Source organism: Triticum aestivum, chromosome 2D (genome assembly GCF_018294505.1).
Source record: "Triticum aestivum cultivar Chinese Spring chromosome 2D, IWGSC CS RefSeq v2.1, whole genome shotgun sequence".
In the NCBI taxonomy this organism is placed as follows: domain Eukaryota; kingdom Viridiplantae; phylum Streptophyta; class Magnoliopsida; order Poales; family Poaceae; genus Triticum; species Triticum aestivum.
In genome coordinates, this window is record NC_057799.1 from 263,058,164 (window position 1) to 263,130,252 (window position 72,089).

The following is a 72,089-nucleotide window of genomic DNA, read 5'->3' on the forward strand; positions in this document are numbered from 1 at the left end:
GGGACAAGAACGGAGTTACAAGTGATGATTTCAGGACATTGAAGCCACCATAATGCGTGCATGAAGCCTTGGACGAAATATACAAGATGCTACTTCATAACTTTCGTCCAGAGGCTATTCTAGGTGCTGCGTCACCTTATTATTGGGCCAGGCCCATGTAATTTCGAAATACTTGAGTATAGGCTATTTTTAGAGTCCGTATGTGTGGGGAAACAAGAGATAGGGTTGGTTTCGGACCCCTTCCCCAAGGGCCACGAAATTCCCCCCTCTTCCTCCATATATACAGCCCTTAGGGCGTCGTTTAGACTTTGGGTTTTGTTTAGATTAAAAGTTCGCCATAGCTGCAACTTCGCGTACTTCGTTTGTGTTCAACGACCAGACAAAGGCGTCACAGAACCCCACCTTGATCAATAAAGCTTTCATCTTATATTCGCAATATCCAGATTTCAATCTCAGTTTCTTGCTTGTTCTTCGTTTGCTCGCAGGAAACAGACCCTCGTGGTCAGGTTGATCGTGCTCCGGCGTGGTCAATAACCTCTCGGAGTTGGTTTAGCGATTGCTAAGGCGCGACGTCATCGCACGTTCGTAGTCGGATCGTCAAAGTCGACTTCCACCAAAGCGATATCCATCATCTCATCAAAAGACGGGACACCTTTGCCTCTATCAATATGTAAGCAATGGGAAGTATGACCACTAATGTGCACAAGTCACGTTGCCGGCAATACTCAAAGGCTAGTCTCGATGGGTAAGCTACGCAAAAGTAAGGCCATGGGGTTATCAATGCAAATGCAAGAGAGTATGATGATATCACGATACCAAGATGATAGTAAGTGAAAGTGATACCAAAGTGATGTAGCCGTTCGTAGTAGTCATTGGCGAAGATGAGCGGTGGTGATGTTGATGCCGAACCGTACCTAGATAGCCGAAACACAATAGGACTTGGAAACCACAACTCAAATTCTCAAAGCAAAACGGGTCAAAATTGTCGGAGTTGATAGCGGGAAAGGCTATGGTGGTGCTATGCGGAAGTGGTGGTGGTATGCGGAAGTGTATGTGGGCACCGGGACAAAATTTGGCGAGGGTTAGGCGGTAAACAGAGTGGGGGATGGAAATTTTGCTGTGAGGGGCCGGATGTCCGGGGCGGGCCGGATGTCCGGGCTCGGGATCCATGGACGAACTCGAAGAACACCGCGTGGAGAGGTCAAATCCGGGGCAAAATTCGGAAGATTTTGTGGATGGAATTTGGGAAAAAGATGGGGAAAAGCTAGATCTACCTGCAACACACGAAATCCGTGGATCAAATCCAACAAAACTTCATCACACCAACAAATCACAAAAAAAAATCGGGGCTATTTTTGTGGGGCAATTTTCGGATTAGGACGAAAAAAATCAAGCTAGAAAACAAAGAGTGGGGGCTCCGAAATCGTGATCAACGTGGCTCATGATACCAAGATATCATGAGACAAGCTGGCTCAGATCCAAGATGATGTAGGGCGGAACCCTAGGTGGCCGATCTTTCACGAAAGGAGCGGATCCCTACGAAGAACGTGATGAACACGAGGGGAAAACACGAGGGAAACACGAGAGGAACACGAGAGAAATCACTCAACCAACAAGAATAGATCACACATGCGCTAGATCGATGAACACAAAGGTAAGATACAAGATCCAAATCCAACAAAGGACGATACAAGAGGTAACCGGTTCTTCTCCGTAAGGAGGTCTTGATGGGGGCCACCCAAGAGGGGGTCTTGAATCCAAGGTGATCTTCTCCGAAGAGGGGCCACAGTGTCTCTCGAGGAGGAGATCCGTAATGGATGAGCAAAGCTCTATCTCACATATGAGCTAATCCTTTGCTAACCCTAGAAAGAGGAAGGGGATGGAGTATATATAGTCTGGGGGGGCGAAGAGGTACATGGGCTTCGGCCCTTTACTATGCGCAGACAAATGGAGCCGGATGTCCGGCCGTCGGGCCGGATGTCCGGGGCTTCAGGAGGGGCCGGATGTCCGGCGAAGGGGCCGGATTTCCGGGGCATGGGGCCGGATGTCCGGGCCCTGTAGCACTTCGACGGCTGGGCTGCTGCTGTTGTTGGCATCCTCAGGGACCGGATGTCCGGGGCCTTGGCCGGATGTCCGGGCCTGGAAGGTGAACTTGCCCGTTTCCGTTGGTTCTCTTCATCCATGGACTTGGCGGCTTGTCCGTCTTCACGTGCATCTTTGTGAGGGTCCTCTTGACACCTGATCATGCATAGCATATCGGACTTAGGTAGTAGCCATGTCTCGAGTGGATCATATGTGATATCACTAAGGAAGGAAGTCACCTCGTTCTCGAGAGCTCTAGCTCGTCCTCGTGTCATGGGTCCTCTTTGCTCTTGATGAGAGGATGATAGGTCCATGGGGATGATCGTAGGATGCTCCGCATCATTCTCTTTCTCCCACTCATATTTGCTCGAGTTTTGTGATGGATAGGCAAGGCATTTCATCTCCGGTCTTCGACAGCAACGACGCCGTGAACAACTACATCACCAATGAGTCCATCTTTGATCTACAATGATTAAGGCAAGGCACACAATCTACCTTGCGAGAGCGCCTCGACAACCTCGCCATCGACATACACCACTCCGAAGCAAGGAAAAGGGACTACATCGACACCAAGTTGGGCGAGCTAAAGGATCAACTACGAGACATGGTGGCCGACTACAAGTCTTCTTCCCCTTCGTCATCCTCAAGGCGGCGGCGAGCAAGTCGATCATCTTCGGAGCGCAAACAAGATGCAAGCGCAAGTCGTCCACGTCCACATCTCCATGACGACCATCGCCAACATCGTCATGAAAGGCAAGACACCTCCAAGCATCATGTGCACAACGACGACGAACGACATCTACTACGAGCTCAAGTGCGACAACGACACCATCAACATGAAGATGCTCCACAAGCGCAAACGTACAAGTCCAAGCTTCATGAGCATAAGAGAAGACCGCGAGACGAGCAACAGCAAGACGGTGCTACGGCTACAACAACCACTTCGGCATCTTCGCCAAGTGCTATGAAGGCGTCTTCGCCTTTGGACGTACGTCATCTTCGCCTACTTCCCATGAGTTCGCCTACATCAACATCTTCAACAACAAGGGACCACCTACGAGCGAGGGCGACAATTCCATCTTCGGAAGACCCTCAAGGAAGATGGCCGAGCATGGGAAATTCCCTTCGGTCATGGAGACGAGCTATGAGGTGCCACATCATATGGGCCTCCAACAACAAGACGGCGACAAGAAGGTTGAGCATGGGACTATCCCTTCAACCAAGGCGGCGATAGGAGTTGAGCATGGAGACATTTGCACCAACATCTCTCCGACACCCACATATCATGAGATGACCCAATTGCCATGTGAGGAGAGCCATCCCACCATGAGTGATATGGGTGACTCAACCATATGTGACATTGAGCGCATTTCCTATGAGAGGATGAGTGTGACCACCACTAGTCCCACACTTGAGAGCATGCCACACATCCTATGTGAGGTTGAGAGCCATTTGAGTGACTCCACCAACCATATGAGTGAGAGCATCTTACCGGGAGTGAGAGAGCCACAACACTTAGTGAGTGAGGTAGTTGACACGGCATGTGAGGCCACTTTGATTTCTAACAACTTAACCTCTACTCCGAGTGTGTTTTCCTTGGTGCTAGGTCTCCTACATGACGACATGCCTATCCTCGACGAGTCCATACCTCCAATGTCGACGACGATGGCCATGATGGACGATGATGCACCCCCCCCACATGGTTCCATCAAGATGAAGATGACCACGACTTGGTCTTCGACACCTCACCTACAACACATGAGCGATGCTCCAAAGGTAACATAGGTGATGGTGCTTCTCTTGTCCCACTAGTGGACTATCTCACGAATGATTGCTTGCATGATGTTGATCCACCTATTCCCATGCTTCATGCTAGTGCGACTTCTTCATGTCATGACTTACCAATTTATGATGAATATGATGATGAGCATGTTGAGTTGCCTAGTTGGGATGCTATGCTCCATAGGATATCTTGTGAAAATTCTATTGGTCACGTCATGTTTGACAATCCTTTGAACTTGTCATATGCTATGAGTGAGATCTCCCATATTGCATCATTTCAATCTCAACATAGTAACTATGAATGCCCTATTAAGATAAATCCCATTTGCACTTATGGAATAGATGACGAAATGATGGTCATTGGCTTTTGTTTTTCATGTGATGATATTGCCATGCTCCCTTTACATGATTTACGCAATTCATCTACTATGCCATGCCATGATCACATTGTTGCAAATATGCATTGTTTTGGATGTTGTCAATATTCTCCATGTGATGTTTCTACAAATGCTCATGAGGAGACCCCCATAGTTTCCTCATACATATTAGGAGATCTTGATGCATTCCATACTTTGCGTGATTCCCATAATTGTTTGCACCATATGCATTCCATGAATAACAATGCTCTAGATATCACTAGTGATGCATTACACAATTTGAGTCTCCATTATGCTATACATAACAACAAACCTATCATGATGGATGACATGTTTCTATATCACGCATCTCATTTATTTGAGCATTGGCTATTTTGTGCTAACCAACACTTGCACGTGCGCATCATGATGGATGATGTGTACATCTACCACGCACACACAATTTTCCCTTTGTCTTTGTTTTGTGTAGGTACTTATGAACACTCGTCAACCTCACAATCCCATGAGTTGACGAAACGAGCTCTTGAGAGCAAAGATGACTTGGGATCTCGTTGATTGTCCTTCCCACCATTCCCTTCGCGCAACGACTTCGCGCATTCCTTTTACTTGGCTCTCACACGGCTTTGGGCTATATATCACTTGTTACGTTATGTCCATTTTCCCGTGTTCACTTTGCATGTTATGCCTCTTTCTATGATTTTGCCATGCAATTGTGACCCTTGCTTGCATCTACCCATGATTCACCATTATGCTACTCCTATGTGTATTTGCATGTTTGGTGGAGATCCTTGTTGCTATTGCCATGTTTATCATGTGCCTCATGCTATTGTTGATTCTTGTGTTGGGAGAGTAATGATGTTCCATTGCTATTTACATAGGACTTCTTGCCAATACAATGATGATATTTTGCTCATATCTTGCTTTCATGCTTGTGATGTGCTTTATTCAATGCCCACTATTTGCACACATGACATGCTTGCCATGATTCCTTCTAGTATGTTGCATCTTCGCTCTACTAGCTTGCTTGACTTAATCTCTATGATTGCTTGCTTTGTTGCATCACCCATGTTCCATTACTCGCTTTCTTGGGTTGATGACATATATGCTCATGCCTCTCACATGATATATCTTGATCTTTGTCCCTTGTCTCCATTAGTTGCACCTCTCATATGCCATTATAGTGAGTGCACCCATGCTATGCTTATTGATCGTGGAGACTTGGACATATTACTTGTGATGCATGCTTGCTTGTTTAAGCCTATTGTCTTCGGTTGTAGTAGCATCATATGCTTTCATACCATATCACACCTTGTCCTTTCTTATGATAAGAATGATGAAAACACTTGTTGGGTATCTCGCCCCTCGAATGATAGGTCTTGCATTTGCACTAACCTCATTTGTTTTTCCGAGTGTTTGTCATGTTCTTTCATTTTGAAGGATTCACAAGGCGGTACCATAAGAGACATTTTGGTTATGTGAAGGCGTACATGATGTACAACACCAACATTTTCGACATCCTCATAAAGGTGAACTCATTCCCTTTGAGCCATTCTCAAATATGCATATTGGATGGGCCATACCTTCATTGTTGTTTCCTTCTTCTTGTGATAGAGGCGAGGGTGTCCCGATCTTTCGATGAGATGATAACTAGCGATTTGGTGGAGACGACTTTGACGATCCGACTACAAACGTGCACAACGTTCCGCCTTAGCAATCGCTAAACCAACTCCGAGAGGTTATTGACCACACCGGAGCACGATCAACCTGACCACGAAGGTCTATTCCTGCAAGCAATCGAAGAACAAGCGAGAATATGATAAAGCAATCTGAATATTGCGAATATATATATGAGGTATTGATAATGGTGGGGATCCGTAAGCGGTCTTGGTCTGGTCGTTGGACACAAACGAAGTACACGAAGTTGCAATGGCTAACTTTTAACTAAACAAATCCCAAGGAAAAAGCTACTAGATGGATCTATTTATATAGGAGCAAGGGGTGGCGGCCAAGGAGATGGGAGGACGTCCCAAGGCAGCCTAAAACCAACCCTAGGTCGTACAAGGCTCATGGGCCCAAGTGGAGGTGATCCAACACCTTTGGACTTGTTGTTTGACTCGGATTCTGCTGCAGCGTCAGATTGTTTCGTCCATATCTCAACGCTCCGGACGAATTTAAAGGTGAATCCAATTGGGTTGGAAAGAGGACGAAATCTACTTTCCAACAAAAAAAAGAATCACCCAATTCGGAGTCCGTATGAAAAAGTTGTTGCCGTTTTGAGTCAGGTATGTCTGTGCAGTCCGAATCTGAATCCAGAATGTGAGAGACTTGGACTCTATCTTCTCTTGGCCCAAAAGTGACGTGAGAGGACTTTTTGAACAGGACCTAAACTTCTGCTTTTCCCCTATCTTCATATGTGGATTGTACACATGTCCCATACACCTGCAATTAGACAAAACACAAAAGTGTGTGAAGTATTTTTGTTCTGGATAACATAAATAGATTATTGAATAATTTGCACTAGAAATCACCTGACAAATATGCATGTATGCAATATTTTTGGTCGTATCCAAGGTAGTCATGTCCTCATCATCCTCCCCTTCTTGAAAATAGAGCCGTCCTCGGCGTTGCTTAATCTGAAATGTGGTTAACAAAAGAGACAAGGTGTACATGTTGTATATGTATATGTCATCCATTTTCACTTCCCGTAGATTTTGCACATATGACACATGTATACATGAGTTACTTTCATAGTTAATAAAATATAAATCCAAAATATTATTACAAGAAGTAGAAGGCATGAAAGTATTGCAACTCAGTTTGCACATATAAGTGAAGCTCTTATTCATATGAAAAGATTGACAATATTCATCATTAAACCATCCCAACATTGGTGAACAAACCTTACTTGCATCAAATTTACATGCTACAACATGCTTAAATAAGCAAACATGCAATAAGTCATTTGACAGAGAATCATCACCAAGATTAGAGGTCATATCAAAATGATTAAACATTGGTTCTTTTGCATCAACAGTTAATTCATTGGGTCCACTCAAAATTGTTGGTATTTCAGATGTTTGATCACATGACGCATTCATGACAGTAACATGATTCTCTAAATTAGGTCATGCGCTCAAATCAATAGGTAACTCAACACATGATGTATTCAAGTTAACTAGGCATGCATCATTCTCATGTGAAGTTATATCATCAATACCTTTACAGTTACCTTGTCGCAAAGATGTAGCTGATGTAGGTACGGATGATGGCAAGGTACCATACTCTTGAGATGATGTCGCGCTCACAATCTGAGGTGTGGCTGCTCTAGTAGGTGCAACGGTGGAGGAACCAAGCGGTGGTGGTGAGCATGAACTAGAATAGTAGTTGTTGTAGTCATCCAATGCATCCTCCTGTAACTGTCTCTCAAAGGTACAAGCACGAACATACATATGAGTAATGCAACGAGGAATATACTGAAATCGTGCCTGAATATCATGGTTCAAACCACCAAAAAATCTATTCATTGTATCATCCTCAGATTCTTCTATTCACAATGATGCATATAAGATTTGAACTCTTGGTAGTAAGCATGAACAGTGTTGTTGCCTTGTTTAAATTGTTCAAATTTGCGAAGCAATTCACGACGATAGTAAGGAGGGAAAAATTGTTGTTTCATTACATCTTTTAAATCTTTCCCAAGTTGTGGGTTGGTTATCAATGTTTTTCTTACAATGCACACTCCACCAAACAGAAGCAAAACCAGTAAATGCTCTAGTGGCAGCTCGCACTCGCTCAAGTTCAAAAAAGTCATGGTGACTAAAAACTTGTTCTACTTCAAGCTCCCAAGCTAGATAAATAGCAGGATTAAATCTACCCTCAAATGACGGTAAAGAGATAACCTGACTATGTGCTTGTGTGTGTCGTCCCAACTCTTGTGATGGTGATGATGTGTCTGTCATCCAAGAACTTCTATCTCCGGAACCTGTCATGATTAGTAGAAACAAGAAACAAAATTCGAGAATAATGTTTCGGTGAACTACTAGGATGTGGTTGTAAAGTGCTCACAGTAAAGCAAATATCAATATCTTACAAGTTCTTACCATGCGGCAGGTGGTGACAGGCAACCAGCAGTGTCAAATAACTCTGAAGATTGTGTAAAGCGATTGCCAGGAGAACGTACGTATATACGGTGTAGAAATATGTGGAGCTGGGTTGGCTATATATGGTAGCAAAATATTAGCAATAATCAATTCAAAGATGCAATGTTGAATAAATGCTCAACGACGGTACTGTGCTGGTCCTAGGCTAGATCGGAACTAGAGACGCGAGCCTAGAACACTAATAAGGTCACGGCATAGCACAACTAGCATCAATAAAGGATATGAAGTAGCTCTGGATAGCAAGATATAAGTGAAGATGACAATAGCAGTAAAGATAATGATGTGAAACCACAGCCAAGCAGGATATATCAACAACTTTCTCCTCAACTTTTCTCGGGAAAAGTTTGTGCTAGTTTTCTAATATTTTTTCTCAAAATGGCACTGACTCAAGCTTTCAAACGCAAAAAGAATCACTCAATTCCGAGTTGATATGAGGAGTCAAAAAATTCTAAAACTGGCTTGAAAAACTGGAATAAGCTGTGTTCGCGAACTCCGGAGGGCAAAAAGACCTATTTAGAAGCCGATTTTGAGGTGCCAAATATTGAACTATCTTTTGCAACTATTTAGATGTGGCTCGTCGCTAGCTTTCGTCTGAGTACTCGCGGAGCCAAAACGGACTTCGTACGAGGAAGTTATGCCTGTTTTACTAAACAGTGCACAAAACAGATTCCAATCCGAATTCAACTACGAGATTGAGTCTAGATAGATCCGAATTTTGTTGTTTTTATTTCTCTCTTTTTTCCTCACACTTTTTTTTCTTTTTCTTTCTCTTTTTTTCTCTGACTTTTTTTTACTTTTTTCTCCTTTTTTTCTCTGTCTTTTTCTCTCTGTCTCTCCCTCTTTCCAAAACAAACTAGATAAGATGCAGATTAGATCAAGCGAAGATGTGAACGACCTCAACTATGATTGTGACAATGAACAATGGGTAGCACGTGGTGGAAATTGATGGATGGGGTGGTGGACAGCGGAAAGGATAACGATGCAGCGACGATGTGACTAATGTGAACAGAACTCGAAACTCTAAACGAACTAGACACTAAGACCAACAACTCGACATGATGATGCAACCGATAATTCGTGCATGAAGCCTTGGAGCAAGAACAAGCATGGAGATGATGGCATGCGCATGGGGGACAAGAACGGAGTTACAAGTGATGATTTCAGGACGTTGAAGCCACCATAATGCGTGCATGAAGCCTTGGACGAAATATACAAGATGCTACTTCATAACTTTCGTCCAGAGGCTATTCTAGGTGCTGCGTCACCTTATTATTGGGCCAGGCCCATATAATTTCGAAATACTTGAGTATAGGCTATTTTTAGAGTCCGTATGTGTGGGGAAACAAGAGATAGGGTTGGTTTCGGACCCCTTCCCCAAGGGCCACGAAATTCCCCCTGTTCCTCCATATATACAGCCCTTAGGGCATCGTTTAGACTTTGGGTTTTGTTTAGATTAAAAGTTCGCCATAGCTGCAACTTCGCGTACTTCGTTTGTGTTCAACGACCAGACAAAGGCGTCACAGAACCCCACCTTGATCAATAAAGCTTTTATCTTATATTCGCAATATCCAGATTGCAATCTCAGTTTCTTGCTTGTTCTTCGTTTGCTCGCAGGAAACAGACCCTCGTGGCCAGGTTGATCATGCTCCGACGTGGTCAATAACCTCTCGGAGTTGGTTTAGCGATTGCTAAGGCGCGACGTCATCGCATGTTGGTAGTCGGATCGTCAAAGTCGACTTCCACCAAAGCGATATCCATCATCTCATCGAAAGACGGGACACCTTTGCCTCTATCAGGAACATATCTACCCTCAAATGGTGGAATATTCAATTTCAGTTTAGGGAGATGGTCATGATCCCGTACCTGAGGTGGTGGTGCCGTCCTACCGTTGCGAATATATACCTGAGGTCGACCTGCTGGTGGTGGTGCTGGTGGCTGCACGTAGTTCTGATTTTGATCAACCTCATCCTCATAATCGCCCGCATAATCGTCATCCTCCTCAGCCGCCGCAGTAGCAGGAGCCAAAGAAGCATCAACAGTAGGTGCAGCGGCACCCGAATTTTGACCAGTCTCAATTGGAACGCGCTGTGCTCGTCCCACTTGATTTGGAAGGCGGCGTTGGAGATGTGGTTGTTGTTGTTGTAGAGGTGCGACATGTGCAGCCGGTGGTGGTTGGGGAAGACGCTTGAGTAATTCAGTAAACTTGTTATCCAGCTTTGTCTCGAACGACTTCTCCACGGCATCTATCTTCTCCATAGCCTCTTCAAATCAGTTTAGCACATCTCCCACCTGGCCACTCATCATTTGCTGAAATTTATCATGCAACTCCTTGTTCATCATGTTCTCCCAATCAGTCTCATCGGCTTGTGATCCTGCCATAGTTAGCAGCAATAGAAACACAAAAGAATATGATCCTGCAGACTACTAGGAAGTGGTGGTGATGGTGGTGTGTCACAAAACCTTCAAGCGAATCTCAAATTCTTACCAGTTCTTACCCAGCAGCAGGTGGTGATCGGCAACCGTTGTAGTCAAAACTCTCAAAGCTTGGATAGAGCGATTACCAGGGAGAGTCAAACGCACGATGTAGATGTATGTGGAGCTGGGAAGGCTTATAATATGGTAGCAAAAATGGTCTGCAATAATCAATTCAGAGATGCAAAGTTGAAGAAACGCTCAACGACGGTACTGTCCTGGTCCTAGGCTAGACCGTGCTAGAGACGCGAGCCTAGAACACTAACAAAATCACGGCGCTCCACGTAAACAAGGCAAAAGCACACTCTGGAAAAAAAATTTGCTCTTTTTTTTCGCTCTTTTTTTTTGCGCTCCTTTTTTTGCGAAAAATCACTATAATGGCGAGTGTCTCAAAACTCTTCCCAGGTCAAACTGACAGGATGGGCACAACATTTTTTTGACTATTTTTCGGAAATCAGGGCAGCGACGACGAAAAAGTGCGACAAAACATCACTATGATGGCGAGTGTCTCAAAACACTCCCCGGGACCTAAAAATAGGATAGGGAAAAAATATTTTTGGTTGCCAAAATTTTGGCCTAAAACTGCCCGGGGGTCTCCAGACTCTTTTTTTTCCGAGACCTACTCAGGCAAGGAAACACGAAACGGAAAATAGATGGATATCTAAAACAAACCGAATATGAAAAGAACTCGGATTGGTGGTGGATATATGGTGGTAGGATATGGCAGCGGTGGTGGTATATGGTAGCGGTGGTGGTATATGGATACGGATCGGTGGTGGTATATGGATACGGATTGGTGGTGGTATATGGATACGGATTCAGAGCGGTGGCGGATAAGCAATAGTGGTAGATGGCAAGGCGATGATGATGGTGCGGCGGCGGCGTGACAACTTATGACCAGAACTCGAAACTCTAAAAGACTAGACTCTAAGACCAGCAACTTGACACGACGATGCAACCGCAAATTCAACAAAGCAAAAACCCTAAAAAGATTATGCAAAGGCTCAGATTGGTTCGGATATACTGAACTAACCCTAATTTTTTTGTGGCTTTTTCGTGGACTGTAGGTATGAAGAACAAACTCGATCTAAACTACGAAAAACTGTAAAATCTCACCGAGCAACCTGGAAATCTGATACCACTTGATAGAGGCAAAGGTGTCCCGTCTTTCGATGAGATGATGGATATCGCTTACATGGAAGTCGACTTTGACGATCCGACTACGAACGTGCGAGGACGTCGCGCCTTAGCAATCGCTAAACCAACTCCGAGAGGTTATTGACCACGCCGGAGCACGATCAACCTGACCACGAGGGTCTGTTTCCTGCGAGCAAACGAAGAACAAGCAAGAAACTGAGATTGCACTCTGGATATTGCGAATATAAGATGAAAGCTTTATTGATCAAGGTGGGGTTCTGTGACGCCTTTGTCTGGTCGTTGAACACAAACGAAGTACACGAAATTGCAGCTATGGCGAACTTTTAATCTAAACAAAACCCAAAGTCTAAACGACGCCCTAAGGGCAGTATATATGGAGGAAGAGGTGGGAATTTCGTGGCCCTTGGGGAAGGGGTCCGAAACCAACCCTTTCTCTTGTTTCCCCACACATACGGACTCTAAAAACAGCCTATACTCAAGTATTTCGCAATTACATGGGCCTGGCCCAATAATAAGGTGACGCAGCACCTAGAATAGCCTCCGGACGAAAGTTATGAAGTAGCATCTTGTATATTTCGTCCAAGGCTTCATGCATGCATTATGGTGGCTTCAATGTCCTGAAATCATCACTTGTAACTCCGTTCTTGTCCCCCATGCGCATGCCATCATCTCCATGCTTGTTCTTGCTCCAATGTTCATCCTTCTTAAAGCTAGGCCCTTCATTTGTAAGCAAAACAAATGTATCCAATTTAGGCAGCATCATATTCTCATGAACATTAGAATCATTACCAAGAAACGAAAGTACCTGGTGATTTAATTGGCGTGCGCGAGCTCTAGTAATTGGAACAGTATGTATAGCAGCAGGGGCTGTGGGTGTAACAATGGTATTGATGTCCTCATCATCCTCCCCTTCTTGAAATGAAGTCGTCCTCGACGGAAGCTCATCTCCCTCACCCAAATAAGGCTTCAAATCTGCAATGTTAAAAGTGGGACTAACCCCAAAATCTGCAGGCAGCTCAAGTTTATATGCATTATCATTTATTTTCTCTAACACCTTAAAAGGACCATCAGCACGTGGCATTAGCTTTGATTTGCGCAAATCAGGAAATCTATCCTTACGCAAATGTAACCAAACAAGATCTCCAGGTGCAAACACAACATGTTTTCTACCCTTATCTCCAGCAAGTTTATATTTAGCATTCATACGCTCAATGTTTTCCTTAGTTAACTCATGCATTTTTAAGATCAATTCAGCACGTTGTTTAGCATCAAAATTAACCTTCTCCGAAGATGGAAGAGGCAACAAATCAATAGGTGCACGAGGTAGGAAACCATACACAATTTCAAAAGGGCACATCTTACTAGTAGAATGCAATGAACGATTATAAGCAAACTCAATATGAGGCAAGCATTCTTCCCACATTTTCTTATTATTCTTCAAAACAGCCCTAAGCAAGTAGACAATGTTCTATTGACTACTTCAGTTTGTCCATCAGTTTGGGGGTGACAAGTAGTACTAAAAAGCAGTTTAGTCCCCAACTTAGCCCATAAACATCTCCAAAAGTGGCTAAGAAATTTAGTATCACGATCTGAAACAATAGTATTTGGCACACCATGCAAACGAATAATTTCACGGAAGAACAAATCAGCAACATTAACAGCATCATCACTTTTATGACATGGTATAAAGTGTGCCATTTTTGAGAATCTATCCACGACAACAAATATGCTATCCCTCCCCTTCTTTGTTCGAGGTAAACCTAAAACAAAGTCCATAGATATATCCTCCCAAGGAACACTAGGTACAGGCAAAGGCATATATAAACCATGAGGATTGAGTCGTGACTTAGCTTTTTGACATGTAGTGCAGCGAGCAACAAAACGCTCAACATCCCGTATCATCCTTGGCCAAAAGAAATGTGTAGCAAGTACGTCCTCCGTCTTCTTCACGCCAAAGTGTCCCATTAATCCTCCTCCATGCGCCTCCCGCAACAACAAAAGACGAAGAGAGCTAGCTGGAATGCATAGCTTGTTAGCACGGAACACAAATCCATCATTAACGACAAACTTGTTCCAGGTTCTTCCTTCTTTACAATTCTGCAAAACATCTTTAAAATCAGCATCATGCACATATTGATCTTTGATGGTCTCCAAACCAAATATTTTGAAGTCAAGTTGTGACAGCATAGTATAGCGACGAGACAATGCATCAGCAATAACATTTTCTTTACCCTTCTTGTGTTTAATGACATAAGGGAAAGTTTCAATGAATTCAACCCATTTAGCATGTCTACGATTCAGTTTAGCTTGACTTTTAATATGTTTCAAAGATTCATGATCAGAATGTATAACAAATTCTTTGGGCCATAAATAATGTTGCCATGTTTCTAAAGTCCGAACAAGAGCATATAGTTCTTTATCATAAGTAGAATAATTCAGACTAGGCCCACTCAATTTTTCAGAAAAGTATGCAACAGGTTTACCATCTTGTAATAACACACCTCCTAATCCAATTCCACTAGCATCACATTCAAGCTCAAAAGTCTTATTAAAATCAGGAAGTTGGAGTAAAGGAGCATGTGTCAACTTATCTTTCAATACCGTGAAGGCTTCTTCCTGTGCGGTACCCCAAACAAAAGGCACATCCTTCTTTGTAAGCTCGTTGAGAGGTGCAGCAATGGTGCTGAAATCTCTCACAAAACGCCTATAGAAACCAGCGAGGCCAAGGAAACTCCTCACTTGTGTGACCGTTTTGGGCTGCGGCCAACTCTGAATAGCTTCAATCTTGGCTTTATCAACTTCAATTCCCTGTGGAGTAACAACATAGCCAAGAAAAGATACTCGGTCGGTGCAAAAGGTGCACTTCCCAAGGTTGCCAAACAAACGTGCATCACGTAGAGCAATAAAAACAGCACGTAAATGTTCCAAATGTTCTTCCAAAGATTTGCTATAAATCAGTATATCATCAAAATAGACTACCACAAATCGTCCAATAAAAGCACGTAAAACTTCGTTCATTAGTCTCATGAAAGTACTAGGTGCATTAGTTAACCCAAAAGGCATGACTAACCACTCATATAAACCAAACTTAGTTTTAAATGTTGTTTTCCATTCATCTCCGAGTTTCATACGAATTTGATGGTATCCACTACGCAAATCAGCTTTGGAAAATATTGTAGAGCCACTCAATTCATCAAGCATATCATCTAGCCTAGGAATAGGATGACGATAACGAATAGTAATGTTATTAATGCCTCTACAATCAACACACATACGCGATGTACCATCCTTTTTAGGCACAAGTATAATAGGAACAGCACCAGGACTAAGAGATTCGCGTATATAACCTTTGTCGAGCAGCTCCTGTACTTGACGCATAATCTCCTTCGTCTCCTCTGGATTGGTACGGTATGGTGCACGGTTGGGTAGCGATGCACCGGGAATTAAGTCAATTTGATGCTCAATCCCTCGAATAGGTGGTAATCCCGGTGGCACGTCTTGTGGAAAGACGTCAGCGAACTCCTGCAAAATGTTAGTGACAGCAGGGGGCAAAGAGGAAGGCACGTCCTCGAATGAAAATAATGCTTCTTTGCACACAAAAGCATAGCAAACAGATTTGTTGAAATCTAGCTCATCAATATCAGATTTTGTGGCAAGTAAACATGCACTTTTCAATTTAATTTCAGAAACAACACTAGATGGTTTATTATTAGGTTTCATTTGTTGCTCAAATTCTTTTGCCACAATCTGATTTTCACTCTTATTTTTCTCCTGTTTTGCTTTATTAGCTCTATTAATGTCATCTTTCAAAATGGAATCAGGAGTCATAGGAAGCAAAGTAATATTTTTATCCTTATGAACAAGAGTATACTGATTGTTTCTACCATGGTGTACAGAATTTTTATCAAATTGCCATGGTCTACCAAGTAATAAGGAACATGCTTGCATGGGTACCACATCACAATCAACATAATCAGCATATGTAGAGATACTAAAATGCACACGAACAATACGTGTTACCTTAGCCTTGCCGTTGTTGTTGAACCATTGGATGTAGTAAGGATGTGGATGTGGTCTTGTGGTGAGAGATAGTTTCTCCACCATCTCCATGCTAGCCAAGTTGTTACAGCTCCCTCCATCTATGATGACGTGAACAGAACGTTCCTTCACAACTCCCTTTGTATGGAACAAATTATGCCTCTGATTTTGCTCAGCTTGTGTGACCTGCACACTCAAAACACGTTGAGCAACTAAACATTCATACCTGTCAGCGTCTTCAGGAGCCATGTATTGCGTCTCATTTTCAGAATCATCTCCACCATGTTCTTCACGTGTAATAAGAGCCAAAGTCTCCTCATCATAGTCACTAGCGGACTCATACCCACCATCCTTAGTAGCAATCATTACACGCTGAGATTTGCATTCTCACGCATAATGTCCTCTTCCCTTACAACGACGACAAATAATATCACTTGTGTGCCCTGTTGATGCCATGGAAGAAGAAGAGCTCTGTGCAGGCCCGGCAGGTGCGCTCTTGGCAGATAGTGGTGGTTGTGCCTGCTTTCTTGTATCACGGCTGGAGGTGGAACCTGATGGAGGTGCTGGTGCAGTGGAAGTAGAAGATGCACACGGTGTCCATGATGAAGGTCGACCTGCAGAAAAGTTAGTTCGCGCCAATGCTTTTTGATCCTGCACTTCACGTTCAGCTTTACAAGCAAGATGGAATAAACGAGTGATATTAGTATACTCCTTATACTCTAGAATGGTCTGAATCTCTCTATTTAAACCACCCATAAAACATGCAAGCATAGCTTCATTCTCCTCAACAATACCACATCTAATCATGCCAGTTTGTAATTCCTGATAATATTCTTCTACAGAATTTTTCCCTTGTCGTAAACGCTGCAGTTTTTGAAGCAATTCATGTTGATAATATGGTGGAACCCAACGAGTACGCATAGCAGTTTTCAAAGCAGCCCAAGTAGCTGGAATAGGATATAATCTACAATGTTCAGACCACCATACACATGCAAAACTAGTGAAAGCACAAACAGCAGCAGCAACCCGTCTCTCCTCGGGATATTGTAAACATGTAAAATGTTGTTCAGTTTCTAACTCCCAAGTAGGTGCAGCACAGCACCTATTATTGATGCTTCTTTGATGCCGCCTTCCAAATGGGAGTTAGAAACTGAACAACGATTTACATGTTTACAATATCCTGAGGAGAGACGTGTTCCTGCTGCTGTTTGTGCTTTCACTAGCTTTGCATGTGTTTGGTGGTCTGAACATTGTAGATTATATCCTGTTCCAGCTACTTGGGCTGCTTTGAAAACTGCTATGCGTACTCGTTGGGTTCCACCATATTATCAACGTGAGTTACTTCAAAAATTGCAGCGCTTAAGACAAGGGAAAAATTCTGTAGAAGAATATTATCAGGAATTACAAACTGGCATGATTAGATGTGGTATTGTTGAGGAGAATGAAGCTATGCTTGCACGTTTTATGGGTGGATTAAATAAAGAGATTCAGACCATTCTAGAGTATAAGGATTATAATAATATCACTCGTTTATTCCATCTTGCTTGTAAAGCTGAACGTGAAGTGCAGGATCGACAGCCATTGGCGCGAACTAACTTTTCTGCAGGTCGACCTTCATCATGGACACCGCGTGCATCTTCTACTTCCACTGAAACAGCACCTCCATCAGGTTCCACCTCCAGCCGTGACACAAGAAAGCAGGCACAACCACCACTCTCTGCCAAGAGCGCACCTGCCGGGCCTGTGCAGAGCTCTTCTTCTTCCATGGCATCGACAGGGCACACAAGTGATATTATTTGTCGTCGTTGTAAGGGAAGAGGACATTTTGCGAGAGAATGCAAATCTCAGCGTGTCATGATTGCTACTGAGGATGGTGGGTATGAGTCCGCTAGTGACTATGATGAGGAGACTTTGGCTCTTATTACACGTGAAGAACATGGTGGAGATGATTCTGAAAATGAGACGCAATACATGGCTCCTAAAGACGCTGACAGGTATGAATGTTTAGTTGCTCAACGTGTTTTGAGTGTGTAGGTCACACAAGCAGAGCAAAATCAGAGGCATAATTTGTTCCATACAAAGGGAGTTGTGAAGGAACGTTCTGTTCGCGTCATCATAGATGGAGGGAGCTGTAACAACTTGGCTAGCATGGAGATGGTGGAGAAGCTATCTCTCACCACAAGACCACATCCACATCCTTACTACATCCAATGGTTCAACAACAGCGGCAAGGTTAAGGTAACACGTACTCTTCGTGTGCATTTTAGTATCTCTACATATGCTGATTATGTTGATTGTGATGTGGTACCCATGCAAGCATGTTCCTTATTACTAGGTAGACCATGGCAATTTGATAAAAATTCTGTACACCATGGTAGAAACAATCAGTATACTCTTGTTCATAAGGATAAAAATATTACTTTGCTTCCTATGACTCCTGATTCCATTTTGAAAGATGACATTAATAGAGCTAATAAAGCAAAACAGGAGAAAAATAAGAGTGAAAATCAGATTGTGGCAAAGGAATTTGAGCAACAAATGAAACCTAATAATAAACCATCTAGTGTTGTTTCTGAAATTAAATTGAAAAGTGCATGTTTACTTGCCACAAAATCTGATATTGATGACCTAGATTTCAGCAAATCTGTTTGCTATGCTTTTGTGTGCAAAGAGGCATTATTTTCATTCGAGGACGTGCCTTCCTCTTTGCCCCCTGCTGTCACTCACATTTTGCAGGAGTTCGCTGACGTCTTCCCACAAGACGTGCCACCGGGATTACCACCTATTCGAGGGATTGAGCATCAAATTGACTTAATTCCCGGTGCATCGCTACCCAACCGTGCACCATACCGTACCAATCCAGAGGAGACGAAGGAGATTATGCGTCAAGTACAGGAGCTGCTCGACAAAGGTTATATACGCGAATCTCTTAGTCCTTGTGCTGTTCCTATTATACTCGTGCCTAAAAAGGATGGTACGTCGCGTATGTGTGTTGATTGTAGAGGCATTAATAATATTACTATTCGTTATCGTCATCCTATTCCTAGGCTCGATGATATGCTTGATGAATTGAGTGGCTCTACAATATTCTCCAAAGTTGATTTGCGTAGTGGATACCATCAAATTCGTATGAAATTGGGAGATGAATGGAAAACTGCATTTAAAACTAAGTTTGGTTTATATGAGTGGTTAGTCATGCCTTTTGGGTTAACTAATGCACCTAGTACTTTCATGAGACTAATGAACGAAGTTTTACGTGCTTTCATTGGACGATTTGTGGTGGTCTATTTTGATGATATACTGATTTATAGCAAATCTTTGGAAGAACATTTGGAACATTTACGTGCTGTTTTTATTGCTCTACGTGATGCACGTTTGTTTGGTAACCTTGGGAAGTGCACCTTTTGCACCGACCGAGTATCTTTTCTTGGCTATGTTGTTACTCCACAGGGAATTGAAGTTGATAAAGCCAAGATTGAAGCTATTGAGAGTTGGCCGCAGCCCAAAACGGTCACACAAGTGCGGAGTTTTCTTGGACTCGCTGGTTTCTATAGGCGTTTTGTGAGAGATTTTAGCACCATTGCTGCACCTCTCAACGAGCTTACAAAGAAGGATGTGCCTTTTGTTTGGGGTACCGCACAGGAAGAAGCCTTCACGGTATTGAAAGATAAGTTGACACATGCTCCTTTACTCCAACTTCCTGATTTTAATAAGACTTTTGAGCTTGAATGTGATGCTAGTGGCATTGGATTAGGAGGTGTGTTATTACAAGATGGCAAACCTGTTGCATACTTTTCTGAAAAATTGAGTGGGCCTAGTCTGAATTATTCTACTTATGATAAAGAACTATATGCTCTTGTTCGGACTTTAGAAACATGGCAACATTATTTATGGCCCAAAGAATTTGTTATACATTCTGATCATGAATCTTTGAAACATATTAAAAGTCAAGCTAAACTGAATCGTAGACATGCTAAATGGGTTGAATTCATTGAAACTTTCCCTTATGTCATTAAACACAAGAAGGGTAAAGAAAATGTTATTGCTGATGCATTGTCTCGTCGCTATACTATGCTTTCACAACTTGACTTCAAAATATTTGGTTTGGAGACCATCAAAGATCAATATGTGCATGATGCTGATTTTAAAGATGTATTGCAGAATTGTAAAGAAGGAAGAACCTGGAACAAGTTTGTCGTTAATGATGGATTTGTGTTCCGTGCTAACAAGCTATGCATTCCAGCTAGCTCTCTTCGTATTTTGTTGTTGCAGGAGGCGCATGGAGGAGGATTAATGGGACACTTTGGCGTGAAGAAGACGGAGGACGTACTTGCTACACATTTCTTTTGGCCAAAGATGAGACGGGATGTTGAGCGTTTTGTTGCTCGCTGCACTACATGTCAAAAAGCTAAGTCACGACTCAATCCTCATGGTTTATATATGCCTTTGCCTGTACCTAGTGTTCCTTGGGAGGATATATCTATGGACTTTGTTTTAGGTTTACCTCGAACAAAGAAGGGGAGGGATAGCATATTTGTTGTCGTGGATAGATTCTCGAAAATGGCGCACTTTATACCATGTCATAAAAGCGATGATGCTGTTAATGTTGCTGATTTGTTCTTTCGTGAAATTATTCGCTTGCATGGTGTGCCAAATACTATTGTTTCAGATCGTGATACTAAATTTCTTAGCCACTTTTGGAGATGTTTATGGGCTAAGTTGGGGACTAAACTGCTTTTTAGTACTACTTGTCACCCCCAAACTGATGGACAAACTGAAGTAGTCAATAGAACATTGTCTACTATGCTTAGGGCTGTTTTGAAGAATAATAAGAAAATGTGGGAAGACTGCTTGCCTCATATTGAGTTTGCTTATAATCGTTCATTGCATTCTACTACTAAGATGTGCCCTTTTGAAATTGTGTATGGTTTCCTACCTCGTGCACCTATTGATTTGTTGCCTCTTCCATCTTCGGAGAAGGTTAATTTTGATGCTAAACAACGTGCTGAATTGATCTTAAAAATGCATGAGTTAACTAAGGAAAACATTGAGCGTATGAATGCTAAATATAAACTTGCTGGAGATAAGGGTAGAAAACATGTTGTGTTTGCACCTGGAGATCTTGTTTGGTTACATTTGCGTAAGGATAGATTTCCTGATTTGCGCAAATCAAAGCTAATGCCACGTGCTGATGGTCCTTTTAAGGTGTTAGAGAAAATAAATGATAATGCATATAAACTTGAGCTGCCTGCAGATTTTGGGGTTAGTCCCACTTTTAATATTGCAGATTTGAAGCCTTATTTGGGTGAGGAAGATGAGCTTCCGTCGAGGACGACTTCATTTCAAGAAGGGGAGGATGATGAGGACATCAATACAATTATTACACCCACAGTCCCTGCTGCTATACATACTGGACCAATTACTAGAGCTCGCGCACGCCAATTAAATTACCAGGTACTTTCGTTTCTTGCTAATGATTCTAATGTTCATGAGAATATGATGCTGCCTAAATTGGATACATTTGTTTTGCTTACAAATGAAGGGCCTAGCTTTGAGAAGGATGAACATTGGAGCAAGAACAAGCATGGAGATGATGGCATGCGCATGGGGAACAAGAACGGAGTTACAAGTGATGATTTCAGGACGTTGAAGCCACCATAATGCGTGCATGAAGCCTTGGACGAAATATACAAGATGCTACTTCATAACTTTCGTCCAGAGGCTATTCTAGGTGCTGCGTCACCTTATTATTGGGCCAGGCCCATGTAATTTCGAAATACATAAGTATAGGCTGTTTTTAGAGTCCGTATGTGTGGGGAAACAAGAGATAGGGTTGGTTTCGGACCCCTTCCTCAAGGGCCACGAAATCCCCCCCCCTCTTCCTCCATATATACAGCCCTTAGGGCGTCGTTTAGACTTTGGGTTTTGTTTAGATTAAAAGTTCGCCATAGCTGCAACTTCGCGTACTTCGTTTGTGTTCAGCGACCAGACAAAGGCGTCACAGAACCCCACCTTGATCAATAAAGCTTTCATCTTATATTCGCAATATCCAGATTGCAATCTCAGTTTCTTGCCTGTTCTTCGTTTGCTCGCAGGAAACAGACCCTTGTGGTCAGGTTGATCGTGCTCCGGCGTGGTCGATAACCTCTCAGAGTTGGTTTAGCGATTGCTAAGGCGCGACGTCCTCGCACGTTCGTAGTCGGATCGTCAAAGTCGACTTCCATCAAAGCGATATTCATCATCTCATCGAAAGACGGGACACCTTTGCCTCTATCACTTGTCACCCCCAAACTGATGGACAAACTGAAGTAGTCAATAGAACATTGTCTACTATGCTTAGGGTTGTTTTGAAGAATAATAAGAAAATGTGGGAAGAATGCTTGCCTCATATTGAGTTTGCTTATAATCGTTCATTGCATTCTACTACTAAGATGTGCCCTTTTGAAATTGTGTATGGTTTCCTACCTCGTGCACCTATTGATTTGTTGCCTCTTCCATCTTCGGAGAAGGTTAATTTTGATGCTAAACAACGTGCTGAATTGATCTTAAAAATGCATGAGTTAACTAAGGAAAACATTGAGCGTATGAATGCTAAATATAAACTTGCTGGAGATAAGGGTAGAAAACATGTTGTGTTTGCACCTGGAGATCTTGTTTGGTTACATTTGCGTAAGGATAGATTTCCTGATTTGCGCAAATCAAAGCTAATGCCACGTGCTGATGGTCCTTTCAAGGTGTTAGAGAAAATAAATGCTAATGCATATAAACTTGAGCTGCCTGCAGATTTTGGGGTTAGTCCCACTTTTAACATTGCAGATTTGAAGCCTTATTTGGGTGAGGGAGATGAGCTTCCGTCGAGGACGACTTCATTTCAAGAAGGGAAGGATGATGAGGACATCAATACCATTGTTACACCCACAGCCCCTGCTGCTATACATACTGGACCAATTACTAGAGCTCGCGCACGCCAATTAAATTACCAGGTACTTTCGTTTCTTGGTAATGATTCTAATGTTCATGAGAATATGATGCTGCCTAAATTGGATACATTTATTTTGCTTACAAATGAAGGGCCTAGCTTTGAGAAGGATGAACATTGGAGCAAGAACAAGCATGGAGATGATGGCATGCGCATGGGGGACAAGAACGGAGTTACAAATGATGATTTCAGGACGTTGAAGCCACCATAATGCGTGCATGAAGCCTTGGACGAAATATACAAGATGCTACTTCATAACTTTTGTCCAGAGGCTATTCTAGGTGCTGCGTCACCTTATTATTGGGCCAGGCCCATGTAATTTCGAAATACTTGAGTATAGGCTATTTTTAGAGTCCGTATGTGTGGGGAAACAAGAGATAGGGTTGGTTTCGGACCCCTTCCCCAAGGGCCACGAAATTCCCCGTCTTCCTCCATATATACAGCCCTTAGGGCGTCGTTTAGACTTCGGGTTTTGTTTAGATTAAAAGTTCGCCATAGCTGCAACTTCGCATACTTCGTTTGTGTTCAACGACCAGACAAAGGCGTCACAGAACCCCACCTTGATCAATAAAGCTTTCATCTTATATTCGCAATATCCAGATTGCAATCTCAGTTTCTTGCTTGTTCTTCGTTTGCTCGCAGGAAACAGACCCTCGTGGTCAGGTTGATCGTGCTCCGGCGTGGTCAATAACCTCTCGGAGTTGGTTTAGCGATTGGTAAGGCGCGACGTCCTCGCATGTTCGTAGTCGGATCGTCAAAGTCGACTTCCACCAAAGCGATATCCATCATCTCATCGAAAGACGGGACACCTTTGCCTCTATCATTTTCGATCCGAGGTCGGATCTTTCCCAAGGGAGGGGAGATGATGCGGAGCATCCGACGATCATCCCCATGTACACTCGAGCCTACGCCATTGGACCTAAGGTGAACTCGCTCCTTTCCGAATCTTCCCTTTCTGCATGCAAGACATGGATGCTACTTCAAGCGCGGACCTTGTTCATACTCAGGTACACCCGAGGAGACCATGGAGAACCCAAGGACCAAGGCCAAGCGTGCGCGGAAGCAAAGGAAGGAGAAGGAAGAACAGACAGCTGCTACCGGCCCCGGACATCCGGCCCCCAGGCCCGGACATCCGGCGCCCATCACAGAAGACACCCGAAGCTGAACCAAGTCAGCCCGGACATCCGGCCCCCAGGCCCGGACATCCGGCCCATCGCGAGCCGCCGGATATCCGGCCCAGCTCCCAGAAATCCGGCGCCCCATCACAGAAGCTGGACCCTGCCAACCCGGACATCCGGCCCCAGCGCCCGGACATCCGGCGTCTCGGGAAGGCCCGGACATCCGCCCCCCCTCTCTGCCTGCATGCAGCGCATCTGGGCCGAGGCCCATGTACCCCTTCGTCTCTTAGACTATATATACTCCCCCACCTCCTCCTAGTTAGGGTCAGCAAAGGATTAGCTCATATGTGAGATAGAGCTTTGCTCATCCATTACGGATCTACTCCACGAGAGAGACCGCGACCCTTCTATGGAGAAGATCACCTTGGATTCAAGACCCCCTCTTGGGTGGCCCCCATCAAGACCTCCTCACGGAGAAGAACCGGTTACCTTTGTATCATCCTTTGTTGGATTTGGATCTTGTATCTTACCTTTCTGTTCATCGATCTAGCACATGTGTGATCTATTCTTGTTGGTTGAGTGATTCTCTCGTGTTTTCCCTCTTGTTTCCCCTCGTGTTCTTCGAGTTCCTCTTTGGGATCCACTCCTTTCGTGAAAGATCGGCCACCTAGGGTTTCGCCCTACATCAGTTCTTCTCCGTGAGGAGGTCTTGATGGGGGTCTTCTCCGCGAGGAGGTCTTGAATCCAAGGAGGATCATCTCTGAAGAGGGGTCGCGGTCTCTCTCGTGGAGTAGATCCGATATGGTTGAGCAAAGCTCTATCTCTAAATGAGCTAATCCTTTGCTAACCCTAGAAAGAGGAAGGGGATGGAGTATATATAGTCTAGGGGGTGAAGGGGTACATGGGCTTCGGCCCTTTACTGTGCGCAGACAGACGGAGCCGGATGTCCGGGGCTTCAGGAGGGGCCGGATGTCCGGGCTGGGAGTTGGATGTCCGGGCTGGCGGTGCAAACTTCTGTAGTCTCTGGATAGGCAGGGTCGGATGTCCGGGCGAGACGCCGGATTTCCGGGGCTTCCGGAGGAGCCGTATGTCCGGGGCATGGGGCCGGATGTCCGGGCCCTATAGTACTTTGCTGGCTGGGCTGCTGCTGTTGTTGATGTCTCCAGCGGCCGGATGTCCGGGGCTGGGGCCGGATGTCCGGGCCCTGGAGCTGTCTTCTTCTCCTTCCGGCGGTTCTCTTCTTCCGTGAACTTTGTGGCTTGTCCGTCTTCACGTGCATCCTCGGGAGGTTCCTCTTGACACCTAATCATGCATAGCATATCGGACTTAGGTAGTAGCCATGTCTCGAGTGGATCATATGTGATATCACTAAGGAAGGAAGTCACCTCGTTCTCAAGAGCTCTAGCTCGTGCTCGTGTCATAGGTCCTCTTGGCTCTTGATGAGACGATGGTAGGTCCATGGGGATGATCGTAGGATGCTCCGCATCAACAAGTCTTTCGAGTGCACCAACAAGCGCACCATGATCCTCAACGACGACAGAACCTATGACTCAATGAGTAAAGGAGAAATGGAAGCCCTTGAGAAAGTGGCCATGCACCGCCAAGTGAACAACGAAGACGAAGATGATCAAGTTTTTTGTGACGAAGATTCAAGTCCCGCTCTTGTTGTTTCCAAGGTCTTGACTCTTCAGCATCAACAAGATGAAGACCAAAGATGCCATATCTTCCACACGAAGGCCGGTATCAATGGACGGTCCGTCATGGTCATCATCGATGGAGGGAGTTGCCATAACTTAGCAAGTGAAGAACTATGCTCCAAGCTCCAATTGGTCAAGATGAAGCACCCGCACCCCTACAAGGTTCAATGGCTAAGCGACACCGGCACCATCCAAGTCGAGCATAGGGTACAAGTCTCCTTCAAGATCGGAGCTTACGAAGACACTTTGGAGTGTGATGTCCTTCCGATGACTGTGTGCCACCTCCTTCTTGGACGGCCATGGCAATTTGACCGAGGCGTCATCCACAACGGGCGTACAAACCACTATAGCTTCAAGATGAAAGGGAAAGAGTTTGTGCTACGACCTATGTCTCCAAGCCAAGTGCTCACCGACAAGCAAGCCACCCATCGTGGAGAGAATAGTGAGAGAGCGAACCACCAAAAAGAAAGTGAGCGCCACAAGCCAAAATTGAGTGCCTCCACGATGAGCGACAAGAAAAACTTAGTTCTTTTTGCCACCAAACGAGAGATGAGAGAAGTGTGTGAGAACCCATCGAGTATCCTACACTATGTCCTCTTGTACAAGGACGAGGCACCACAAACTAACACCTCTCACAATCTACCTTTGGTGTGATCTTCTCTATTGCAGGAATTCCAAGATGTTTTCCCCGATGAGCTACCTCCGGGTCTACCTCCACTACGAGGCATTGAGCACCGTATAGACCTCATCCCCGGAGCGCCACTTCCAAACAAGGCTCCCTACCGCGTCAACCCCGAAGAAACCAAAGAAATACAAAGGCAAGTAAAGCATCTCGTAGACCATGGACATGTGCATGAGAGTTTGAGTCCTTGTGCCGTACCGGTCATCCTTGTGCCAAAACGAGACGGTAGTATTCGCATGTGTTCCGATTGTAGACCCATCAATGCTATCACCGTTCGCTGTAGGTACCCCATTCCACGCCTTGACGATATGCTAGATGAGCTTAGCGGTGCCACTATTTTCTCTAAAATTGATCTTAAAAGTGGTTACTATCAAATCCGCATACAAGAGGGTGATGAATGGAAGACCGCTTTCAAAACAAAGTTTGGTCTATATGAGTGGTTAGTCATGCCTATGGGTTATCGGAAGCACCCGGTACTTTCATGCATCTCATGCATTATGTGTTTCGCCCTTACATTGGTGAATTTGTTGTTGTCTACTTTGATGATATCCTTGTGTTTAGCAAATCCCTCAAAGAGCATGTCACCCACCTTCGCACTGTACTACAAACTCTTCGAAAAGAGCAACTTTATGCTAATATGGAAAAATGCCTCTTTGGTGTTGATAAGCTTGTTTTCTTGGGTTTTGTAGTCTCTTCTAAGGGTGTTCATGTTGATGAATCTAAGATAAATGCTATTAAAACTTGGCCCCAACCAACGAATTTGCAACAAGTGCGTAGTTTTCTTGGTTTAGCCGGTTTCTACCGTAGATTTGTGAAGGATTTTAGCACCATTGCTTCACCTTTAAATGCTTTGAGTAAGAAAAATGCACCGTTTGTTTGGGGAACATCCCAAGACATCGCTTTCAATGAGCTTATGAATTTTCTTACTCATGCTCCCGTGCTTGCATTACCAAACTTTGATAAACCTTTTGAAATTCATTGCGATGCTAGTGGTAATGGCATAGGAGGTGTGTTAACGCAAGAGAAGCGTCCAATAGCATACTTTAGTGAAAAACTCTCCAGCGCGCAACTCAATTATCCCATCTATGACAAAGAGCTATATGCTTTAGTGCGAGTTTTGCGTGAATGGGAACATTACCTCCACCCTCATGAATTTATCATCCATACCGATCATGAAACGCTCAAATATCTTAAGGGTCAAACTAAGTTGAACAAGCGTCATGCTAAGTGGAGTGAATTTCTTGAGTCTTTTCCTTATGTCATCAAGTATATTAAAGGTAAGGAAAATGTTGTGGTGGATGCGCTTTCCCGTATATGCATGTTTGTTACTCAACTTGAATTGAATGTCATTAGCTTTGAGCACATAAAAGACTTGTATGAGCATGATCCTACTTTTGCCATCCCTTATGCTAAATGTTTGACGCATACATCTTGGGAACGCTATTACATCAAGGATGGATATCTTATGAGAGCTAACAAACTTTGCATCCCCGAGTCTTCTCTTCATTTGTTACTTTTGCAAGAATCTCATGGAGGAGGACTCATGGGTCACTTTGGACGCAACAAGACATTTGCTACGCTCTCCAAGAACTACTTTTGGCCCAAGATGTTTCGCGACGTCAACCGCTACACCAACCGATGCTCTACATGTCGCAAAGCTAAGTCTAAAGCTCAATCTCATGGCCTTTACATGCCACTTCCGATTCCATATCAACCATGGGAAGATATTAGCATGGATTTTGTGCTTGGTTTGCCTAGAACTAGAAATGGAAAGGATTCCGTGTTTGTTGTTGTGGACCGATTCTCTAAAATGGCTCATTTCATTCCTTGTAACAAGATAGACGATGCTTCACATGTTGCCAATCTCTTTTGTAGGGAAATTCTGCGACTTCATAGAGTGCCCAAGACGATTGTCTCGGACCGCGACATCAAGTTCTTGAGTTACTTTTGGAAGACCTTATGCGCCAAGCTTGGAATCAAGCTACTATTCTCCACGGCATATCATCCACAAACCGACGGCCAAACGGAGGTGACAAACCGTACGCTCTCCACCCTTCTTCGCGTGCTAATCAAGAACAACATCAAGGAGTGGGAAGAGTGCCTACCCATCGCCGAGTACGCCTACAACCGTGCAAGACATTCAACTACCGGCAAGTCCCCTTTCGAGGTCGTCTACGGTTTCAACCCGTTGTCCCCATTGGACATTCTTCCTCTTCCTCTTCAAGAGCGCACCAACATGGACGCGAGTGGCCGAGTCAACCACCTCAAGAAGATGCATGAAGATACAAGGCACACCATCGAGCACCAAGTACAACGACTCGCGACCAAGCTCAACGTCAACAAGCAACCCATGATATTCAACATTGGAGATCTTGTGTAGCTACACCTTCGCAAGGAACGATTCCCCAATGAACGCAAGTCCAAACTCCTACCACGCGCCGATGGACCCTTCAAGGTGCTAGCACGCTACAACAACAACGCTTACAAGATCGACCTCCCGCGCGACAAGTACACCGTGAGCGACATCTTTAATAGCAAGGACCTTTCGCCATACCATGGTGATGAGGATTTCGATCCGAGGTCGGATCTTTCCCAAGGGAGGGGAGATGATGCGGAGCATCCCACGATCATCCCCATGGACACCACCTCAACTATCCAAGCTCCAAGTGGACCCATGACAAGAGCTAGGGCTCGTGCTATTCAATCCGAGGTGACATCACTGCTACTTGAGTTTCCCTCCTCTTCAAGTGAGACATGGCTACTGCCTAAGTCCGAGATGCTATGTGTGATCAGGTACAATGCTCAAGACACGGAGCCGAGGGCTGAAGAAGAAGAGACAGGCGTCAACACTCTGGACAGCCCGGAACTTCCGGCCAGAGCCCGGAACTTCCGGCCCCCGGACCCTCCGGCCGACTCGGAGCTTCCGGCCTCCGACGTCTTCGACCAGCCCGGGCGTGCCAACTCTCTGGTCAGCCCGGAACCCGTCCCGTCCGACCCCCGGAACCTCCGGCCAGCCCGGACCTTCCGGCCCCCGGACGCCAACCCAGCTCCACCCGCGCCAACTCTCTAGTTAGGCCGGACCCTCCCCGGAACATCCGGCGCCCGGAACTTCCGGCCCTGCCTGCGCGCAGCGACTTGGGCCGAGGCCCGTGTACCCTTTCGTCACTTAGACTATAAATACTCTTCTCCTACCTACGTTTTAGGGTTAGCATTGGTTTAGCTCATACTTGAGATAGAGCATTGCTCATCCATTACGGATCTACTCCACGAGAGAGACCGCGGCCCCTCTACGGAGAAGATCCCCTTGGATTCAAGACCTCCTTTACGGAGAAGACCATCATCAAGACCTCCTTCTCGGAGAAGAACCCGATTACCTCTTGTATCGTCCTTTGTTGACTTTGGATCTTGTATCTCACCTTTGTGTTCATCGATCTAGCGCATGTGTGATCTATTCTTGTTGGTTGAGTGTTTCTCTTGTTTCCCCCCGTGATTTCCCTCGTGTTCTTCCGCGCGTTCTTCGTGTTCCTCGTAGGGATCCTCTCCAAACATGAAAGATCGGCCGTACGGAGTTCCACTCCACATCAAATAGCCCTCACTCGTGGGACAGTCAAGAGGAGAGCTGAGGGCGCACAGAGCCCCAAGGGGTGGCACTATAGGAATCTGGGCTCCGTGGACCCAGGAAAGGTTCAAACTCTAGGGTGTGCTCACAGAACCTCGCCAAACCATAACTCGATGCTCACTACCTCACGGCAATGCTCCGGCGTGCTCGAGCGAGAGGAAAGATGAACGGCAAACATGGAAATTTACCCAGGTTCGGGCCACCTTGTGGTGTAGGACCCTAGTCCTGCTTGTGGGTGGATTGCCTCGTGAGGGAGGATGAGTATGAGTGTACAAGAGAAACTGTGAGGGATTGGGAGGATTCAGGATCCCCTCCTACGGTGGTGTGTAGCCCATATTTATACTGGCCTTGGTCCTCCTCTCCTTGAAAACACTAGGTGGGAAAGGTTGCCACAACTGCCAATTTTGAAGGGCAACAGGAGTACAACTTATCCCGACTAAAGGTGCTCTTCGCCTGCTAAAGATTCCTGCCATGACACGCCGGTGGGCTCGGTGATGACCTTCATCCTGGCGAGCCCGCTGTCGTGGTCTTCTTGCACCAAAGTGGCAACCTTTGGGGATTGCTTCGGGAACCGATGCACCATCCATGCTCCCTTAGCACGAAAGAGGAAAGCCTCCTCATCCGCGCCTGCTGGCGCCTCTCTGGCTCCACTCGTCATCACGCGCGTCACCCACATGGAGGCGCAGGGCCGCATGACTCCTCCATCTGATCCTTGGTCTGCACACCTTTGCGAGGGGCCTCAGGAGGCAGCCTCGGGAAGCTGCCCCATGAGAGGGCCTTGTGATGCGTTCGTTGATACCTGAGGACACGCTCCTCGCGAGGCGGGCGGGGTCCTTGCGAGGGGACCAGGTCATGTGATGAGGACATGACGACCTTGGATACGACCAAAAATATTGCATACATGCATATTTGTCAGGTGATTTCTAGTGCAAACTATTCAATAATCTATTTATGTTATCCAGAACAAAAATACTTCACACACTTTTTTGTTTTGTCTAATTGCAGGTGTATGGGACATTTGTACAATCCACATATGAAGATAGGGGAAAAGGAGAAGTTTAGGTTCTGTTCAAAAAGTCCTCTCACGTCATTTTTGGGCCAAGAGAAGATAAGAGTCCAAGTCTCTCATGTTCTGGATTCAGATTCGGACTGCACAGACATACCTGACTCAAAACGCCAACAACTTTTTCATACGGACTCCGAATTGGGTGATTCTTTTTTTGTTGGAAAGTAGATTTTGTTCTCTTTCCAACCCAATTGGATTCACCTTTAAATTCGTCCGGAGCGTTGAGATATGGATGAAACAATCTGATGGTGCAGCAGCATCGAGTCAAACAACAAGTCCAAAGGTGTTGCATCACCTCCACTTGGGCCCCATGAGCCTTGTACGACCTATGGTTGGTTTTAGGCTGCTTTGGTACGTCCTCCCACCTCCTTGGCCGCCACCCCTTGCTCCTATATAAGTAGATCCATGTAGTAGCTTTTTCCTTGGGATTTGTTTAGTTAAAAGTTAGCCATTGCAACTTCGTGTACTTCGTTTGTGTCCAACGACCAGACCAAGACCGCTTACGGATCCCCACCATTATCAATACTTCATATATATTCCCAATATTCAGATTGCTTTAACATATTCTTGCTCGTTCTTCGATTGCTTGCAGAAATAGACCTTCGTGGTCAGGCTGATCGTGCTTCCGGCATCGTCAGTAACCCCAGGAGATTGGTTTAGCGATTGCTAAGGCGCAACGTCGTGCACGTTTGTAGGCGGATCGTCAAAGTGGACTCCACCAAATCGATAGTTATCATCTCATCGAAAGATCGGGACACCCTCGCCTCTATCAAGTGGTATCAGTTTTCAGGTTGCTCGGTGAGAATTTCCAGTTATCCCTAGATTAGATTTATTTTCTTACCTATTGTCTAAGAAAAAGCCACAAAAAAAGTTAGATCTATTCATCCTTTGTCCTAGCCAGTCTGAGCCTTTGCAATTTTCTTTTCATTGTTTGCATTATTGAATTATCGGTTGCATCGTCGTGTCGAGTTGCTGGTCTTAGGGTCTAGTTCGTTTAGAGTTTCGAGTTCTGTTCACATTAGTCACGTCGCCGCTGCATCGTTATCCCTTCTGCTGTCCACCACACCATCCATCAAGTTCCACCACGTGCTGCCCATAGTTCATTGTCACAATCATAGTTGAGGTTGTTCACATCTTCGCTTGAACCAATCTGCATCTTATCTAGTTTGTCTTGGAAAGAGGGAGAAAAAAAATGATGAGGACATGACTACCTTGGATACAACCAAAAATATTGCATACATGCATATTTATCAGGTGATTTCTAGTGCAAACTATTCAATAATCTATATATGTTATCCAGAACAAAAATACTTCACACACTTTTGTGTTTTGTCTAATTGCAGGTGTATGGGACATTTGTACAATCCACATATGAAGATAGGGGAAAAGGAGAAGTTTAGGTTCTGTTCAAAAACACCTCTCACGTCACTTTTGGGCCAAGAGAAGATAGAGTCCAAGTCTCTCATGTTCTGGATTCAGATTCGGACTGCACAGACATGCCTGACTCAACACGCCAACAACTTTTTCATACGGACTCCGAATTGGGTGATTCTTTTACTGTTGGAAAGTAGATTTCGTCCTCTTTCCAACCCAATTGGATTCACCTTTAAATTCGTCCGGAGCGTTGAGATATGGATGAAACAATCTGACGCTGCAGCAGAATCCGAGTCAAACAACAAGTCCAAAGGTGTTGCATCACCTCCACTTGGGCCCATGAGCCTTGTACGACCTAGGGTTGGTTTTAGGCTGCCTTGGGACGTCCTCTCAACTCCTTGGCCGCCACCCCTTGCTCCTATATAAGTAGATCCATCTAGTAGCTTTTTCCTTGGGTTTTGTTTAGATTAAAAGTTCGCCATAGCTGCAACTTCGCGTACTTCGTTTAAGTTCAACGACCAGACAAAGGCGTCACAGAACCCCACCATGATCAATAAAGCTTTCATCTTATATTCGCAATATCTAGATTGCAATCTCAGTTTCTTGCTTGTTCTTCGTTTGCTCGCAGGAAATAGACCCTCGTGGTCAGGTTGATCATGCTCCGGTGTGGTCAATAACCTCTCGGAGTTGGTTTAGCGATTGCTAAGGCGCGACGTCCTCGCACGTTCGTAGTCAGATCGTCAAAGTCGACTTCCACCAAAGCGATATCCATCATCTCATCGAAAGACGGGACACCTTTGCCTCTATCAAAAAAAGAAAAAGAAGTCAGAGAAAAAAAAGAAAAAGAAAAAGAAAAAAGTGTGAGGAAAAAAATAGAGAGAAGAAAAAAATACAAAATTCGGATCTATCTAAACTCAATCTCGTAGTTGAATTCGGATTGGAATCTGTTTTGTGCACTGTTCAGTATAACAGGCATAACTTCCTCATACGAAGTCCGTTTTGGCTCCGCGAGTACTCAAATGAAAGCTAGCGATGAGCCGCATCTAAATAGTTGCAGAGACTAGTTCAATATTTGACACCTCAAAATCGTCTTGTAAATAGGTCTTTTTACCTTCCGAAGTTTGCGGACACAGCTTATTCCAGTTTTTCAAGCCAGTTTCAGAATTCTTTGACTCCTCATATCAACTCGGAATTGAGTGATTCTTTTTGCATCGGAAAGCTTGAGTTAGTGGCATTCTTTTGAAAAAATTTATCAGAAAATTGGCTCAAACTTTTCAAGAGGAAAGTTGGAGAGAGAGTTGTTGTATATCCTGCTTGGCAGTTGTTTTTCATCATTATCTTTACTGCCGTTGTGATCTTCACTTATATCTTGCTGTCCAAAGCTACTTAGTATCCTTCATTGATGCTAGTTGTGCTACGCCGTGACCTCATTAGTGTTCTAGGCTCGCGTCTCTAGTCCGGTCTAGCCTAGGACCAAAACAGTACCGTCGTTGAGCGTTTATTCAACATTGCATCTCTGAATTGATTATTGCTAATATTTTGCTACCATATATAGCCAACCCAGCTCCACATATTTCTGCACCGTGTATACGTACGTTCCCCTGGCAATCGCTTTACACAACCTTGAGAGTTATTTGACACCGCTGGTTGCCTGTCACTACCTGCTGCTTGGTAAGAACTTGTAAGATATTGATATTTGCTTTACTGTGAGCACTTTACAACCACATCCTAGTAGTTCATAGGAACATTATTCTCGAATTGTGTTTCTTGTTTCTACTAATCATGACAGGTTCCGGAGATAGACGTTCTTGGACGACGGACACATCTTCACCATCACGAGAGTTGGGACAACACACACAAGCACATGGTCAGGTTATCTCTTTACCGTCATTTGAGGGTAGATTTCATCCTGCTATTTATCTAGCTTGGGAGCTTGAAGTAGAACAAGTTTTTAGTCACCATGACTTTTCTGAACTTGAGCGAGTACGAGCTGCCACTAGAACATTTACTGGTTTTGCTTCTGTTTGGTGGAGTGTGCATTGTAAGAAAAACATTGAGAACCAACCCACAACTTGGAAAGATTTGAAAGATGTAATGAGACAACAATTTTTCCCTCCTTACTATCGTCGTGAATTGCGTCGCAAATTTGAACAATTTAAACAAGGCAACAACACTGTTCATGCTTACTACCAAGAGTTCAAATCTTATATGCATCATTGTGACATAGAAGAATCTGAGGATTATACAATAAATAGATTTTTTGGTGGTTTGAACCATGATATTCAGGCACGATTTCAGTATATTCCTCGTTGCATTACTGGTATGTATGTTCGTGCATGTACCTTTGAGAGACAGTTACAGGAGGATGCATTGGGCGACTACAACAACAACTATTCTAGTTCTTGCTCACCACCACCGCTTGGTTCCTCCACCGTTGCACCTACTAGAGCAGCCACACCTCAGATTGTGAGCGCGACATCATCTCAAGAGTATGGTACATTGCCATCATCCGTACCTACATCAGCTACATCTTTGCGACAAGGTACCTGTAAAGGTATTGATGATATAACTTCACATGAGAATGATGCATGCCTAGTTAACTTGAATACATCATGTGTTGAGTTACCTGTTGATTTGAGTGCATCACCTATTTTAGAGAATCATGTAATGTCATGAATGCGTCATGTGATCAAACAACTGAAATACCAATAATTTTGAGTGCACCCAATGAATTAACTGTTGATGCAAAAGAACCATTGTTTAATCATTTTGATATGACCTCTAATCTTGGTGATGATTCTGTGTCAAATGACTTATTGCATGTTTGTTTATTTAAGCATGTTGTAGCATGTAAATTTGATGCAAGTAAGGTTTATTCACCAATGTTGGGATGGTTTAATGATGAATATTGTCAATCTTTTCATATGAATAAGAGCTTCACTTATATGTGCAAACTGAGTTGCAATACTTTCATGCCTTCTACTTCTTGTGATAATATTTTGGCTTTATATTTTATTAACTATGAAAGTTACTCATGTATACATGTGTCATATGTGCAAAATCCACGGGAAGTAAAAATGGATGACATATACACATACAACATGTACACCTTGTCTCTTTTGTTAGCCACATTTCAGATTAAGCAACGCCGAGGACGGCTTTATTTTCAAGCAGGGGAGGATGATGAGGACATGACTACCTTGGATACGACCAAAAATATTGCATACATGCATATTTGTCAGGTGATTTCTAGTGCAAACTATTCAATAATCTATTTATGTTATCCAGAACAAAATTACTTCACACACTTTTGTGTTTTGTCTAATTGCAGGTGTACGGGACATTTGTAGAATCCACATATGAAGATAGGGGAAAAGGAGAAGTTTAGGTTCTGTTCAAAAAGTCCTCTCACGTCACTTTTGGGCCAAGAGAAGATAGAGTCCAAGTCTCTCACGTTCTGGATTCAGATTCGGACTGCACAGACATACCTGACTCAAAACGGCAACAACTTTTTCATACGGACTCCGAATTGGGTGATTCATTTTTTGTTGGAAAGTAGATTTCGTCCTCTTTCCAACCCAATTGGATTCACCTTTAAATTCGTCCGGAGTGTTGAGATATGGACGAAACAATCTGATGGTGCAGCAGAATCCGAGGCAAACAACAAGTCCAAAGGTGGTGCATCACCTCCACTTGGGCCCATGAGCCTTGTACGTCCTAGGGTTGGTTGTTGGCTGCCTTGGGACGTCCTCCCACCTCCTTGGCCGCCACCCCTTGCTCCTATATAAGTAGATCCATCTAGTAGCTTTTCCTTGGGATTTGTTTAGTTAAAAGTTAGCCATTGCAACTTCCTGTACTTCGTTTGTGTCCAACAAGCAGACCAAGACCGCTTACGGATCCCCACCATTATCAATACTTCATATATATTCGCAATATTCAGATTGCTTTATCATATTCTTGCTCGTTCTTCGATTGCTTGCAGGAATAGACCTTCGTGGTCAGGCTGATCGTGCTTCCGGCATCGTCAGTAACCTCAGGAGATTGGTTTAGCGATTGCTAAGGCGCAACGTCGTGCACGTTTGTAGTCGAATCGTCAAAGTCGACTCCACCAAATCGATAGTTATCATGTCCGGGCGTCTTCGTGCATCTTCGTGAGGTCCTCTTGACACCTGATCATGCATAGCATATCGGACTTAGGTAGTAGCCATGTCTCGAGTGGATCATATGTGATATCACTAAGGAAGGAAGTGATAGAGGCAAAGGTGTCCCGTCTTTCGATGAGATGATGGATATCGCTTTGGTGGAAGTCGACTTTGACGATCCGACTACGAACGTGCGATGACGTCGCGCCTTAGCAATCGCTAAACCAACTCCGAGAGGTTATTGACCACGCCGGAGCACGATCAACCTGACCACGAGGGTATGTTTCTTGCGAGCAACCGAAGAACAAGCAAGAAACTGAGATTGCAATCTGGATATTGCGAATATAAGATGAAAGCTTTATTGATCAAGGTGGGGTTCCGTGACGCCTTTGTCTGGTCGTTGAACACAAACGAAGTACGCGAAGTTGCAGCTATGGCGAACTTTTAATCTAAACAAAACCCAAAGTCTAAACGACGCCCTAAGGGCTGTATATATGGAGGAAGAGGGGGGGGGGATTTCGTGGCCCTTGGGGACGGGGTCCGAAACCAACCCTACCTCTTGTTTCCCCACACATACGGACTCTAAAAACAGCCTATACTCAAGTATTTCGAAATTACATGGGCCTGGCCCAATAATAAGGTGACGCAGCACCTAGAATAGCCTCTGGACGAAAGTTGTGAAGTAGCATCTTGTATATTTCGTCCAAGGCTTCATGCACGCATTATGGTGGCTTCAACGTCCTGAAATCATCACTTGTAACTCCGTTCTTGTTCCCCATGCGGATGCCATCATCTCCATGCTTGTTCTTGCTCCAATGTTCATCCTTCTCAAAGCTAGGCCCTTCATTTGTAAGCAAAACAAATGTATCCAATTTAGGCAGCATCATATTCTCATGAATATTAGAATCATTACCAAGAAACGAAAGTACCTGGTAATTTAATTGGCGTGCGCGAGCTCTAGTAATTGGTCCAGTATGTATAGCAGCAGGGGTTGCGGGTGTAACAATGGTATTGATGTCCTCATCATCCTCCCCTTCTTGAAATGAAGTCGTCCTCGACGGAAGCTCATCTCCCTCACCCAAATAAGGCTTCAAATCTGCAATGGTAAAAGTGGGACTAACCCCAAAATCTGCAGGCAGCTCAAGTTTATATGCCTTATCATTTATTTTCTCTAACACCTTAAAAGGACCATCAGCATGTGGCATTAGCTTTGATTTGCGCAAATCAGGAAATCTATCCTTACGCAAATGTAACCAAACAAGATCTCCAGGTGCAAACACAACATGTTTTCTACCCTTATCTCCAGCAAGTTTATATTTAGCATTCATACGCTCAATGTTTTCCTTAGTTAACTCATGCATTTTTAAGATCAATTCAGCACGTTGTTTAGCATCAAAATTAACCTTCTCCGAAGATGGAAGAGGCAACAAATCAATAGGTGCACGAGGTAGGAAACCATACACAATTTCAAAAGGGCACATCTTAGTAGTAGAATGCAATGAACGATTATAAGAAAACTCAATATGAGGCAAGCATTCTTCCTACATTTTCTTATTATTCTTCAAAACAGCCCTAAGCATAGTAGACAATGTTCTATTGACTACTTCAGTTTGTCCATCAGTTTGGGGGTGACAAGTAGTACTAAAAAGCAGTTTAGTCCCCAACTTAGCCCATAAACATCTCCAAAAGTGGCTAAGAAATTTAGTATCACGATCTGAAACAATAGTATTTGGCACACCATGCAAACGAATAATTTCACGGAAGAACAAATGATGAGGACATCAATACAATTATTACACCCACAGTCCCTGCTGCTATACATACTGGACCAATTACTAGAGCTCGCGCACGCCAATTAAATTACCAGGTACTTTCGTTTCTTGCTAATGATTCTAATGTTCATGAGAATATGATGCTGCCTAAATTGGATACATTTGTTTTGCTTACAAATGAAGGGCCTAGCTTTGAGAAGGATGAACATTGGAGCAAGAACAAGCATGGAGATGATGGCATGCGCATGGGGAACAAGAACGGAGTTACAAGTGATGATTTCAGGACGTTGAAGCCACCATAATGCGTGCATGAAGCCTTGGACGAAATATACAAGATGCTACTTCATAACTTTCGTCCAGAGGCTATTCTAGGTGCTGCGTCACCTTATTATTGGGCCAGGCCCATGTAATTTCGAAATACATAAGTATAGTCTGTTTTTAGAGTCCGTATGTGTGGGGAAACAAGAGATAGGGTTGGTTTCGGACCCCTTCCTCAAGGGCCACGAAATTCCCCCCCTCTTCCTCCATATATACAGCCCTTAGGGCGTCGTTTAGACTTTGGGTTTTGTTTAGATTAGAAGTTCGCCATAGCTGCAACTTCGCGTACTTCGTTTGTGTTCAGCGACCAGACAAAGGCGTCACAGAACCCCACCTTGATCAATAAAGCTTTCATCTTATATTCGCAATATCCAGATTGCAATCTCAGTTTCTTGCCTGTTCTTCGTTTGCTCGCAGGAAACAGACCCTCGTGGTCAGGTTGATCGTGCTCCGGCGTGGTCGATAACCTCTCGGAGTTGGTTTAGCGATTGCTAAGGCGCGACGTCCTCGCACGTTCGTAGTCGGATCGTCAAAGTCGACTTCCATCAAAGCGATATTCATCATCTCATCGAAAGACGGGACACCTTTGCCTCTATCAAGTGGTATCAGATTTCCAGGTTGCTCGGTGAGATTTTACAGTTTTTCGTAGTTTAGATCGAGTCTGTTCTTCATACCTACAGTCCACGAAAAAGCCACAAAAAAAAATTAGGGTTAGTTCATCATATCCGAACCAATCTGAGCCTTTGCATAATCTTTTTAGGGTTTTTGCTTTGTTGAATTTGCGGTTGCATCGTCGTGTCAAGTTGCTGGTCTTAGAGTCTAGTCTTTTAGAGTTTCGAGTTCTGGTCATAAGTTGTCACGCCGCCGCCGCACCATCATCATCGCCTTGCCATCTACCACCATTGCTTATCCGCCACCGCTTTGAATCCGTATCCATATACCACCACCGCTGCCATATACTACCGCCATATATCCACCACCAATCCGAGTTCTTTTCATAGTCGGTTTGTTTTAGAGATCCATATATTTTCCGTTTCGTGTTTCCTTGCCTGAGTAGGTCTCGGAAAAAAAAAGATAAAAATATTACTTTGCTTCCTATGACTCCTGATTCCATTTTGAAAGATGACATTAATAGAGCTAATAAAGCAAAACAGGAGAAAAATAAGAGTGAAAATCAGATTGTGGCAAAAGAATTTGAGCAACAAATGAAACCTAATAATAAACCATCTAGTGTTGTTTCTGAAATTAAATTGAAAAGTGCATGTTTACTTGCCACAAAATCTGATATTGATGAGCTAGATTTCAACAAATCTGTTTGCTATGCTTTTGTGTGCATAGAAGCATTATTTTCATTCGAGGACGTGCCTTCCTCTTTGCCCCCTGCTGTCACTAACATTTTGCAGGAGTTCGCTGACGTCTTTCCACAAGACGTGCCACCGGGATTACCACCTATTCGAGGGATTGAGCATCAAATTGACTTAATTCCCGGTGCATCGCTACCCAACCGTGCACCATACCGTACCAATCCAGAGGAGACGAAGGAGATTATGCGTCAAGTACAGGAGCTGCTCGACAAAGGTTATATACGCGAATCTCTTAGTCCTGGTGCTGTTCCTATTATACTTGTGCCTAAAAAGGATGGTACATCGCGTATGTGTGTTGATTGTAGAGGCATTAATAACATTACTATTCGTTATCGTCATCCTATTCCTAGGCTAGATGATATGCTTGATGAATTGAGTGGCTCTACAATATTTTCCAAAGCTGATTTGCGTAGTGGATACCATCAAATTCGTATGAAACTCGGAGATGAATGGAAAACAACATTTAAAACTAAGTTTGGTTTATATGAGTGGTTAGTCATGCCTTTTGGGTTAACTAATGCACCTAGTACTTTCATGAGACTAATGAACGAAGTTTTACGTGCTTTTATTGGACGATTTGTGGTAGTCTATTTTGATGATATACTGATTTATAGCAAATCTTTGGAAGAACATTTGGAACATTTACGTGCTGTTTTTATTGCTCTACGTGATGCACGTTTGTTTGGCAACCTTGGGAAGTGCACCTTTTGCACCGACCGAGTATCTTTTCTTGGCTATGTTGTTACTCCACAGGGAATTGAAGTTGATAAAGCCAAGATTGAAGCTATTCAGAGTTGGCCGCAGCCCAAAACGGTCACACAAGTGAGGAGTTTCCTTGGCCTCGCTGGTTTCTATAGGCGTTTTGTGAGAGATTTCAGCACCATTGCTGCACCTCTCAACGAGCTTACAAAGAAGGATGTGCCTTTTGTTTGGGGTACCGCACAGGAAGAAGCCTTCACGGTATTGAAAGATAAGTTGACACATGCTCCTTTACTCCAACTTCCTGATTTTAATAAGACTTTTGAGCTTGAATGTGATGCTAGTGGAATTGGATTAGGAGGTGTGTTATTACAAGATGGTAAACCTGTTGCATACTTTTCTGAAAAATTGAGTGGGCCTAGTCTGAATTATTCTACTTATGATAAAGAACTATATGCTCTTGTTCGGACTTTAGAAACATGGCAACATTATTTATGGCCCAAAGAATTTGTTATACATTCTGATCATGAATCTTTGAAACATATTAAAAGTCAAGCTAAACTGAATCGTAGACATGCTAAATGGGTTGAATTCATTGAAACTTTCCCTTATGTCATTAAACACAAGAAGGGTAAAGAAAATGTTATTGCTGATGCATTGTCTCGTCGCTATACTATGCTGTCACAACTTGACTTCAAAATATTTGGTTTGGAGACCATCAAAGATCAATATGTGCATGATGCTGATTTTAAAGATGTTTTGCAGAATTGTAAAGAAGGAAGAACCTGGAACAAGTTTGTCGTTAATGATGGATTTGTGTTCCGTGCTAACAAGCTATGCATTCTAGCTAGCTCTCTTCGTCTTTTGTTGTTGCGGGAGGCGCATGGAGGAGGATTAATGGGACACTTTGGCGTGAAGAAGACGGAGGACGTACTTGCTACACATTTCTTTTGGCCAAGGATGATACGGGATGTTGAGCGTTTTGTTGCTCGCTGCACTACATGTCAAAAAGCTAAGTCACGACTCAATCCTCATGGTTTATATATGCCTTTGCCTGTACCTAGTGTTCCTTGGGAGGATATATCTATGGACTTTGTTTTAGGTTTACCTCGAACAAAGAAGGGGAGGGATAGCATATTTGTTGTCGTGGATAGATTCTCAAAAATGGCACACTTTATACCATGTCATAAAAGTGATGATGCTGTTAATGTTGCTGATTTGTTCTTCCGTGAAATTATTCGTTTGCATGGTGTGCCAAATACTATTGTTTCAGATCGTGATACTAAATTTCTTAGCCACTTTTGGAGATGTTTATGGGCTAAGTTGGGGACTAAACTGCTTTTTAGTACTACTTGTCACCCCCAAACTGATGGACAAACTGAAGTAGTCAATAGAACATTGTCTACTATGCTTAGGGCTGTTTTGAAGAATAATAAGAAAATGTGGGAAGAATGCTTGCCTCATATTGAGTTTGCTTATAATCGTTCATTGCATTCTACTACTAAGATGTGCCCTTTTGAAATTGTGTATGGTTTCCTACCTCGTGCACCTATTGATTTGTTGCCTCTTCCATCTTCGGAGAAGGTTAATTTTGATGCTAAACAACGTGCTGAATTGATCTTAAAAATGCATGAGTTAACTAAGGAAAACATTGAGCGTATGAATGCTAAATATAAACTTGCTGGAGATAAGGGTAGAAAACATGTTGTGTTTGCACCTGGAGATCTTGTTTGGTTACATTTGCGTAAGGATAGATTTCCTGATTTGCGCAAATCAAAGCTAATGCCACGTGCTGATGGTCCTTTTAAGGTGTTAGAGAAAATAAATGATAATGCATATAAACTTGAGCTGCCTGCAGATTTTGGGGTTAGTCCCACTTTTAACATTGCAGATTTGAAGCCTTATTTGGGTGAGGGAGATGAGCTTCCGTCGAGGACGACTTCATTTCAAGAAGGGGAGGATGATGAGGACATCAATACCATTGTTACACCCACAGCCCCTGCTGCTATACATACTGGACCAATTACTAGAGCTCGCGCACGCCAATTAAATTACCAGGTACTTTCGTTTCTTGGTAATGATTCTAATGTTCATGAGAATATGATGCTGCCTAAATTGGATACATTTGTTTTGCTTACAAATGAAGGGCCTAGCTTTGAGAAGGATGAACATTGGAGCAAGAACAAGCATGGAGATGATGGCATGCGCATGGGGAACAAGAACGGAGTTACAAGTGATGATTTCAGGACGTTGAAGCCACCATAATGCGTGCATGAAGCCTTGGACGAAATATACAAGATGCTACTTCATAACTTTCGTCCAGAGGCTATTCTAGGTGCTGCGTCACCTTATTATTGGGCCAGGCCCATGTAATTTCGAAATACATAAGTATAGGCTGTTTTTAGAGTCCGTATGTGTGGGGAAACAAGAGATAGGGTTGGTTTCGGACCCCTTCCCCAAGGGCCACGAAATTCCCCCCTCTTCCTCCATATATACAGCCCTTAGGGCGTCGTTTAGACTTTGGGTTTTGTTTAGATTAAAAGTTCGCCATAGCTGCAACTTCGCGTACTTCGTTTGTGTTCAACGACCAGACAAAGGCGTCACAGAACCCCACCTTGATCAATAAAGCTTTCATCTTATATTCGCAATATCCAGATTGCTATCTCAGTTTCTTGCTTGTTCTTCGTTTGCTCGCAGGAAACAGACCCTCGTGGTCAGGTTGATCGTGCTCCGGCGTGGTCAATAACCTCTCGGAGTTGGTTTAGCGATTGCTAAGGCGCGACGTCCTCGCACGTTCGTAGTCGGATCGTCAAAGTCGACTTCCATCAAAGCGATATCCATCATCTCATCGAAAGACGGGACACCTTTGCCTCTATCAAGTGGTATCAGATTTCCAGGTTGCTCGGTGAGATTTTACAGTTTTTCGTAGTTTAGATCGAGTCTGTTCTTCATACCTACAGTCCACGAAAAAGCCACAAAAAAATTAGGGTTAGTTCAGTATATCCGAACCAATCTGAGCCTTTGCATAATCTTTTTAGGGTTTTTGCTTTGTTGAATTTGCGGTTGCATCGTCGTGTCAAGTTGCTGGTCTTAGAGTCTAGTCTTTTAGAGTTTCGAGTTCTGGTCATAAGTTGTCACGCCGCCGCCGCACCATCATCATCGCCTTGCCATCTACCACTATTGCTTATCCGCCACCGCTCTGAATCCGTATCCATATACCACCACCAATCCGTATCCATATACCACCACCGATCCGTATCCATATACCACCACCGCTACCATATACCACCACCGCTGCCATATCCTACCACCATATATCCACCACCAATCCGAGTTCTTTTCATATTCGGTTTGTTTTAGAGATCCATCTATTTTCCGTTTCGTGTTTCCTTGCCTGAGTAGGTCTCGGAAAAAAAAGAGTCTGGAGACCCCCGGGCAGTTTTTAGGCCAAAATTTCGGCAACCCAAAATATTTTTTCCCTATCCTATTTTTAGGCCCCGGGTAGTGTTTTGAGACACTCGCCATCATAGTGATTTTTTGTCGCACTTTTTCGTCGTCGCTGCCCTGATTTCCGAAAAAAAAATAGTCAAAAAATTTTGTGCCCATCCTGTCAGTTTGACCTGGGAAGAGTTTTGAGACACTCGCCATTATAGTGATTTTTTCGCAAAAAAAAAAAAAAAAGGAGGAGCGCAAAAAAAAAGAGCGCAAAAAAAAAAGCGAAAAAAAAATTCCTGAGTGTGCTTTTCCCTTGTTTACGTGCAGCGCCGTGATTTTGTTAGTGTTCTAGGCTCGCGTCTCTAGCACGGTCTAGCCTAGGACCAGCACAGTACCGTCGTTGAGCGTTTATTCAACTTTGCATCTCTGAATTGATTATTGCTTACCATTTTGCTACCATATTATAAGCCTTCCCAGCTCCACATAAGTCTACATCGTGCGTTTGACTCTCCCTGGTAATCGCTATATCCAAGCTTTGAGAGTTTTTGACTACAACGGTTGCCGATCACCACCTGCTGCTGGGTAAGAACTGGTAAGAATTTGAGATTCGCTTGAAGGTTTTGTGACACACCACCATCCCACCACTTCTAGTAGTCTGCAGGATCATATTCTTTTGTGTTTCTATTGCTGCTAACCATGGCAGGTTCACAAGCCGATGAGACTGATTGGGCGAACATGACGAACAAGGAGTTGCATGATAAATTTCAGCAAATGATGAGTGGCCAGGTGGGAGATGTGCTAAACAGATTTGAAGAGGCTATGGAGAAGATAGATGCCGTGGAGAAGTCGTTTGAGACAAAGCTGGATAACAAGTTTACTGAATTACTAAAGCGTCTTCCCCAACCACCACCGGCTGCACATGTCGCACCTCTACAACAACAACAACCACATCTCCAACGCCGCCTTCCAAATCAAGTGGGACGGGCACAGCGCGTTCCAATTGAGATTGGTCAAAATTCGGGTGCTGCTGTCCCTACTGTTGATGCTTCTTTGGCTCCTGCTCCTGCGGCGGCTGAGGAGGATGACGATTATGCGGGCGATTATGAGGATGAGGTTGATCAAAATCAGAACTACGTGCAGCCACCAGCACCACCACCAGCAGGTCGACCTCAGGTATATATTCGCAACGGTAGGCCGGCACCACCACCTCAGGTACGAGATCATGACCATCTCCCTAAACTGAAATTGAATATTCCACCATTTGAGGGTAGATATGTTCCTGATATATATCTTACTTGGGAGTTAGAAACTGAACAACGATTTACATGTTTACAATATCCTGAGGAGAGACGTGTTCCTGCTGCTGTTTGTGCTTTCACTAGCTTTGCATGTGTTTGGTGGTCTGAACATTGTAGATTATATCCTGTTCCAGCTACTTGGGCTGCTTTGAAAACTGCTATGCGTACTCGTTGGGTTCCACCATATTATCAACGTGAATTACTTCAAAAATTGCAGCGTTTAAGACAAGGAAAAATTCTGTAGAAGAATATTATCAGGAATTACAAACTGGCATGATTAGATGTGGTATTGTTGAGGAGAATGAAGCTATGCTTGCACGTTTTATGGGTGGATTAAATAAAGAGATTCAGACCATTCTAGAGTATAAGGATTATAATAATATCACTCGTTTATTCCATCTTGCTTGTAAAGCTGAACGTGAAGTGCAGGATCGACAGCCATTGGCGCGAACTAACTTTTCTGCAGGTCGACCTTCATCATGGACACCGCGTGCATCTTCTACTTCCACTTCACCATCACCTCCATCAGGTGCCACCTCCAGCCGTGATACAAGAAAGCAGGCACAACCACCACTCTCTGCCAAGAGCACACCTGCCGGGCCTGTGCAGAGCTCTTCTTCTTCCATGGCATCGACAGGGCACACAAGTGATATTATTTGTCGTCGTTGTAAGGGAAGAGGACATTTTGCGAGAGAATGCAAATCTCAGCGTGTCATGATTGCTACTGAGGATGGTGGGTATGAGTCCGCTAGTGACTATGATGAGGAGACTTTGGCTCTTATTACACGTGAAGAACATGGTGGAGATGATTCTGAAAATGAGACGCAATACATGGCTCCTGAAGACGCTGACAGGTATGAATGTTTAGTTGCTCAACGTGTTTTGAGTGTGCAGGTCACACAAGCAGAGCAAAATCAGAGGCATAATTTGTTCCATACAAAGGGAGTTGTGAAGGAACGTTCTGTTCGCGTCATCATAGATGGAGGGAGCTGTAACAACTTGGCTAGCATGGAGATGGTGGAGAAGCTATCTCTCACCACAAGACCACATCCACATCCTTACTACATCCAATGGTTCAACAACAGCGGCAAGGTTAAGGTAACACGTACTGTTCGTGTGCATTTTAGTATCTCTACATATGCTGATTATGTTGATTGTGATGTGGTACCCATGCAAGCATGTTCCTTATTACTAGGTAGACCATGGCAATTTGATAAAAATTCTGTACACCATGGTAGAAACAATCAGTATACTCTTGTTCATAAGGATAAAAATATTACTTTGCTTCCTATGACTCCTGATTCCATTTTGAAAGATGACATTAATAGAGCTAATAAAGCAAAACAGGAGAAAAATAAGAGTGAAAATCAGATTGTGGCAAAGGAATTTGAGCAACAAATGAAACCTAATAATAAACCATCTAGTGTTGTTTCTGAAATTAAATTGAAAAGTGCATGTTTACTTGCCACAAAATCTGATATTGATGAACTAGATTTCAGCAAATCTGTTTGCTATGCTTTTGTGTGCAAAGAGGCATTATTTTCATTCGAGGACGTGCCTTCCTCTTTGCCCCCTGCTGTCACTCACATTTTGCAGGAGTTCGCTGACGTCTTCCCACAAGACGTGCCACCGGGATTACCACCTATTCGAGGGATTGAGCATCAAATTGACTTAATTCCCGGTGCATCGCTACCCAACCGTGCACCATACCGTACCAATCCAGAGGAGACGAAGGAGATTATGCGTCAAGTACAGGAGCTGCTCGACAAAGGTTATATACGCGAATCTCTTAGTCCTTGTGCTGTTCCTATTATACTCGTGCCTAAAAAGGATGGTACGTCGCGTATGTGTGTTGATTGTAGAGGCATTAATAATATTACTATTCGTTATCGTCATCCTATTCCTAGGCTCGATGATATGCTTGATGAATTGAGTGGCTCTACAATATTCTCCAAAGTTGATTTGCGTAGTGGATACCATCAAATTCGTATGAAATTGGGAGATGAATGGAAAACTGCATTTAAAACTAAGTTTGGTTTATATGAGTGGTTAGTCATGCCTTTTGGGTTAACTAATGCACCTAGTACTTTCATGAGACTAATGAACGAAGTTTTACGTGCTTTCATTGGACGATTTGTGGTGGTCTATTTTGATGATATACTGATTTATAGCAAATCTTTGGAAGAACATTTGGAACATTTACGTGCTGTTTTTATTGCTCTACGTGATGCACGTTTGTTTGGTAACCTTGGGAAGTGCACCTTTTGCACCGACCGAGTATCTTTTCTTGGCTATGTTGTTACTCCACAGGGAATTGAAGTTGATAAAGCCAAGATTGAAGCTATTGAGAGTTGGCCGCAGCCCAAAACGGTCACACAAGTGCGGAGTTTTCTTGGACTCGCTGGTTTCTATAGGCGTTTTGTGAGAGATTTTAGCACCATTGCTGCACCTCTCAACGAGCTTACAAAGAAGGATGTGCCTTTTGTTTGGGGTACCGCACAGGAAGAAGCCTTCACGGTATTGAAAGATAAGTTGACACATGCTCCTTTACTCCAACTTCCTGATTTTAATAAGACTTTTGAGCTTGAATGTGATGCTAGTGGCATTGGATTAGGAGGTGTGTTATTACAAGATGGCAAACCTGTTGCATACTTTTCTGAAAAATTGAGTGGGCCTAGTCTGAATTATTCTACTTATGATAAAGAACTATATGCTCTTGTTCGGACTTTAGAAACATGGCAACATTATTTATGGCCCAAAGAATTTGTTATACATTCTGATCATGAATCTTTGAAACATATTAAAAGTCAAGCTAAACTGAATCGTAGACATGCTAAATGGGTTGAATTCATTGAAACTTTCCCTTATGTCATTAAACACAAGAAGGGTAAAGAAAATGTTATTGCTGATGCATTGTCTCGTCGCTATACTATGCTTTCACAACTTGACTTCAAAATATTTGGTTTGGAGACCATCAAAGATCAATATGTGCATGATGCTGATTTTAAAGATGTATTGCAGAATTGTAAAGAAGGAAGAACCTGGAACAAGTTTGTCGTTAATGATGGATTTGTGTTCCGTGCTAACAAGCTATGCATTCCAGCTAGCTCTCTTCGTCTTTTGTTGTTGCAGGAGGCGCATGGAGGAGGATTAATGGGACACTTTGGCGTGAAGAAGACGGAGGACGTACTTGCTACACATTTCTTTTGGCCAAAGATGAGACGGGATGTTGAGCGTTTTGTTGCTCGCTGCACTACATGTCAAAAAGCTAAGTCACGACTCAATCCTCATGGTTTATATATGCCTTTGCCTGTACCTAGTGTTCCTTGGGAGGATATATCTATGGACTTTGTTTTAGGTTTACCTCGAACAAAGAAGGGGAGGGATAGCATATTTGTTGTCGTGGATAGATTCTCGAAAATGGCGCACTTTATACCATGTCATAAAAGCGATGATGCTGTTAATGTTGCTGATTTGTTCTTTCGTGAAATTATTCGCTTGCATGGTGTGCCAAATACTATTGTTTCAGATCGTGATACTAAATTTCTTAGCCACTTTTGGAGATGTTTATGGGCTAAGTTGGGGACTAAACTGCTTTTTAGTACTACTTGTCACCCCCAAACTGATGGACAAACTGAAGTAGTCAATAGAACATTGTCTACTATGCTTAGGGCTGTTTTGAAGAATAATAAGAAAATGTGGGAAGACTGCTTGCCTCATATTGAGTTTGCTTATAATCGTTCATTGCATTCTACTACTAAGATGTGCCCTTTTGAAATTGTGTATGGTTTCCTACCTCGTGCACCTATTGATTTGTTGCCTCTTCCATCTTCGGAGAAGGTTAATTTTGATGCTAAACAACGTGCTGAATTGATCTTAAAAATGCATGAGTTAACTAAGGAAAACATTGAGCGTATGAATGCTAAATATAAACTTGCTGGAGATAAGGGTAGAAAACATGTTGTGTTTGCACCTGGAGATCTTGTTTGGTTACATTTGCGTAAGGATAGATTTCCTGATTTGCGCAAATCAAAGCTAATGCCACGTGCTGATGGTCCTTTTAAGGTGTTAGAGAAAATAAATGATAATGCATATAAACTTGAGCTGCCTGCAGATTTTGGGGTTAGTCCCACTTTTAATATTGCAGATTTGAAGCCTTATTTGGGTGAGGAAGATGAGCTTCCGTCGAGGACGACTTCATTTCAAGAAGGGGAGGATGATGAGGACATCAATACAATTATTACACCCACAGTCCCTGCTGCTATACATACTGGACCAATTACTAGAGCTCGCGCACGCCAATTAAATTACCAGGTACTTTCGTTTCTTGCTAATGATTCTAATGTTCATGAGAATATGATGCTGCCTAAATTGGATACATTTGTTTTGCTTACAAATGAAGGGCCTAGCTTTGAGAAGGATGAACATTGGAGCAAGAACAAGCATGGAGATGATGGCATGCGCATGGGGAACAAGAACGGAGTTACAAGTGATGATTTCAGGACGTTGAAGCCACCATAATGCGTGCATGAAGCCTTGGACGAAATATACAAGATGCTACTTCATAACTTTCGTCCAGAGGCTATTCTAGGTGCTGCGTCACCTTATTATTGGGCCAGGCCCATGTAATTTCGAAATACATAAGTATAGGCTGTTTTTAGAGTCCGTATGTGTGGGGAAACAAGAGATAGGGTTGGTTTCGGACCCCTTCCTCAAGGGCCACGAAATTCCCCCCCTCTTCCTCCATATATACAGCCCTTAGGGCGTCGTTTAGACTTTGGGTTTTGTTTAGATTAAAAGTTCGCCATAGCTGCAACTTCGCGTACTTCGTTTGTGTTCAGCGACCAGACAAAGGCGTCACAGAATCCCACCTTGATCAATAAAGCTTTCATCTTATATTCGCAATATCCAGATTGCAATCTCAGTTTCTTGCCTGTTCTTCGTTTGCTCGCAGGAAACAGACCCTCGTGGTCAGGTTGATCGTGCTCCGGCGTGGTCGATAACCTCTCGGAGTTGGTTTAGCGATTGCTAAGGCGCGACGTCCTCGCACGTTCGTAGTCGGATCGTCAAAGTCGACTTCCATCAAAGCGATATTCATCATCTCATCGAAAGACGGGACACCTTTGCCTCTATAAACAAATCAGCAACATTAACAGCATCATCGCTTTTATGACATGGTATAAAGTGTGCCATTTTTGAGAATCTATCCACAACAACAAATATGCTATCCCTCCCCTTCTTTGTTCGAGGTAAACCTAAAACAAAGTCCATAGATATATCCTCCCAAGGAACACTAGGTACAGGCAAAGGCATATATAAACCATGAGGATTGAGTCGTGACTTAGCTTTTTGACATGTAGTGCAGCGAGCAACAAAACGCTCAACATCCCGTCTCATCTTTGGCCAAAAGAAATGTGTAGCAAGTATGTCCTCCGTCTTCTTCACGCCAAAGTGTCCCATTAATCCTCCTCCATGCGCCTCCTACAACAACAAAAGACGAAGAGAGCTAGCTGGAATGCATAGCTTGTTAGCACGGAACACAAATCCATCATTAACGACAAACTTGTTCCAGGTTCTTCCTTCTTAACAATTCTGCAAAACATCTTTAAAATCAGCATCATGCACATATTGATCTTTGATGGTCTCCAAACCAAATATTTTGAAGTCAAGTTGTGACAGCATAGTATAGCGACGAGACAATGCATCAGCAATAACATATTCTTTACCTTTCTTGTGTTTAATGACATAAGGGAAAGTTTCAATGAATTCAACCCATTTAGCATGTCTACGATTCAGTTTAGCTTGACTTTTAATATGTTTCAAAGATTCATGATCAGAATGTATAACAAATTCTTTGGGCCATAAATAATGTTGCCATGTTTCTAAAGTCCGAACAAGAGCATATAGTTCTTTATCATAAGTAGAATAATTCAGACTAGGCCTACTCAATTTTTCAGAAAAGTATGCAACAGGTTTACCATCTTGTAATAACACACCTCCTAATCCAATTCCACTAGCATCACATTCAAGCTCAAAAGTCTTTTTAAAATCAGGAAGTTGGAGTAAAGGAGCATGTGTCAACTTATCTTTCAATACCGTGAAGGCTTCTTCCTGTGCGGTACCCCAAACAAAAGGCACATCCTTCTTTGTAAGCTCGTTGAGAGGTGCAGCAATGGTGCTGAAATCTCTCACAAAATGCCTATAGAAACCAGCGAGGCCAAGGAAACTCCTCACTTGTGTGACCGTTTTGGGCTGCGGCCAACTCTCAATAGCTTCAATCTTGGCTTTATCAACTTCAATTCCCCGTGGAGTAACAACATAGCCAAGAAAAGATACTCGGTCGGTGCAAAAGGTGCACTTCCCAAGGTTACCAAACAAACGTGCATCACGTAGAGCAATAAAAATAGCACGTAAATGTTCCAAATGTTTTTCCAAAGATTTGCTATAAATCAGTATATCATCAAAATAGACTACCACAAATCGTCCAAAAAAGCACGTAAAACTTCGTTCATTAGTCTCATGAAAGTACTAGGTGCATTAGTTAACCCAAAAGGCATGACTAACCACTCATATAAACCAAACTTAGTTTTAAATGTTGTTTTCCATTCATCTCCCAGTTTCATACGAATTTGATGGTATCCACTACGCAAATCAACTTTGGAAAATATTGTAGAGCCACTCAATTCATCAAGCATATCATCTAGCCTAGGAATAGGATGACGATAACGAATAGTAATGTTATTAATGCCTCTACAATCAACACACATACGCGATGTACCATCCTTTTTAGGCACAAGTATAATAGGAACAGCACAAGGACTAAGAGATTCGCGTATATAACCTTTGTCGAGCAGCTCCTGTACTTGACGCATAATCTCCTTCGTCTCCTCTGGATTGGTACGGTATGGTGCACGGTTGGGTAGCGATGCACCGGGAATTAAGTCAATTTGATGCTCAATCCCTCGAATAGGTGGTAATCCCGGTGGCACGTCTTGTGGAAAGACGTCAGCGAACTCCTGCAAAATGTTAGTGACAGCAGGGGGCAAAGAGGAAGGCACGTCCTCGAATGAAAATAATGCCTCTTTGCACACAAAAGCATAGCAAACAGATTTGTTGAAATCTAGCTCATCAATATCAGATTTTGTGGCAAGTAAACATGCACTTTTCAATTTAATTTCAGAAACAACACTAGATGGTTTATTATTAGGTTTCATTTGTTGCTCAAATTCTTTTGCCACAATCTGATTTTCACTCTTATTTTTCTCCTGTTTTGCTTTATTAGCTCTATTAATGTCATCTTTCAAAATGGAATCAGGAGTCATAGGAAGCAAAGTAATATTTTTATCCTTATGAACAAGAGTATACTGATTGTTTCTACCATGGTGTACAGAATTTTTATCAAATTGCCATGGTCTACCAAGTAATAAGGAACATGCTTGCATGGGTACCACATCACAATCAACATAATCAGCATATGTAGAGATACTAAAATGCACACGAACAGTACGTGTTACCTTAACCTTGCCGCTGTTGTTGAACCATTGGATGTAGTAAGGATGTGGATGTGGTCTTGTGGTGAGAGATAGTTTCTCCACCATCTCCATGCTAGCCAAGTTGTTACAGCTCCCTCCATCTATGATGACGCGAACAGAACGTTCCTTCACAACTCCCTTTGTATGGAACAAATTATGCCTCTGATTTTGCTCTGCTTGTGTGACCTGCACACTCAAAACACGTTGAGCAACTAAACATTCATACCTGTCAGCGTCTTCAGGAGCCATGTATTGCGTCTCATTTTCAGAATCATCTCCACCATGTTCTTCACGTGTAATAAGAGCCAAAGTCTCCTCATCATAGTCACTAGCGGACTCATACCCACCATCCTCAGTAGCAATCATTACACACTGAGATTTGCATTCTCGCGCATAATGTCCTCTTCCCTTACAACGACGACAAATAATATCACTTGTGTGCCCTGTTGATGCCATGGAAGAAGAAGAGCTCTGTGCAGGCCCGGCAGGTGCGCTCTTGGCAGATAGTGGTGGTTGTGCCTGCTTTTCTCGTATCACGGCTGGAGGTGGAACCTGATGGAGGTGCTGGTGCAGTGGAAGTAGAAGATGCACGCGGTGTCCATGATGAAGGTCGACCTGCAGAAAAGTTAGTTCGCGCCAATGCATGTCGATCCTGCACTTCACGTTCAGCTTCACAAGCAAGATGGAATAAACGAGTGATATTAGTATACTCCTTATACTCTAGAATGGTCTGAATCTCTCTATTTAAACCACCCATAAAACGTGCAAGTATAGCTTCATTCTCCTCAACAATACCACATCTAATCATGCTAGTTGTAACTCCTGATAATATTCTTCTACATAATTTTTCCCTTGTCGTAAACGCTGCAGTTTTTGAAGCAATTCATGTTGATAATATGGTGGAACCCAACGAGTACCTGGAATAGGATATAATCTACAATATTCAGACCACCATACAGATGCAAAACTAGTGAAAGCACAAACAGCAGCAGCAGCAACCCGTCTCTCCTCGGGATATTGTAAACATGTAAAACATTGTTCAGTTTCTAACTCCCAAGTAAGATATACATCAGTAATGTATCTACCCTCAAACGGTGGAATATTCAATTTCAGTTTAGGAACATGGTCATGATCTCGTACCTGAGATGGTGGTGCAGGCCTACCGTTGCGAATATATACCTGAGGTCGACCTGCTGGTGGTGGTGCTGGTGGCTGCACGTAGTTCTGATTTTGATCAACCTCATCCTCATAATCGCCCGCATAAGCGTCATCCTCCTCAGCCGCCGTAGTAGCAGGAGCCAAAGAAGCGTCAACAGTAGGTGCAGCGGCACCCGAATTTTGACCAGTCTCAATTGGAATGCGCTGTGCTCGTCCCACTTGATTTGGAAGGCGGCATTGGAGATGTGGTTGTTGTTGTTGTAGAGGTGCGACAGGTGCAGCCGGTGGTGGTTGCGGAAGACGCTTGAGCAATTCATTAAACCTGTTATCCAGCTTTGTCTCAAACGACTTCTCCACGGCATCTATCTTCTCCATAGCCTCTTCAAATCTGTTTAGCACATCTCCCACCTGGCCACTCATCATTTGCTGAAATTTATCATGCAACCCCTTGTTCGTCATGTTCTCCCAATCAGTCTCATCGGCTTGTGATCCTGCCATGGTTAGCAGCAATAGAAACACAAAAGAATATGATCCTACAGACTACTTGGAAGTGGTGGTGATGGTGGTGTGTCACAAATCCTTCAAGCGAATCTCAAATTCTTACCAATTCTTACCCAGCAGCAGGTGGTGATCGGCAACCGTTGTAGTCAAAACTCTCAAAGCTTGGATAGAGCGATTACCAGGGAGAGTCAAACGCACGACGTAGATGTATGTGGAGCTGGGAAGGCTTATAATATGGTAGCAAAAAGGGTCAGCAATAATCAATTCAGATTTGCAAAGTTGAATAAACGCTCAACGACGGTACTGTACTGGTCCTAGGCTAGACCGTGCTAGAGACGCGAGCCTAGAACACTAACAAAATCACGGCGCTGCACGTAAACAAGGGAGGAGCACACTCTGTATTTATTTTTGCACTTTTTTTTCCTCCGCAACAATTTTTTTTCGAAAAAGTCTACAAATGGTCTAAAAACTGCCTAGCCAGAATTTTCCAGACTTAGTTTTTTTTTGAAACTGGAACTATTTTTCTACTACGGGTAACACAAAAGTTTGGGAGTCCTTCTCTGTCACGACTCGGAGTATGGCGTGATCTGGAAATCCAAAACAGAGTAACAAAATACTGGACTTGGACTAGGACTGGTGGGGGAGATGAATCTGGTGGAACTCGGACTGGTGGCGGAGATGAATCTGGTGGAGACTGGTGGCGGATATATGTTGCAGGTGTACTCGGATTGGCGTGATGGCGGCGGATATGTGGTGGCGTATATGGACTCGGATTGGCGGTGAATATGTGGTGGTGGTATATGGCAGCGGCGATGAAGTTGGTGCGGTGGTGGTATATGGTAGCAGCGATGATGATGATGCGGTGGTGATATATGGCAGAGGCGACGTGACAACCTGTGAACAGAACTCGAAACTCTAAAAGACTAGACTCTAAGACCAGCAACTTGACACGACGATGCAACCGTGATGAGGACATCAATACCATTGTTACACCCACAGCCCCTGCTGCTATACATACTGGACCAATTACTAGAGCTCGCGCACGCCAATTAAATTACCAGGTACTTTCGTTTCTTGGTAATGATTCTAATATTCATGAGAATATGATGCTGCCTAAATTGGATACATTTATTTTGCTTACAAATGAAGGGCCTAGCTTTGAGAAGGATGAACATTGGAGCAAGAACAAGCATGGAGATGATGGCATGCGCATGGGGAACAAGAACGGAGTTACAAGTGATGATTTCAAGACGTTGAAGCCACCATAATGCGTGCATGAAACCTTGGACGAAATATACAAGATGCTACTTCATAACTTTCGTCCAGAGGCTATTCTAGGTGCTGCGTCACCTTATTATTGGGCCAGGCCCATGTAATTTCGAAATACATCAGTATAGGCTGTTTTTAGAGTCCGTATGTGTGGGGAAACAAGAGATAGGGTTGGGTTCGGACCCCTTCCTCAAGGGCCACGAAATTCCCCCCTCTTCCTCCATATATACAGCCCTTAGGGCGTCGTTTAGACTTTGGGTTTTGTTTAGATTAAAAGTTCGCCATAGCTGCAACTTCGCGTACTTCGTTTCTGTTCAGCGACCAGACAAAGGCGTCACAGAACTCCACCTTGATCAATAAAGCTTTCATCTTATATTCGCAATATCCAGATTGCAATCTCAGTTTCTTGCTTGTTCTTCGTTTGCTCGCAGGAAACAGACCCTCGTGGTCAGGTTGATCGTGCTCCGGCGTGGTCGATAACCTCTCGGAGTTGGTTTAGCGATTGCTAAGGCGCGACGTCCTCGCACGTTCGTAGTCGGATCGTCAAAGTCGACTTCCACCAAAGCGATATCCATCATCTCATCGAAAGACGGGACACCTTTGCCTCTATCAAACCGCAAATTCAACAAAGCAAAAACCCTAAAAAGATTATGCAAAGGCTCAGATTGGTTCGGATAGGATGAACTAACCCTAATTTTTTTGTGTGTGGCTTGTTCGTGGACTGTAGGTATGAAGAACAGACTCGATCTAAACTACGAAAAACTGTAAAATCTCACCGAGCAACCTGGAAATCTGATACCACTTGATAGAGGCAAAGGTGTCCCGTCTTTCGATGAGATGATGGATATCGCTTTGGTGGAAGTCGACTTTGACGATCCGACTACGAACGTGCGATGACGTCGCGCCTTAGCAATCGCTAAACCAACTCTGAGAGGTTATTGACCACGCCGGAGCACGATCAACCTGACCACGAGGGTCTGTTTCCTGCGAGCAAACGAAGAACAAGCAAGAAGCTGAGATTGCAATCTGGATATTGCGAATATAAGATGAAAGCTTTATTGATGAAGGTGGGGTTCTGTGACGCCTTTGTCTGGTCGTTGAACACAAACGAAGTACGCGAAGTTGCAGCTATGGCGAACTTTTAATCTAAACAAAACCCAAAGTATAAACGACGCCCTAAGGGCTGTATATATGGAGGAAGAGGGGGGGGGGGATTTCGTGGCCCTTGGGGAAGGGGTCCGAAACCAACCCTATCTCTTGTTTCCCCACACATACGGACTCTAAAAACAGCTTGTACTCAAGTATTTCGAAATTACATGGGCCTGGCCCAATAATAAGGTGACGCAGCACCTAGAATAGCCTCTGGACGAAAGTTATGAAGTAGCAAATTGTATATTTCGTCCAAGGCTTCATGCACGCATTATGGTGGCTTCAACGTCCTGAAATCATCACTTGTAACTCCGTTCTTGTTCCCCAAGCGCATGCCATCATCTCCATGCTTGTTCTTGCTCCAATGTTCATCCTTCTCAAAGCTAGGCCCTTCATTTGTAAGCAAAACAAATGTATCCAATTTAGGCAGCATCATATTCTCATGAACATTAGAATCATTACCAAGAAACGAAAGTACCTGGTAATTTAATTGGCGTGCGCGAGCTCTAGTAATTGGTCCAGTATGTATAGCAGCAGGGGCTGTGGGTGTAACAATGGTATTGATGTCCTCATCAGGTTCCACCCTACATCATCTTGGTATCATGAGCCACGTTGATCACGATTTCGGAGCCTCCCCGTTGTGTTTTCTAGCCTGATTTTGTTGTGTTCTTCCTTAAATTCAAAAATCCCCATCAAATATAGCCCCAAATTTTTTTGTGATTTGTTGGTATGATGTAGTTTTGTTGATTTTGATCCATGGATTTGCTTGGTTTCGAGTGGATCTAGCATTTCCCCAAGTTTCCTCATCTTTCATCCATGAAATCTCCTCAATTTTGACCCCAAAACCCCAAAATTCTGACCAAAATCGCGTCCCGGAGCTCAAATCCCGCGTTGACCCCCGACCCACGGATGTCCGCAACTGTCCGGACAACCAGAACCTGCCAACAGAATGAAATTCACGGATTTCCGAGCCCTCCCAGACGTCGGACGACCGGACATCCGTCCTTTTATGGACGTCCGTAACCTGTAGATATTGACTTCGGCTGATTTTTGTTTTATCCGTAACTAATTCATCCGAAGTCTGATTTTGACGTTCTTTAGCTCGTTTTGAAGCTATTGACATCCCCCTTCGCACAAAAATACCACGAACATCATTTGACTCCATCAAATTTTGACAACTTTGGCATCTTTGCCTAGGGCTTCCACCACATCATACGCTACACCACCACCGACTTCCGCAACGTAACCAATTTTGTTCCCCATGGTTGTTTGAGTTGTGATTCGAGTCTCCTAAGGTGTTTCGGCTACTTAGGGACGGTTGCTTCCTCATCAACCACCACCACCACCACTTCCGCATAGGCTTGCTGATATAGGGTGGAACCCTAGGTGGCCGATCTTTCACGAAAGGAGCGGATCCCTACGAAGAACGTGATGAACACGAGGGGAAACACGAGAGGAACACGAGAGAAATCACTCAACCAACAAGAATAGATCACACATGCGCTTGATCGATGAACACAATGGTAAGATACAAGATCCAAATCCAACAAAGGACGATACAAGAGCCCCAAGAGGGGGTCTTGAATCCAAGGTGATCTTCTCCGTAGAGGGGCCGCAGTCTCTCTCGTGGAGTAGATCCGATATGGATGAGCAAAGCTCTATCTCTAAATGAGCTAATCCTTTGCTAACCCTAGAAAGAGGAAGGGGATGGAGTATATATAGTCTAGGGGGGCGAAGAGGTACATGGGCTTCGGCCCTTTACTGTGCGCAGACAGGCGGAGCCAGATGTCCGGGCGTCGGGCCGGATGTCCGGGGCTTCAGGAGGGGCCGGATGTCCGGGCTGGGGGCCGGAAGTCTGGGCTGGCGGTGCAAAACTTTTGTAGTCTCTGGATAGGCGGGGTCGGATGTCTGGGGAAGGGGCCGGATTTTCGGGCTTTCGGGAGGAGCCGGATGTCCGGGGCATGGGGCCGGATGTCCGGGCCCTGTAGGACTTCTGCGGCTGGGCTGCTGCTGTTGTTGGTATCTTCAGGGGCCGGATGTCCGGGGCCTGGAAGGTGAACTTGCCCGTTTCCGTTGGTTCTCTTCATCCATGGACTTGGCGGCTTGTCCGTCTTCACGTGCATCTTCGTGAGGGTCCTCTTGACACCTGATCATGCATAGCATATCGGACTTAGGTAGTAGCCATGTCTCGAGTGGATCATATGTGATATCACTAAGGAAGGAAGTCACCTCGTTCTCGAGAGCTCTAGCTCGTGCTCGTGTCATGGGTCCTCTTGGCTCTTGATGAGACGATGGTAGGTCCATGGGGATGATCGTAGGATGCTCCGCATCATCTCCCCTCCTTGGGAAAGATCCGACCTCGGATCGAAATCCTCATCACCATGGTACGGGGAGAGATCTTTGATGTTGAAGATGTCGCTCACGGAGTACTTGTCGCGTGGGATGTCGATCTTGTATGCGTTGTTGTTGTAGCGTGCAAGCACCTTGAAGGGTCCATCGGCTCGGGGTAGTAGCTTGGACTTGCGTTCATTGGGGAAGCGATCCTTGCGAAGGTGTAGCCACACAAGATCTCCAACATTGAACATCATGGGATGCTTGTTGACGTTGAGCTTGGTCGCGAGTCGTTGTACTTGACGCTCGATGGAGGAAGTTGACTCGCGCACTCGCGTCCATGTTTGTGCGCTCTTGTAGCGGTCGAGGTAGAATGTCCAATGGTGACAATGGGTTGAAGCCATAGACGACCTCGAAGGGGGACTTGCCGGTAGTCGAATGTCTTGCACGGTTGTAGGCGTACTCAGCGATAGGTAGGCACTCCTCCCACTCCTTGATGTTCTTCTTTATCAACACGCGTAGTAGAGTGGAGAGCGTGCGGTTCGTCATCTCTGTTTGGCCGTCGGTTTGTGGATGGTATGCCGAAGAGAACAAAAGCTTGATTCCGAGCTTGGCGCACAAGGTCTTCCAAAAGTAACTCAAGAACTTGACGTCGCGGTCCGAGACAATCGTCTTTGGCACTCCATGAAGTCGCAAGATTTCCCTACAAAACAAATTTGCAACATGTGAAGCATCGTCTATCTTGTTGCAAGGAATGAAATGAGCCATTTTGGAGAATCGGTCCACAACAACAAAAACGGAATCCTTGCCATTTCTAGTTCTAGGCAAACCAAGCACAAAGTCCATGCTAATATCTTCCCATGGTTGATATGGAATTGGAAATGGCATATAGAGGCCATGAGAGTGGGCTTTAGACTTAGCTTTGCGACATGTAGAGCATCGGTTGGTGAAGCGATTGACGTCGCGAAACATCTTGGGCCAAAAGTAGTTCTTGGAGAGCGTAGCAAATGTCTTGTCGCGTCCAAAGTGTCCCATGAGTCCGCCTCCATGAGATTCCTGCAAAAGCAACAAGCGAAGAGAGGACCCGGGAATGCAAAGTTTGTTAGCTCTCATAAGATATCCATCTTTGATGTAGTATCGATCCCAAGAAGTATGCTCAAACACTTGGCATAAGGAATAGCAAATGTAGGATCATGCTCATACAAGTCTTTTATGTGCTCAAAACCAATGACATTTAACTCAAGTTGAGTGACAAGCATGCATATACGGGAAAGTGCATCCGCCACAACATTTTCCTTACCTTTAATATACTTGATGACATAAGAAAAAGACTCAATAAACTCACTCCATTTAGCATGACGCTTGTTCAACTTAGTTTGACCCTTAAGGTATTTAAGCATTTCATGGTCGGTATGGATGATGAACTCATGAGCGCGAAGGTAATGTTCCCATTCATGCAAAACTCGCACTAAAGCATATAGCTCTTTGTCATAGATGGGGTAATTGAGTTGCGCTCCGGAGAGTTTCTCACTAAAGTATGCAATGGGGCGCTTCTCTTGTGTTAACACACCTCCTATGCCATTACCACTAGCATCACAATGAATTTCAAAAGGTTTGTCAAAGTTGGGTAATGCAAGCACGGGGGCATGAGTAAGCAAATTCTTAAGCTCATTGAAAGCAATATCTTGGGATGTTCCCCAAACAAACGGTGCATTTTTCTTACTCAAAGCATGCAAAGGTGAAGCAATGGTGCTAAAATCCTTCACAAATCTACAGTAGAAACCGGCTAAACCAAGAAAACTACGCACTTGTTGCAAATTGGTTGGTTGGGGCCAAGTTTTAATAGCATTGATCTTAGATTAATCATTATGAACACCCGTAGAAGATACTATGAAACCCAAGAAAACAAGCTTATCGACACCAAATAGGCATTTTTCCATATTAGCATAAAGTTGCACTTTTTGAAGAGTTTGTAGCACGGTGCGAAAGTGGGTGACATGCTCTTTGAGAGATTTGCTAAAAACGAGGATGTCATCAAAGTAGACAACAACAAATTCACCAATGTAAGGGCGAAACACATGATGCATAAGACGCATGAAGGTACCGGGTGCTTCCGATAAACCCATAGGCATGACTAACCACTCATATAGACCAAACTTTGTTTTGAAAGCGGTTTTCCATTCATCACCCTCTTGTATGGGGATTTGATAGTAACCACTTTTAAGATCAATTTTGGAAAAGATAATGGCACCGCAAAGTTCATCAAGCATATCATCAAGGCGTGGAATTGGGTACCTATAACGAACGGTGATAGCATTGATAGGTCTACAATCGGAACACATGCGAAAGCTACCGTCTCGTTTTGGCACAAGAATGACCGGTACGGCACAAGGACTCAAACTTTCACGCACATGACCATGGTCTATGAGATGCATTACTTGTCTTTGTATTTCTTTGGTTTCTTCGGGGTTGACGCGGTAGGGAGCTTTGTTTGGAAGCGGTGCTCCGGAGATGAGATCGATTCGGTGCTCAATGCCTCGTAGTGGAGGTAGACCCAGAGGTAGCTCATCAGGGAAAACATCTTGGAATTCCTGCAATAAAGAGGATAACACTAGAGGAAGATTGTGAGAGTTGTTAGTTGTTGGTTCCTCGTCCTTGCACAATAGGACATAGTGTAGGACACTTGATGGGTTCTCACACACTTCTCTCGTCTCACGTTTGGTGGCAAAGAGAACTAAGGTTTTCTTGTCGCTCATCGTGGAGGCACTCAATTTGGGCTTGTGGAGCTCACTCTCTTTTTGGTGGTTCGCTCTCTCACTATTCTCTCCACGATGGGTGTTTTGCTTGTCGGCGAGCACTTCGCTTGGAGACATAGGACGTACCACAAACTCTTTCCCTTTCATCTTGAAGCTATAGTGATTTGTACGCCCATTGTGAATGACACCTCGGTCAAATTGCCATGGCCGTCCAAGAAGGAGGTGGCACACGGTCATCGGAAGGACATCACACTCCAAAGTGTCTTCATAGGCGCCGATCTTGAAAGAGACTTGTACTCTATACTCGACTTGGATGGTGCCGGTGTCGCTTAGCCATTGAACATTGTAGGGGTGCGGGTGCTTCATCTTGACCAATTGGAGTTTGGAGCATAGTTCTTCACTTGCCAAGTTATGGCAACTCCCTCCATCGATGATGACCTTGACGGACCGTCCATTGATGCTGGCCTTTGTGTGGAAGATATGGCATCTTTGATCTTCGTCTTGTTGATGTTGAAGTGTCAAGACCTTGGAGACAACAAGAGCGGGACTTGAGTCTTCGTCACAAAAGATGTGATCATCTTCTTCTTCACTGTTCACTTGTCGGTGCATGGCCACTTGCTCAAGGGCTTACATTTCTCCTTCACTCATGGAGTCATAGGTTCCGTCGTCGTTGAGGATCATGGTGCGCTTGTTTGTGCACTCGAAGGACTTGTGGCCTCGGCCTCCGCATGTGAAACATTTGATGGAACTTGTCTTTTTGGTCTCATCGGTTGGAATAGATGATGATGAAGCTTTCGGCTTGAAGTTGCTTGTAGTAGGAGGACGACTTGAGCTTGTCGAAGCTTTCTTGTAACTTGACTTGTCGCCGTTGCTCGTAGCGGGAGTCGTCGAAGCTTGATTGTTGGAGAAGCCGTAGGACTTGGATGAGAACTTGGCATACTTGAAGTCGTCTTGGACTTGCCGTTCCGCTTTCGTAGCTTGATGCACTAGCTCGATGAGGCTCGAGTATGGTTGGAAGTTGGCAATCTTCTTGATAGGGTGATTGAGTCCATTCAAGAAACGCGCCATAGTTTGCTCATCATCTTCTTTGACATTGGCTCGTATCATGGCAATCTCCATTTCCTTGTAGTATTCTTCAACGCTCTTGGTTCCTTGCTTGAGTTGTTGGAGTTTCTTGAAGAGGTTGCGGTTGTAGTAGTTTGGCACGAATCGTGCTCTCATGACATCCTTCATTTGTCCCCAAGTGGTGATGGGTGGTTCACCTCTTGCCGCTTGGCGCTCAATGACTTGTTCCCACCAAATGAGGATGTAGTCTTGGAATTCGAGGGATGCCATTGCGATCTTCTTCTCTTCTTCGTAGTTGTGCAAGCGGAAGATTTTGTCAACCTTCAATGCCCATGATATGTATTCTTCGGGGTCATTGCTTCCGGTAAACTTGGGCATGGTGAACTTTAGCTTGCCATATCGTTGCTCGTCATTGTGTTGGGGTCGGAGATGATGACGCCCATGTCGGTGAGGATTAACAATCTCATGTTGCTCTTGGTGAGGAGGGTTGTCTTCCTCATGTTGCTCTTGGCGAGGAGGGTTGTCGACCTCATGTTGCTCTTGGCGAGGAGGGGGTCCATTGTCTTCTTGCTCTCGATGGACTTGACGTTCTTGTCTCGCTTGAGTAGGAGCTTGTCTATCTTGATGAGGAGCTTGTCGATCTTGACGAGGAGCTTGTCGATGCACCCGTGCTTGGAAAATCCTTTCTTGAGCTTCGTCGCGAAGTGCTTCTTGATGTAGTCGAGCTTGTCGGCCTCGATTGGGTACGGCACGACTTGAATCTTTAAGGGCACGTTGCGCCTCAAGTGCTTGAGCTTCACGTAGTTCTTGTTCTTGACGTTGCGCCTCGGCGTCTTGTGCATCTTGATGTTGTTGCGCTCGCTCCTCTTGTTCTTGTTATCGTTGGCGTTGCCGTTCTTGTCCTTGTGCGAAAGTAGCTTGGTTTTGACGATGTCGATGCGCTTGAGAGTCGGTGTCGTGTAGAGGATTGCGGTTAGCTTGACGGTCTTGACGCACGGCACGACGAAGAGTGTTCGATGTCTGTGTACTTGAAACGGAGAGGGTGTCTTCGGAGTGTCGACTTGAGCGGCTCCGTCTTGATGAGGACGAAGTTGTAGAAGAGCGGACCATCATGGTTCGGATATCTTCTTTGAGGGAACTCATGGATGTGTCGAAGTAGTCTCTTGTACGTTGCTCGGATTGTCGTAGGTCGGTGGCGAGATTGTCGATGCGGTCGCCCAAAGCAAGTTGTTCTTGATGCAAAGCCCGATGTGCACCAAATAGTTGAGTCTTGGTGACGTAGGATGACATGTCGTCGTCTTGCTCCAAGAAGAGTGGGTTGGTAGAAGTACTTGGCCTATCCATCATTCCAAACAAAGATATGTGAGTGGGAGAAAGAGAAGAACCAATACCAAATGTACCTTGGCCGATGTTGAAAATGGATCAAAGATCACTCCAATGTGTAGCAAGGAAATAGCACAATTGGTACCAATTCTTGTCGGTTCTCACACCTACACAAGTAAAAGCTTATGGTGGAGCTTGGTTAGGATGGTGGCACAAAAATTTGATGTAATTGTAAGTGAGACTCAATAATGTTGGAAAAGATTCGCGAGTTGTAAATGCAACAAGTAGACCAATAGCAAGATATGGTACACGGAAACACACACGCAAATAGATAAGTGGGGTTGAGCAACCAAGGATGAGCCAAAATGTGGAAACCACCAAGATGCTCTTGTTGCACAACACTAGAGAGACGCTAGCACGATTGCACAATAGGCGGATACGAGCTTGTGCACAACCTACTAAGCAAAAATGCAACGACTTCTATCCCAATTATGCTATATGTATGATGTTTCTATGCTTTTGATCCAAGATGATCGAGTATGACAATCTTAATGTTGTATGATGCTATGGTTCTTGCTTATAAGCTCTTTGCTTATCTTTCCCTTTTGCTTAAAAGCTTGTTTGGCTCTTTGTTATTTGAGCTCTTTTCTCATGCAATGCTTCACGAACCAAGATAGCATGCGAAGACAACTTTGTGACACAAGAGATGATACCAACGTATGTAACACGATGATGGTATGTAAGCTATGGGAAGTATGACCACTAATGTGCACAAGTGACGTTGCCCGCAATACTCAAAGGCTAGTCTCGATGGGTAAGCTACGCAAAAGTAAGGCCATGGGGTTATCAATGCAAATGCAAGAGAGTATGATGATATCACGATACCAAGATGATAGTAAGTGAAAGTGATACCAAAGTGATGTAGCCGTTCGTAGTAGTCGTTGGCGAAGATGAGAGATGGTGGCGTTGATGCCGAACCGTACCTAGATAGCCGAAACACGATAGGACACGGAAACCACAACTCAAATTCTCAAAGCAAAATGGGTCAAAATTGTCGGAGTTGATAGCGGGAAAGGCTATGGTGGTGCTATGCGGAAGTGGTGGTGGTATGCGGAAGTGTATGTGGGCACCGGGACAAAATTTGGCGAGGGTTAGGCGGTAAACGGAGTGGGGGATGGAAATTTTGCTGTCAGGGGCCGGATGTCCGGGTGATGGCCGGATGTTCGGGGCGGGCCGGATGTCCGGGTGATGGCCGGATGTCCGGGGCAGGCCGGATGTCCGGGCTGTCGGGCCGGATGTCCGGGCTCGGGATCCGTGGACAAACTCGAAGAACACCGCGTGGAGAGGTCAAATCCGGGGCAAAATTCAGAAGATTTCGTGGATGGAATTTGGGGAAAAGCTAGATCTACCTGCAACACACGAAATCCGCGGATCAAATCCAACAAAACTTCATCACACCAACAAATCACAAAAAAATTGGGGCAATTTTCGGATTAGGACGAGAAACAACAAAATCAAGCTAGAAAACAATGAGCGGGGGCTCCGAAATCGTGATCAATGTGGCTCATGATACCAAGATGATATAGGGTGGAACCCTAGGTGGCCGATATTTCACGAAAGGAGCAGATCCCTACGAAGAACGTGATGAACACGAGGGGAAACACGAGGGAAACACGAGAGGAACACGAGAGAAATCACTCAACCAACAAGAATAGATCACAGATGCGCTAGATCGATGAACACAAAGGTAAGATACAAGATCCAAATCCAACAAAGGACGATACAAGAGCCCCAAGAGGGGGTCTTGAATCCAAGGTGATCTTCTCCGTAGAGGGGCCGCGGTCTCTCTCGTGGAGTAGATCCGATATGAATGAGCAAAGCTCTATCTCTAAATGAGCTAATCCTTTGCTAACCCTAGAAACAGGAAGGGGATGAAGAATATATAGTCTAGGGGGGCGAAGAGGTACATGGGCTTCGGCCCTTTACTGTGCGCAGACAGGCGAAGCCGGACGTCCGGGCGTCGGGCCGGATGTCCGGGGCTTTAGGAGGGGCCGGATGTCCGGGCTGGCGGTGCAAAACTTCTGTAGTCTCTGGATAGGCGGGGTCGGATGTCCGGCGAAGGGGCCGGAATTCCGGGATTTTGGGAGGAGCCGGATGTCCGGGCCATGGGGCCGGATGTACGGGCCCTGTAGCACTTCTGCGGCTGGGCTGCTGCTGTTGTTGGTATCTTCAGGGGCCGGATGTCCGGGGCCTGGAAGGTGAACTTGCCCGTTTCCGTTGGTTCTCTTCATCCATGGACTTGGCGGCTTGTCTGATGAGGACATCAATACCATTGTTCCACCCACAGGCCCTGCTGCTATACATACTGGACCAATTACTAGAGCTCGCGCACGCCAATTAAATTACCAGGTACTTTCGTTTCTTGCTAATGATTCTAATGTTCATGAGAATATGATGCTGCCTAAATTGGATACATTTGTTTTGCTTACAAATGAAGGGCCTAGCTTTGAGAAGGATGAACATTGGAGCAAGAACAAGCATGGAGATGATGGCATGCGCATGGGGAACAAGAACGGAGTTACAAGTGATGATTTCAGGACGTTGAAGCCACCATAATGCGTGCATGAAGCCTTGGACGAAATATACAAGATGCTACTTCATAACTTTCGTCCAGAGGCTATTCTAGGTGCTGCGTCACCTTATTATTGGGCCAGGCCCATGTAATTTCGAAATACATAAGTATAGGCTGTTTTTAGAGTCCGTATGTGTGGGGAAACAAGAGATAGGGTTGGTTTCGGACCCCTTCCTCAAGGGCCACGAAGTTCCCCCCCCTCTTCCTCCATATATACAGCCCTTAGGGCGTCGTTTAGACTTTGGGTTTTGTTTAGATTAAAAGTTCGCCATAGCTGCAACTTCGCGTACTTCGTTTGTGTTCAGCGACCAGACAAAGGCGTCACAGAACCCCACCTTGATCAATAAAGCTTTCATCTTATATTCGCAATATCCAGATTGCAATCTCAGTTTCTTGCCTGTTCTTCGTTTGCTCGCAGGAAACAGACCCTCGTGGTCAGGTTGATCGTGCTCCGGCGTGGTCGATAACCTCTCGGAGTTGGTTTAGCGATTGCTAAGGCGCGACGTCCTCGCACGTTCATAGTCGGATCGTCAAAGTCGACTTCCATCAAAGCGATATTCATCATCTCATCGAAAGACGGGACACCTTTGCCTCTATCACCGGCCCAGCCCGGACGTCCGACACCTCCCAGGCCCCGGACGACCGGCGCCTTGGCGGCAGAACCTAATCTACGGAAATCCGAGGAAGACCGGACGACCGACGACCGGACATCTACGGACGTCCGGATCCCCGCGGGCCTCCGGACGACCGGCGTCTCACGGACGACCGGACCCTGGCTGTGTCCCGTTGCGGGCTGAGGCCCATGTACCCCTTCACATCGCCCCCCCCCATTTGCACTAAAACTATAAATAGACCTCCCCCTCCTCCTAGTTAGGGTTAGCATTGGTTTAGCTCATATGTGAGATAGAGCATTGCTCATCCATTACAGATCTACTCCACGAGAGAGACCGCGGCCCCTCTACGGAGAAGATCACCTTGGATTCAAGACCCCCCTCTTGGGTGGCCCCCATCAAGACCTCCTTACAGAGAAGAACCGGTTACCATTTGTATCGTCCGTTGTTGACTTTGGATCTTGTATCTTACCTTTGTGTTCATCGACCTAGCGCATGTGTGATCTATTCTTGTTGGTTGAGTGATTTTTCTCGTGTTTCCCTCGTGTTTCCCCTCGTGTTTCCCCTCGTGTTCATCACATTCTTCATAGGGATCCGCTTTCGTGAAAGATCGGCCATCTAGGGTTCCACCCTACATCAGTTCCGCCCTACATCAACTTGGTATCATGAGCCACGTTGATGCGGAGCATCCTTCCATCATCCCCATGGACTCTACACCGATACATCAAGCCCCATGTGGACCGATGACAAAAGCTAGAGCACGTGCATTGGCAACCGAGGTGAACTCCTTCCTACTTGACTTGCATTCGGATACGGACGGAACATTGTTGCTACCTCACCAAAATATGCTATGTCTCATTAGGTACGAAGAGGAACACCACCAAGAGGCTCAGGAGCATCCCCAAGGAGAAGAAGGACCACCCCAAGGCCACGCGGACCAAGACGGAGTGCAACAGCAGCAACACTAGAAGTCCCAGGCGACCCCGTGTGCACGGGCCCCCGAGACCCCGTGCCCACGGACTATCCAGAGAGTTGGCGCTGGGGCACCCCGTGCGCACGGGCCTGTACTGTGCCCACGGGACCCCCGTGCGCACGGGCCTACCAGGATGGCCGGCTGAGATCTCCTGTTCGAGCCCTTCTCCATCTCCTTCGACCCCAAGCCTATATAAACCGTACCTGGGGTTATGTTTAGGGTTAAAGTATTAGATGAGATATTTGTGAGCTTTGCTCCTTCTACCTTCCCACTTGTGGATCAAGACCCCTTTGGGAAGAATCCTTGTGGATTTCAAGATCTCCTCAAGGAGAAGACTATCTTCAAGACCTCATCTCCTAGGAGTGGGAAGAACTTTGCCATTGTATCTTTCCTTTGATTGTGTTTGAGACTTCTGGATCTTATGTTGCTATTCTATTGGATGTGTAATTGGGAATTGTTTGAGTGATTTCCTCTTTGTGTTCTTGAGTGATTTTGCCTTTTTCCCCCTCCAAGTGTGAAAAGATCCCCTCTAGGGTTTCACCCTACATCATCTTGGTATCATGAGCAAGGTTGATTCACATCTTGGAGTGCCATCCCCCCATTTGCTAGCTTGATTTTGTTGTTTTTTCGTCCAAATTCGAAAATCCCCACAAAAATAGCCCCAAAAAGAATTTCTTGCAATTTGTTGGATCTTGTGAGATTTGGTTGTTTTGGTCCACGAATTTGGTGTTTGGCAAGTGGATCTACCCATCTTCCAGCTTCCCCACCATCAAATCCTCGAAATTGGCCTTAGCTTTGAAGATTCCCACGGATCCGGAGCTTTTCATCCGCTCCCAGAACACCCCGTGCACACGGGCCCTCGAGACCCCGTGCACACAGGACCCCGCGCACACGGGCCTCACTTACTCCGTGCGCACGGACCATCCAGTGACTTTCGGCCATCTTTTGTTTGCACCATTTTGTTTCCCAACTAACACTCGTGTTCTCCCGCACTATTTCTCGTGGTTGTTTGAGTTTCGGACCGCGGTTTCTCTTGTCCTAAGGTGTTTCGGCTACTTAGGCGCATTTGGGCATCATCATCGCCGCCACTCGATCGTCAACTCGGACACCACACCGGCTTCAACAACTTCATTCTTACCGTAAGATCGGACGGTAACCTCGACGACTCTCACCTTTGCTTTTGCATTGATAACTCGAGCCATTTCGCGTCGCTTACCCATCGAGACTAGCAAGTTGAGAATTGTTGGGCCACGCTATTGTGCACCATAGTGATCTTGTTACCATCTTAGTGCCATAAGTCTCTCCCGTGCATATCTTACATACTTGTCTCATATCACACTTGGCTCAAGCATCAAGCATCAAAAAAAAGATACAAGCAAAGCTTTTAAGCACAAGAGAAGAAACAAAGAGCTCGTAAACAATAGCATCGAGCCATTTTGCATATCATCTTCGACACCTCATACGTAGCATAGTTGGGATTGAAGACGGCACGTTTCTCTTATAGGTTGGTGCACATGCGTATCTAGCCCATTTGAGCAATCGAGCTAGCGTCTCTCTAGCATTCGCACAACAAGAGCATTTTCCGTGGTTGCACATTTTGAGCTCACCCCTTGGTTGTGTGGATCCCATCTATCTTCCGTGTGTGTGTTCCGAGTGATATCCTTGGGTTTGTCTATTTGCTTTACTTGCATTTTTGTGAATCTTCTCAACCTTATCGATATCTTGACTAACATTTGTTTGAAATTTTTGCCACCATCCTAACCGAGCTCCTCCATAAGCCTTTTACTTGTAGGTGTGAGGAACAATTCCCAGTACCAATTCCCCTATTATAGCATCACGTGAGATCATACTTGTTCCATCCACAATCTTCGGAAAAGGTAACTTTGGTTTTGTTCTCTCATTTTTCCTACTCACCACCACTTTCTCATGATGGATAGGCCGAGTTCTTCTACCAATCCACTCTTCATAGAGCAAGATGGCGACATGACAAATTTCGTCACCAAGACGCAACTATTTGGCGCACATCGAGCTTTGCATCAAGAACAACTTGCTTTGGGCAACCGCATAGACAATCTCGCCACCGACCTACGACAATCCGAGCAACGTACAAGAGACTACTTCGACACATCCATGAGTTCCCTCAAAGACAATATCCGGACCATGATGGTCAACCGCTCTTCTACAACTTCGTCCTCTTCAAGACGGAGCCGCTCAAGTCGACACTCGGACGACACCATCTCCGGTTCAAGTACACCGACATCGAACACTCTTCGTCGTGCCGCGCTCCAAGATCGTCGAGCAAACCGCAATCCTCTACACAACAACGACTCTCAAGAGCAAGCTCGCGCGCAAGAACATCGACACCGTCAAAATCAAGAAACATTCGAGCAAGCACAAGAACGGCAACGTCAGCGCCAACACGAACAAGAGGAACGAGCACGCCAACACCAAGAGGAGCAAGACGCCGAAGCACTTCGCCAACAACAACAACGACGCGAGGCCCAAGCTCAAGCGGCTCAAGACGCACTTCGAGATTCCACTCGTGCCGTTGCCCAACGCGGACGGCAAGCACGTGAGCAAGATGAAGCTCTCCGTCGCGAGGTACAAGAAGAAATCGCGCATCGCGAAGAACAACAAGAAAGGCGGAACGTCGAGCATATTCCTCGTCCTCCTCCACGGCAAGAATGACACCAAGAGAATCAAGTGCTTCAAGACCCTCCTCCACGGCAAGAGTGACATCAAAACCGCTACTTTGATGAAGAACTCCACTACGGCAAGCTAAAGTTCACCATGCCCAAGTTCAACGGAAGCAATGACCCCGAAGAGTACATCTCATGGGCATTGAAGGTTGACAAAATCTTCCGCTTGCACAACTACGAAGAAGAGAAGAAGATCGCAATGGCATCCCTTGAGTTTCAAGACTACGTCCTCATTTGGTGGGAACAAGTCATTGAATGCCGAGAAGCAAGAGGTGAACCACCCATCACCACTTGGGCGCAAATGAAGAATGTCATGAGAGCACGCTTCGTGCCAAACCACTACAACCGCGACCTCTTCAAGAAACTACAACAACTCAAGCAAGGAACCAAGAGCGTTGAAGAGTACTACAAGGAAATGGAGATAGCCATGATACGAGCCGATGTCACGGAAGATGATG